Source organism: Arvicanthis niloticus, chromosome 1, assembly GCF_011762505.2.
Source record: "Arvicanthis niloticus isolate mArvNil1 chromosome 1, mArvNil1.pat.X, whole genome shotgun sequence".
In the NCBI taxonomy this organism is placed as follows: Eukaryota; Metazoa; Chordata; class Mammalia; order Rodentia; family Muridae; genus Arvicanthis; species Arvicanthis niloticus.
Window position 1 is genome coordinate 5,236,056 of NC_047658.1, and position 72,089 is coordinate 5,308,144.

General features: G+C 42.8%; 1 protein-coding gene and 1 long non-coding RNA gene across 2 annotated transcripts; both read left to right on the forward strand.

Annotated features, from left to right (window-relative positions):
- The first annotated feature begins 14,261 nt into the window (after positions 1-14,261).
- Positions 14,262-44,172, forward strand: LOC117710642 (cytochrome P450 2B1). Its single transcript, XM_034505692.2, has 9 exons — positions 14,262-14,469; positions 30,089-30,251; positions 30,374-30,523; positions 32,870-33,030; positions 33,783-33,959; positions 34,396-34,537; positions 35,780-35,967; positions 36,135-36,276; positions 43,790-44,172. The coding sequence occupies exons 1-9, from the start codon at positions 14,299-14,301 to the stop codon at positions 43,969-43,971; spliced, it is 1,476 nt and encodes a 491-aa protein (XP_034361583.1). The 5' UTR covers positions 14,262-14,298; the 3' UTR covers positions 43,972-44,172.
- A 13,450-nt stretch (positions 44,173-57,622) lies between these two features.
- On the forward strand, positions 57,623-65,821 carry LOC143441493 (uncharacterized). Its single transcript, XR_013108970.1, has 2 exons — positions 57,623-58,267; positions 59,650-65,821. It is a non-coding gene; the product is annotated as an uncharacterized LOC143441493 (long non-coding RNA).
- The last annotated feature ends 6,268 nt before the right edge of the window (positions 65,822-72,089 follow it).

The following is a 72,089-nucleotide window of genomic DNA, read 5'->3' on the forward strand; positions in this document are numbered from 1 at the left end:
TCTGCACACCTTTGATTCTAGAGCTTGGGAACTACAGGAAATGTGATCAGGAGTTCGAGGTCATCCTCTGTTACATAGAGGGCTTGAGGGCAAGCCTGGGTTACATGAGATGCTGTCTCAGTACTACTTCCACCCCCACCACACAAAAGAAAGTTCCCTATAACTTTAATTTTTTCAAATCTTATTTTTAATGATAGTTCTTAAATGCTTTAACCTCCCTTGTAGCCCACCACCCACCAGAGGTAGTGGAAAAGAAAGGATACAGGGGAAGTGGACCTGTTTAGAAAGGTTCTTTGGAACAACTTTCATCTGTGTTGTCTGGAAATCAGCAGTTCAGTTCACAGGTGAGCAGGCAGCTTGATCCATTCGCAAACACTTCATGGATACACCAGCAAGTCCAGTTCAGTCAGTAGAGTCGGGTTAGCAACAGCAATGGCCCAAACTAGCAGAGACAGCCAGGCCTCAGCCTCGGCTCCGGTCAGCAGGAGGGACCAACGGGAACAGTAGGAGACATTCTCAGCTGTGCCTCTCTCAGGGAAGTGAAGATCAGTGAAGATGTGAGACCCACAAAGGTTGCACAGCTAGCTGTACCAGCAAGTCAGGGTCTCTCTTTGTCACTCCACTGTGTCCTATTTCTACCCCCCAAACATCATGTGTCCTCTACATGTCTTGCTTCAGCAACATGCATCCAAACAGCCTGAGTCCACTGAGTCCCAACAAATGCAGCTCAGCTACGCAACGCAAGGAGGACCGAGACATGCGTGTTGTTAGCACAGAATCCTTCGTCGCGTGTCCTTTCACATGTTTGCTTTAGCGGAACATCCTCTCCTGTGTCTGCTTTAGTGAAATATCATTTCACAAGACTGTCTTAGCCTTTCACCTGTGTCCACTTCAGGAAAACATTCCTTCATGTGCTTGCCCCAGCAAAATACCATTCAACACAACTGACTCTCTAAAGAACCCTTAAGTTTCCACTTCAGTTCCCAAATCAAAACAAACACAAGTCAGGTACTGGGGTGTGGTAGCTCAGTGGTGCTTAGGGAATTTTTAACACCTATCACTCTAAACTAAAAAAACCAAGCATCCTATTTGGTTGAGTCTCTGCTCACCACTTCTCCATGCTTAGGTCTCTATAATCAATCCATTCTCCTTTGTCCCAGTGCTGTCAATCAGGGTGCTTACAGCCTCTGGCTCACCACCCTGCATTGGATAGAGCTGTTTATTTGGCCTGTTCCTGGTGGCCCTATCTAGGGTGAATAGATGTATGTATGTTCATGTCTCCCCAGGAAAAGTCACACAGCAGACATATATATCAGAGACAAAGAGAGACAGGGGGAGGTGAGAGAGATGGAGATGCTGGGAAAAACAGAGGAGAGAGACCGAGAGAGAGAGAGAGAGAGAGAGAGAGAGAGAGAGAGAGAGAGAGAGAGAGAGAGAGAGATTGGGTTGAGGGAAAGATCTGGCCAGCTCTAGATGAGACAATGATGAGAGAGTGTGGAGTAGGGGAACAGGTCAGAGGTGATTGCTGAGCCAGTGTTTGAGGCTGGCTTAAGTAGGACACAGCAGTGCGTACCTATAGTCTCAGCACCTTGAGGCAAGACTGTGAGTTGGAGACAAGCCTGGGCTACATAGTGAGATCTTGTCTTAAAAAAAATATCAGGCTGTCATAGTCTGTTTTATGTTGCCACCACAGACTATCACAGACTGGAAACATAACAGAAGTTGTTGGTTTTTGCTTGTTGGTGGGATGTCAAGTAGCACATGGTATGGACACTGACCTGCAAAGAAGGGCAGCAAGGCAGGCTTTCTCTTAAAAGCTCCATTGGGGTCAAGAAACTGCTCAGGTTGGAATGAAGCTGGATCCTGGAATTGGTCAGGGCTGTGGAGGGTGGAGTGGAGCAATGGGAGAACTTGGTACCTTTTAGAAGGAGATGGCACAGATGATTATGGCTGCTCACCCAGAGATGGCCTCCTGGTTATGTCCCCAAAACTCTAGTCTACCCAGTCCTAGGGACAGAGGGTATGACAGTGTGGCTATGAGGTCTGTTCTCTTGCTGGGTTCCTATAACCTTCTCCCTTTGCAACATGAGCGTCATTGTGTCTATCCAATAGTGTCAATGAAATACAGATTGCCTTGTCTTATAATGGGGCCACTAATGGCCCATAACCTCACTGGAGGTGAATGATGTACCAAATGGCCAAACACACTGATGGCTTTAGCACTATGCTGTCCTGTAGTTTCGTGATTTTGTAGTTGATGGAAGCAAGCTGTGCCTGGCTCACCAGGGTTGAGAGAGAGAGAGAGACAGAGAGAGAGAGAGAGAGAGAGAGAGAGAGAGAGAGAGAGAGAGCTAGATATAGCTGGTGCAGAGCGTGATCACAATTAAAAACTCCCAAGCCAAAGAGTAGAGAGATGGCCCATTGCTTAAAAACACTGGCTACTCTTTGCAGATGATGCTGGTTGGATTCTCAGCACCCATATGTTGGCTCATGACCCTATGTAACTCTAGTCCCATGGCGTACATTTCTTCTGGCCTCTGTGGGCACCACACACACACACACACACACACACACACACACGGAGCAGGCATTAAAAAAACAAAACAACTTCAAACTGTCCAGCTCCCTCACCCTGTCCCCAGCTCCCTCACCCCGTCCCCAGCTCCCTCAGCTTGCTGTGTCTCCCCCAGGCTACCTTTAGCTTCCCATGTCTCTGTGTTTCCCTATGTGGCACCAGGTACTCACTGAGCACCTACGAAATGCCAGGTCCCGTGCGTCCCAGCACTCATTTCTACTTCACGATGCGTCTGTACCATTAGCATTCTTCAGTTTTCCAGATGAGGAAACTTAAGGCTGAAAGTTGAGTAGGCAACTGCCCAGGTCTCTTAAGAAAAACAAAACAAACAACTGAACTGTGATGGGGACTCAGGTCTATCAGAATTGAAAAACTAGTGCTTTATTGTGACTTACAAGCATTTCTTAGAGGGAGTCACTTCAAACAGGCACAGGGGATGTAGGGATGAATTCACCAGTGGAAGATAAGCTTAGAAGCCAAATCTTAGAGCTGCTGTTGGCCTCTTTCTGTCTCAGGAACCATCTCTTTTCTTTCTTTTAAATTATTATTATTATTATTATTTAATCTTTTTTTGCAGTCTAGTTGTTATCCCCCTCCTTGTCCACCCTCTGACTGTTCCCCATTTCATACCTCCTTTTCCCCGCAACCCCTGTCTCCAAGAGGATTTCCCTAGCCCTCAACTCTTACCTCACCAGACCTCCCCACTCCCTGAGGGTTCAAGTCTCTTGGGGGTTAGGTGTATCTTCTCTCACTGGGGCCAGACCAGGCAGTCCTCTGCTGTATATGTGTCCAGGGCTTCATATCAGCTGGTGTGTGCTGCCTGGTTAGTAGCTCAGTGTCTGAGAGGTCTCGGGGGTCCAGGTTAGTTGAGACTGCTGGTCTTCCTATGGGGTTGCCCTCCTCCTCAGCTTCTTCCAGCCTTTCCCTAATTCAACCACAGGGGTCACCAGTTTTTGTCCATTGGTTGGGTGTAAGGATCGGCATTTGCCTCTTTCTGCTGCCTGTTGGGCCTCTCGGAGGGCAGGATGCTAGGCTCCTGTCTGTAAGCACACCAGAGCATCAGTAGTATCATGTCTTGGAGCCTCCCCTGGAGCTGGATCCCAATTTGGGCCTGTCACTGGACCTCTTTTCCCTCAGGAGGTCCACTTGCTCTTCTCCACTTTTGTCCCTGCAGTTCTTTTAGACAGAAACAATTCTGGGTCAGAGTTTTTGACTGTGAGATGACAACCCCATCCCTTCACTTGATGCCCTTTCTTTCTGCAGGAAGTGGGCTCTACAAGTTCCCTCTCCCCAGTGTAGGGCATTTCATCTAAGGTCCCTCTCTTTGAGACTTGAGAATCTCTCACCTTCCAGGTCTCTGGGACATTCTAGAAGGTCCCCCTACCTCCTACTTCCTGAGGCTGCCTGTTTCCATTCTTTCTGCTGGCCCTTAGGGCTTCAGTCCTGTTTCCCTCAGTACCTGATCACATTCCCTCTTTCCCCTCCCTATCTCCTCTCCCATCCAGGTCCCTCCCTCCCTCTGCCCCCCACCCCACCCTGATTGCTTTCTTCTCCCTTCCAAGTGGGATTGAGACAGTCTCACTTGGGCCCTTCGGATTGTTAACCTTCAGGAAGCCATTTCTAATTTCCACTACCAGTGTTCATTCTGGGGCTAAGAAGTCTGTTTCTTAGGAGATAGGGTCTCATTAACTCAGGCTGCCCCAGGACTCACTATGTAGCCACCATGCCTGGGCTATGCTGTGCTGGAGACGGAACTTCATGCATGCTGGGCAGTCACTCTCTCAACCGAGCGACATGCCTAGCCCAAGATATCTGTGTCTTGTCAGTAGTCCTATCTCCTTGTTGCTTATCCATCCATGGAACCCCGAGAACTTTCTCTCCTCACCCCTCACTGTCTTTTGTCTGTCTGTCTCACTTCTCTATTATCAGGTTTGTCTGTCCACATTCTGTATTATCTGGCTTTTGAAACAGACTGGGTTTGTCACCTGACTTCTAGACCACAGTGGGCTGAGAGGCAAGAAGTCAACCTTTCTGTGCTTCCCTATTTCCACCAAGATGGAGGGGGGTGGGACAACAGTAGTTTACTTATTTTTCCTCACTTAAAAGATTAGTTATTTGAGAATTCCATACAAGGTATTTTAATCATGTTCCTATCCCAGAGCCAGCTCCTCCTAGAACAGAGGTTGTCAACCTGTGGGTCACAACGTTTTTGTGTGTGTGTGTTGGTTGAATGACCCTCTCTCAGGGTCACATATCAGGTATCTGTGTATCAGGTATTTACATAAAGATTCATAACAGTAGCAAAATTACAGTTATGAAGTAGCACCAAAAAGAATTTTATGGTTTTGGGGGGGTCATCACAACATGAGGAAGGTATTAAAGGGTCCCAGCATTAGGAAGGTTGAGAAACCCTGTATTAGCAACACACTGCTCTAACCATTCCACTCTGTGCCCTCTTTTTCACTTCTTAAAAACCCTTCAAGTCCAATTTGGGCAGCACCAGTCTATTATCTGGGGAGGACTGAGTGTGTTATGCGATGTGAAAGACACCATTCTTCTTCATTATGTTCCCGGGGTTAAAATGAGAAGGTCTGAGCTGACCGGATAAGATTGTGAGTTCATAAAAGTCCAAGGTGGCATCTTGCCAAGTTCATACATGTGCAAAGGTCAGGTGAAGTCTGTTGGTCCTCTCTCATGGGGTCAGGAGAGTGTGTACTGTCTCTATCTGACCTCTCCACTTCTGTTTTAGCCATCTCTACCCAGACCAGGACTATCAGTAACGGGTCTGTTTGCTGTTGCAAGCCATTGCTTGCTTATATCCCCTTCCTTGAAAGAGCCCCTCCTCATGCCAGGCCCCTTACCAGCTGCTTAACCTCTGTGCTGTTCTAAACGAAATGCTCATATGTAGAGTGTAAAGTTACACAAAACAGAAAACTTATAATTTTGGTCTTTCTGGGCCTGAGTTACCTCACCTTAGATTATCGTTTCTAGTTCAACACAGTCACCTGAACATTTCACAATTTAATTTTTAAACAGCCCAATAATATTTCATTGTGTAAATGAAACACATTTTTATTATCCAGTCATCACTTGATGGGCATCTTGGCAAGTTCCAATTTCTGGCTGTTATGAATAGAGCACCCAGACATGGGTGAGCAAGTACCTGTGGTACATGCAGAGTCTTTCTGGTACATGCCCAAGAGGGGTGTAGCTGGAGTCTGTGGTAGCTCTATCTCCAGCTTCCTGAGGAACCACCACAGTGATTCCCACAGTGGCTAGACCAGTCTGCACTCCTATCAGCTGTGAATAAGTGGTCACTCTCTCTCTCCAGAATCCTTACCAGCATCTGCTGCCATTTGCTTTATTAATCTTGGCCATTCTGGCTGCAGTAAGATGAAGTCTCAAAGTAGTTTCTTCACCCTCTTCCTCTTCCTCCTCCCTCTTTTCTTTCTTTCTTTCTTTCTTTCTTTCTTTCTTTCTTTCTTTCTTTCTTTCTTTCTTTCTTTTTAGACAGCATTTCTCCTGGCTGTCCTGGAACTCATTCTGTAGATCAGGCTGGCCTCGAATTCAGAAATTCACCTGCCTCTGCCTCCCAAGTGCTGGGATTAAAGGCGTGCGCCACCACTGCCATTTTTTCCCCCTTTCTTTTAGAAGGGATTATCTTGAAGCAGCTGCCTTGGTTTTCTGGCTCTCACAATGTCCCTGTAATGTTCCTTAAGCCTTAAGTACAGAGGTTGTTTCTTAAGTGTATTTACTGGGGACATGTGCACCACAGTCAGTTGATCTCTGCATATGACTAGTTGTATCTTTCTGTAATGATCTCAAAGGAACTTCTTTGATGAAGGGTCAGAGATGCACTTACCCATGGAGAAGTTTGGTTTCTTTTTTCAAGGTACTTTATGTGTGAGTGTTTTGCCTGTATGTATGTCTGTACACCACTTGCACACCTGGATCCTGCAGAAGCCAGAGGAGGGTATCAGGTCTTCTGAGAGTGAAGTTACAGGCAGTTGTGAGACACCATGTTGGTTCTGGGTATCAAATTCAGGTCCTTTGGAAGATCAGCCAGTGCTCTTCACGTCTGAGCTATTTTTCCAGCCAACCCCCCCCCCGCCCCCCACTCTGCATGACATTTATAATATGCATGAAAGTAAAATGTATGAAGAGAATAGCTCAAGGGTTCAGGGTGTTCTCGTCTACTGCAGGGCTCCCATGTGTCACATGAAGTGGTATGACATCATTAAAGATGTAATCTATGAAAGATGCATACTATGAACCCTAAAGCAATAATGAAAAGGACAAACAGCTAGTAAGCCAAGTGGAGCCATAAAGGTGCCTGATAAGTTGAAGATTTATACTTTGTACCTTTATAGTAGTAACAATGACAACAGAACAGGGACCTGTGGTTAGTAGACAAGACTATAAAATGGAATCATGAAAAATACTTAAGACAAAAGAAGATAAGAAAAGAGGGAAATGAGCTGGGGAGAGAACATATGGGACAAATAAGTCACATTTAGACTTACACCCAATAATGTCTATACTCATTAGATACAAATTAAAACTACTAAGAGCAGTTCCTGTGCACATAGTTTTCGTTATAATTACACCTAGAGAGCCAGTAAGTTACACAGGGGACACGGAATGAAGGAAACACGTGGATCTGGTAGGTGGTGCCAATGTCAATGTACAGTTGACATTGCTTACTGCTTGCTAGGGTGTGTTTTTTGGAACTGTCCCTTTGGTTGTAAGATTTCTAGGGAGTCATGAACAGATGTGTATTAACCCCAGCTAGGGAAGCACAGCGACAATATTTTTAAACCTTGCAGCTTGGTGAACCAGTGAGTTTACTGGAGGTTACTTAAAGGAGCGCAAGTAATTCAAAGGCAGCTTTATCCTCACTACCCATTCCCAAACCTGCTCTGGCATAGGCAATGATTTATCAAAGCTGCATCCTTGGAACAACTTGAAGGCAGGCGGTACACTGGAGAGTCCCTCCATCCAGATGGGCAGATGCTTACTGCTTACATAACTTCAGAGAGGGCTTTGTGAGTTCTATAATTTTTTTTTTTTTTTGAGTTTTCCCAGCCTTATGCCTTTTCGTAGCTACTGTGTTTCCTTCTCTCTTCCTTCTGGGAGAGAATGTTTGAAGTCGCAGGAAATAATTACATTAACATGTCTAAAGACCCTTTTGTTTAAAGGCTTGGTCTCCAGGCTGGTGTTATGGGGCCTTTAAGAGGGGGTCTCAATGGGAAGACTCTACGGTTGTTTTCACTCTTAGGGAGTAGTGAAACCCTAGTCCCTTTCTCTTCTTTTCTGAGTGAGATGTGAGATGACTGGTTTTGATCTGCAACATGCTTTTGTTAAGATATGCTGAATGCCCTGGCATCTTCACCTCAGTGAAAGACACTGACCTGCACATATGTTAAATTGATTTTTAACAAATACAAAAACAATCTGGAGGAGAAATTACATTTCAGCAGATACTTTTGGAAGACTGGATATCCATTCACCAGAGAAGGAATGTTGATTCATGCTTGTTGCCATACGCAAACACCCACTCGAAATGCATCACAAACAGAAATGAAACTCCAAATTATGAAACTCGTAGAAGTGTCTGACATTTGTGGTTGGGTGTAGGGAAGACATTGACCACATAATTCAGGAAGATAATCGTAAATGGAACTTTATAGCTCTATAAATGACACTGTTGCTGGGTGCTATGGTATATGCCTTCAATCTGAGAAGCAGACACAGGGGAATCACCATAACTTTGGGACCAACCTGTTTTATAGTGAAAGGAAATGTCTGTTGTAATTTGAGATGCATCCTGTAATTTGAAATGTTTGCTTCCATGCCCATTTATCAACTTATCAATTATTTTAAAAAAAGGTTTATGGAAGGGGCTGTGGCTGGGTTGATAGAGTGATTGCTTAGTATTCATGAAGCTGGGATTCAATCTCCAGCACCCCATAAACTCGGTGGTGGTGCCCACTTGCCTCCTAGCATGTGGAGGTAGAGACAGGAGGATCAGTTGAGATCACTTTTGGCTACAAAACAAATTCGAGGCCAGTGTTAAAAGACCTCTCATCTCAAAAAGTAACAAAATGCAACATTGCTCATGTTGGAAAGTCTCCACCACTTCCTTGTATTATCCAAATGGCACCAAATCAGCAATAACAGAATTGCTTAGAGCAGGCTACCAACTTTTATGCTTTGGTAAATTTATACCTTCAAAACTCCTTGTTTAAAATGTGAAGTAGGTTTTTTTGTAGTTGTATTTTTTGGAGGGGGAGTGATGATGTGGCTGATCCTGTCACCTTTGTCTTTCCCCATTATCTAAGAATGGAGTGAGCAGACAATGGAGGGCAACAATAAACTTTATTTACCTCACTGGAATAAGGATGCTGACCATGAGACATGGCAGACATTGCAGCTCTGTTCTCCTGGTCTTCTGACTTTGTGAGGTCTCTAGGGCTGGAGCCAGCTGCAGAAATGAATTCTCATCTTCACCCAAGGAATGGGCAGAGATGAGCACCGCTGCCTGTGGCCACAGGTTGAGTCCAGCAGGCTGGAGTGGTGCAGTTCCAAACAAGCCCCTTTCTGAGACTGATGCCTCCTCGGGGGATTATTGACTGCAGCGCTCCTTCTCTGTAGAGTTTCTGAAAGCTCTGCCTGCAGCCAGGAGCCAGGAGCCTGCACAAGAGCCAGACTCTGGCCAGATGTGGGACTGGGAACCTTCTTTCTCTGACAATTTGAAGATTTTATTGTTCCAGAGCATGTACAACCCAAATTTATAGGACCACCTGGAGGCTCTGATTGGCTGAATGCATACATATGCAAATAAGGTGAAATGGAACCAATCAAAGAACAGTTGTCAAATCTGGTGGGAGACAGGGGAACTAGTTCACAATCAGGTCTGTACTTAACCCTCCTTTGCAGTGGTAGAGAAGTTGACACTTTACTGTCCGAAGGGCTTCTGTCAGTTCTGGCTCACCTTTCCGGGGGAGCTGACTGGGGTGGGGGCTCTTCATGCACTCCAGCCTTCTGGTTGCTGCTGTCACTGTGGTCTCACACTCGGCTGTCCACCATCACCTGCCACCTTCTGCTTCCCCACTTACTTGACTGTCCATCATTGCCTACCACCTTCTGCCTTCCCGCTCAATTCACAAGGCAACACTGCCAGTCAGTTGCATTCTGCCTGGGTTTGTGTTTCTCTCCCAGTCACCTCATTTGACAGTTTGGGTTGTTCACAGCAGCTTGTCAAATGACAATCCAGAGTAACTGGAAGTCCTACCTCATTTTTCTTCCACAATGCCTTAGGTTCAGGGATTTGAGTTGTTGTTTGCAGTTATTTTATTCTGTTCTCGCCAAGGTGTAGCTGTGTTGACACCTCTGACTTCAGGGCATTAAGAGCAAAATTGGAAGCTAGCAGCCACACCCTGGCAACCATCTTCTAACTTTCTATATTTCTATATTTTTATCTTATGATGCTAACTCTACAGCAAGAGAATTGGACAAACTTATACTTAAAAACCATTTTATTGAATTTTTTTCGTGAATTTCACATCATGCACCCCAATCCCACCCATCTCCATTTCTCCCTCTATCCTCGAAACCTCTACCCCCCCAAAAAAACTCAGAAAATAAAAATAAAAGATAAAAACAAACCATCTCACCTTGGAGGCTGTGGTGTGTTACAGCATGTTTCACAGTATACCCCTCTGTCCACACATCTTTACTTGCAGTGAGTCTTTGCAATAGTTATTGGTCTGTTTAGAGGCCTCTGGCTTCTGCTACTCTATCACTACTGGATCCTCACTGGGACTCTTCTCAGATATCCTGTTGTTGCCCTGTGTCGTGGACATCCTGCAGCTTTGGTTCTGCAGGACCGACCCCTTCTCATGCTCCAGCAGGTCATAGATAGGGTTGATGTTGGGGTGGGCCAACTCAAAGCCCTGGATCTGGGCCTGGGTGGTACTGAATTGGTCAGCCTGTCAACTCTCCTGTGCCCATGCAACCAGAGCTATCTCTCCTGCTTTGCCCAGGCTGGGGGGGAGGGGGCAGCTCTTCTGCCTGCAGAGGCCTGCAAGGGATAAGACCAGCTCTCCAGCTGCACTCACACCATCTGGGCCAGCTCTCGTGGGCACAGGCCACCAGGGCCAGCTCTCCAGTTTTGCCTCAGCAAAGGGTAGAGTCAGCTCACCCAAACTCCACAGCTGCTGATGCAGGGCAAGTGCTCTTGTCCTCACGTCCTCAGGGCTGGTTCTCCTGAGCCCACGCCACCAGGGCCAGCTCTACTGGGATAGCCAGACAGGGTGAGGGGTCAAGGAGGGGCCAGCTCTTCTACACTACCGTGGCGAGGAGTGGGTTCAGTTCTCTCACACCCACTTCACTAGGGACTTTTTTTTTTTTTTTTTTTTTTTTTTTTTTTTTTTTTTTTTGGACACAGAGTCTCACTACGTAGCCTTGACTGGATGGAACTCACTAGATAGACCAGGCTAGACTGCAATTTGCAGAGACCCACCTGCCCCTGCCTCCTGAATGCTGGTATTAAAGGCATGTGTTCCACCACAGGGTCACACAAGTTTATGTGTTTCATTGATGCTGTGATTTATTTCTCTAAAGCTGCCATCATGAACTCTGGCATCAAAGCTGTTAAACTCTCTGAAGTTCTGCTGTGGGTCTTTTGTTTCTGAGCTTACAAATTATTTCCTCTGTGGCCAATCTGTATACACTATTAAATGCTTACAAAATGCTTTAAAAATTTTTCTCTTTAAAAAGCTCTCTCTCTCTCTCTCTCTCTCTCTCTCTCTCTCTCTCTCTCTCTCTCTCTCATCTCCTTCCTTTCCTCCTCCCCTCTCTGTGCATGTGTGTGGTGTATGTGCCTATGCTTCTGTGTAGAGGCCAGATGATGATACTATCTTCCTCAGTTGTTTTCCACTTAATTAATTAATTAAATTAAATTGAGACAGAGTCTTTCACTTCACATCTCTTTCTTCTATAAGTTGCCTTTGTCATGATGTTTCTCCACAGAAATAGAAAATAAACTAACATACCAGGAAAATGGTCTACCATTATGGTATGTCACCAACTCTTGTAAAGTTTTAATTTTGAGATAGGGTCTTTCTAAGTTACCCAGGCAAGGGTTGATGTTTAATCTCAGCCTTCCTAATGCTGAGATGAGAAGCATGGGCTGCCCTGCCCATTCTTGGACCTCTCTTTCTTAACAGCACTTAATTTTTCTTTAATGTAGAGAGACATGGAGAGAGAGGAGGCAGTACCCTTCTTGCGATGTTCAGTCAATTCCTGTGTGGATCCAGGACACAACCTTGAAGAAGTGCACTTCAGTGACTTAGGAGGAAGCTCAGAAAACCATGAACCATGGTGACTTCAGGCACAGAATCTGTACTTTCTTGACCCTGGCACAGTGCCACCATCAACTTGACTGACACCAGGACCTTGCTCCTGCCAAGCTGTGTGATCTGGAGCTGAAATTGGGTCATCAGCCCAGGATTCCCAGTGGGAGCCATGAAGTGTATTCCTTGCAGTAACTGACAAAATCCTCACATTTTGGAGAGGTATATTGCTGTCACCTATTGATAGACAGAAGTACAGAGAGGTTAAGAGCCTTATCTAAGGCCACACAGTGGATTAGAATTACATTGTACACATGATAGCTGCTTTCCATATGTGACCATCAAGCACTTGAACTGTCCCAGATGTGGTAGCACACATCTGTAACCCCAGCAGTGGGGAGGCAAGAGGAGAACATTATAAGGTCAAAGCCAGCCTAGGATATATAGGGGGACCTTGTCTAAGACAAACAAATGAAGAGCCCCGCCAATGCATTGAAAATGTTTGGTGGTTTGAACCTATTTACTTCAGAAGTTGAGGCAAGTTGACCACAAGTTAAAGGCCAGTCAGAGCTGTAAACGGAGACCTAAAACAGATAGCTGGATATGGTAGCACAGACCTGTAAACCTTATATTTGGGAGGTTGAGGCAGAAGAACCAGGGGTTCAAAGCCAGCCTGGGAAGCACAGTGAGATTCTTTCCCCTAAATTCCTGCTACAAAGCAATTGAGAAGGATTGATTTTCTCTTAGTTTCATTGCAGGGGAGGTGTGACATTTGGGGCTTTGGTCTAGATGTGTGAGCTTGTGGTTGTTCCTGTATATTTCAGATGGAAGGAGTAGGAGGAAGAGGAGGGGGAGGTAGTGGAGTTGTGACTCATTAGGTTGGCTCCAACAGTCTACTTTCTTGCAAGCTTTACCCCTAAGTGTCCTGCCACCTCCCCAAATAGTATCAGTTAGGCACAAAGTGTTGAAACATGAACTTTGAGACAGATTTCACATTCAAAATAGAACACATTACAAATGGATCAGTGTTATTACTGTAGTGGTGGGCTGGTTAAGAACATTCAATTCCCCTTTTAGCTTTCTATTTCCTTTTAGCAAGAGGGAAAGTCAGAGAGCTTCATGTGCTATGAACACAATCGAGAGGATGAAGGGAACCATTTGTTATAAGACACAATGGTCAGACACTGTCTTAGCTAGGCTCTCTATTTCTGTGATAAAACATGACAGAAAGCAACTTGGGAAGGAAAGGATTTATCTTGCTTGCATTTTACAGTTTGTTATCCAGGGAAGTCAGGGCAAAAACACAAGTCAGGAACCTGGAGGCAGGAGGTGATGCAGAGGCTATGGAGGGGTGCTTCCTACTGGCTTGCTCATCATGGCTTGCTCAGCCTGATTTCTTATAGAACCCAGGACAACCTGCCCAGGGGTAAAGTTTCCCACTATGAGTTAGGCCCTCCACCATCTGATCACTAACTAAGAAAACGCTCTACAGGATTGTCTGCAATGTGATCTTAGGGATACATGTCCTCAACTGAATTTCCCTCCTCTCAAATGACTATAGCTTGTATCATGTTGACACAAAAGATAGCCAGCCCAGAGACCCAGGGGCACCAACTGCTCTTCTGTCAGGTTTCAGCCTCTCTCCACCTGACTCCTGAGCCTCACTACTCCTGAATCTCTTGCCTCTCCTTCCTTCTCCTCCCCTTTCTCCCATCTGTGGCTATCACAGGCCAGAGAGTGAAATGGGGACTCTGGAGAAATTACATCTGCAGACTTTTCAAAGACCTGGGCCAGGGAATGGACAGACAGAGACAAGCACAGGATCATGGGACACTATTCTCATCAACTCAAATGTAATCACATTTACACAGGACACAAAGAACATACAGAGAAGCCTCCATAATTTAAGATTATACATGTGGTATACACCCCAGACATGCAAGAGTAGACTAGCCAGCATATCTAGATTCAGACACAGAAATACACATCTGTATATTTATATCAGAAATGACCTTTCATGTATAAAAAGCATACAGCACACACTCATAATCCCATGCCTCAGTAAGTAAACAGACAAAACTGAGCTGACAAGTGCACACCCACCCTCATAAAACAAGAGGCATTACTCTCAGTGCCCTTTTGTCCTGTGTATCTGTTTCATGGTATCCTTGCCAACATCTATGGTGTGGATAAGAGAATAAGGAGTGAGCAGCCAAAGCAGGAAGCTGCTATGGGTGCTCACACTCTGGACAATGAGAGACAGGAGGCGGGAACATCTGAAGTTGCATAACTGAGTGGAGAGGCGGGTTCAGCATAAAAGGTCCTACTGGAGTGTGCACTGAAGTCAACATTGGTTAGACCAGGACCATGGAGCTCAGTGTCCTGCTCCTCCTCGCTCTCCTTGTGGGATTCTTGTTATTCTTAGTCAGGGGACACCCAAAGTCCCGTGGCAATTTCCCACCAGGACCCCGTCCTCTGCCCTTCTTGGGGAACCTCTTGCAGATGGACAGAGGAGGCCTCCTCAATTCCTTCATGCAGGTGAGACATGCACAGGGCCTGAGCCCTGTGGGTTTAACCCTGTGTGGAGGTCACTCAGCAGAAAGAGCAAGTGACTACTTCCAGGCTGTAGGTTCAGGTGGGAAGGCTGCTGAGGGGAGGGTGAGATGCTGACGCATGGTGGGTGATGCTCAGATGGACAGGCAAGTCTCGCTTTGTTGAAGTTGTCTGGGGCACTATGCTTGGAGTGTGAGAGGTATAAGGTATAAGGTGTTGAGGTGTAAGCGTGTAGAATTTCACTCCTTGGAGCTTGTCCATTCCAGAAGAGAAAGAAAAATATCAGAGGCATCAACATTAAGATTTGCTTCTGCCAGCAAAAGATTAATTAGCCCAGGGCAAAGGGGAAGAGAGACAGGGCAGGAGGAGGGTGGGCAGGAGTGTTTATCAGTTTATTCCAGCAGCTGGCTTGGCATTTACCTACTAGTCTCTATATTGATGCTTCACACATGGGGTTTTATGTTTCATCATCACTTGCTTACTAATAATCATCATCCGTGATCCTACCTTTCATGAGAGAGCTGAGACAGTGAGTATAAGTTCCACCCCCTCTGTCCGACACCATGGCTGTGGAGATCACACTCTTGAACCTTGTATTTGTTACACCCTGGCTTTTTAAAAGATCCCCCCCTCCCCAACACCAATGGAAAATTCAGTATGTTAATTTATTTTTTAAGATGGAGTCTCCCCGTGGGTTTTTTTTTTTTTTTTTTTTTTTTTTTTTTTAAGTTGGCTCCCAACTCATGATTCTCCTGCCTTAGCCTCTGGAATGACAAATGTGTTGCCACACCCTGCCACACGTGTTTTAAACACATACCTCCCACATGTGAGTAAAGGTCAAGCCAACACCCAATTTGATTTAGTGTAAGAAATCCATTGACAATTTAATGTACACGTATACTGGATCTCCGTCTTCTGTGACCCCTCCTTTTCCTCTCTCTCCCACAGAAACCCTTCTTTTGGCCAACACTTCCCTTCCTACCTTGATGTCCCTTTTTGTTTTTACCCACTGAGTTTAGTTAGGGTCGTTCAGGGTGGGTTGATATGTGGTTTACTTCTTGGTGCTCACTTAGTGTGAAGAGAAAGGATTGATGCCTTCTGGGCTCCAGGTTCAAGTGAGAGGGTTGGTGAGGAAAAGATGAGATGCTGACAACAGGCAGGGGCTGTTTGCTGGAACAGGAATTCAGGAGGGGCTATAACACAAAAGTAATCGACTCCCTCCCCCCAGCCAACACTGCCTACAGACCCAAAGTAAGAAGTGGTAGCATCCACAGTGCCATATCTTTCCCCTGCAGTGACTGTGATCTTTTCTCCCATTAATTAATTAATTAATTAATTAAGTCAGGGGACACCCAAAATCCCATGCCAACTTCCCACTAGTCAATTAATAAGTCAACAAATTAATTAATTAATTAATTTAGGTGTCCTTGTCCTTCTCTGAGAGGGTAGAGGCTCCCTGGGTATACAACCCACACACACATATCAATTCTATGCGGGACTAGGCACACCCTCTTCCACTGCAGCCAAACAAGATAGTTCAACTAGAAGAACATATTCCACAGATAGGCAACAGCTTTTGGGATAGCCCTAGCTCCAGTTGTTTGGGACCCACATGAAGACTGAGCTGTACCTCTGCTGCATATGTGCAGGGAGGCCTAGGTCCAGCCTGTGTATGCTTTTTGGTTTATAGTTCAGTCTTTGAGATACCCCAGGTTAGTTGACTCTGTTGATCTTTCTGTGGCGTTTCCATTCCCTTTTGGGACCCTCAATTCTTTCCCCAACTTTTCTATAAGACTCTCGAGCTCCATCCAAGTTTGGCTGTGGGTCTCTGCATCTTTTTAGTCAACTGCTGGGTGGAATCTCTCAGAGGACAGTTAAGACAGGCTCCTGCCTGCAAACATAACAGAGTATCATTAATAGTGTCAGGGATTGATGCTTGCCCCTGGGATGGGAGTCAAGTTGGGCTGGTTATTGGTAGGCCATTCTCTCAGTCTCTGCTCCATCTTAGTGACAATGGTCTTAATGTTATAAACACACAGGGCTCTTAGGGTCTAGGAGATGTGCAGTTGGCAGGAAATCAGAACTTATACCAATTCTGATGTGATGGTCTGGTTGCCTTTCTAACTATATATTTTGAGCAATAAAGACTCCCATGCTCAACTGCTTAGCAGTAATAGTAGCAGGATCAGAGAGGGGGGCTGCATCCTTGACACCCAAGAGGTGACAGTATGGTTAGAGATAGAGAATAAACACATGGAAGTTTTAGACATGTTACCTGTTCACCTGGATGATACAGAACACAGGCAAAAACAAGAGGATGTTTCCCCCTAAGATTTATTTTTATTTTATGTGCACGAGTGTTGCCTGCATGTGTACTATGTCCATTATTGGTGCTCAAAAGGAGTGCAGGAACCCTTGGAAATGAGTTACAGGTTGTGTGCACCAAGTGGGTGCGAGAAACTGAACCCAGGGCCTCTGAAAGAATAGCAAATGCTTTTAAACCTCAAGCTGTCTCTCCAGCCCCACCTTAATTGAGTTTTAAGATCATCTGAGGTTACGTAAGGGTTTATATAAGAGGTAGAATCTGATCAGATTACCACAGACTATCAGGAGTGAGAATAAATGGGGGAAAAGGAGCTGTTTCTGGGGAGTAATGAAGGTCAGATGAGGAAGGAGCGGGTCTAGGTGAACGAGAGCATGAAGTAATGGAGGAGAGGTAGATGTTGAATTTTGTGGTCATGGGGAGGAACTGGTCTGACTGAAACCAAGAATAGTAAGAAGATAAATGGTTCACCTAAACCAGCAAGATAGAGTTTTCTGGTTTCTTTGTCTGCTTTCTGTTGTTATAACTCTAAGCAAGAGGTCTTTTATAAAGTAAGGAGGTGTTTGTATTGGCTTAGAATGACGGCTCAGGAGTCAAAAATGCATGCTGTTCTTCCAGAGGATCCATATTAGTTCCCTGTGTCCGTATATGACAGTTAACCACTGCCTGTAACTTTAGATCCAGAGGATCTGACATTTACCTCTGACTTTTGGGACTACACACACACACACACACACACACACACACACACACCACATAGTTACATACATACACACACACACACACATGACAATTAAAAGCTAGGAGGTTTATTGAGCTTATAATCATGAACATGAGCAGTCTAAAATCAAGCACTCCTTTGGTCCAACCTCTGGTGAAGATCCCCTGCATGTGTCACAACATAGTGGAGAGGAGAGAAGAGAATCTGTCACATGCAGAAGGGGCTAACCATGTGGGGTAACTTTATTCTGTAATAATCAGTTCTCCAAATATCCAGCTCTCTCTGCTTGACCAGTGTTAAGATACTCTGTGGATCTGCCCTGAAGACCCAATGCCTCTCACTGGGCTCCAGCACTTGAAGGCTCAACCGTCTTTCAACACAGCCACTGTGGGGACTGAGCCCCCAGCATGTGAACCCATGGCGGACACTCAAACCATGTTTAAGGCTTGGTACATGAAATAGGCAAGAAGAAAAGAGCAGCTGGTCCAGACAGGTGGCTCTGGATGCCAAACAATGCTGATGTCTCAGGAGCCCCAGGAGAAACCAGCTTGGCTGTTTCAAGTGTGTTGTGGTTGAACCAGGAGCCTGACTCAAATACAGCTGCTAAGGGCCATGCCAGCTCCATGAGTTCTAGCTCAATTCCAAATTGCTTGTTTTCGCTCATGTGCTGATGGGCCTGGGTTTTCTGATATGCAGTCTAGAATGTTCTCTGGAAATTTTAGCTGTGGCTCAAGAAACTGAGGGCTACCATCTCAGGTGGCTGTGTTGCTGAAAGCACATTGTGGGCTTTTATTAAGTATGCATTATTGAGAATGATTTCTTAAGCATGATGAAATTCTGTTGGCCAGAAGGAGAGGAACAAGCCTATGCTCTGGCTTCCAGCCACTGCCAACATTTGCACTAAAAACATTCAACTAAAAATACTTGTCTTTCTAAGTTTTTAAGTCCTTTCAAAGCTCAAGTAGTATTTTATTAGGATTTGAGAGGAAAACACCAAGGCAGACAAGTTGTGAATCTTGGCAACTGCCAGAGGAGGAAGTCAGAAATGAGGAGGAGGGGACTCCATGCTGTTTGTAGGCTGCCACATGGTGAAAGAGTGTGTGTAAGGAAAGGAAAGCAAACACAGTGTCAAGGAAAGTAGATCCAGTATTTGGTAGAGATCCAGAAGAAAAAGATAAAAAAGAAAGAGAAGGAAGAGTGATAATTTTTCTGAAAACTTGCTGATGGAAGTTCTGTTTGTGGCTACACTGAGGGCAGGGCTTCTGAGAGAGATAAACACATGCTCTTGGCAAGGGAATAATTATTCCTTCCATCTCCTTATGGTTTGGGTGAGTCAGTCTTCCCAGGGCTTGTCTCATGGCTAGATGATTGATAGGTCCAGCTTAATTAACTCTTTTGTTTTTTTTTAAAAGATTTATTTATTTTATGTATGTGAGTACACTGTCACTGTCTTCAGACACACCAGAAGACACATCAGATCCCATTACAGATGCTTGTGAGCCACCATGCGGTTGCTGGGAATTGAACTCAGGACCTCTGGAGGAGCAGACGGTGCTCTTAACCACTGAGCCATCTTACAGCCCCTTAATTAACTCTTAAGGGAGGAGACAAATCTTTAGAGTAGGTAAGAATATCATGTCTCCACTCATGACTAGAGGAGGAGGGAGTCTATTCTAAACTGCTTTTAAGGCTCCTTAACGTTATCTTCTCAAGAATGGGAACTCCAAAACAATTTTGGAAATGGGCTGCAATTGGTGATAGACCATTTCTAAAGCTGTCCTGTGGCGACTGGACTGAAGTTTCAGTCACATGTAGCTCCAGACAGAAGTGCTCCTTTAGAAGACATAAGAAGAAACTGGGTGGTCCTGGTGGAGGAGAGCTGGCTCAGCATTTAAGAGCACTGGCTGCTCCTTTGAGGACCTAGTTTTGATTCCCAGCACCCAAATAAACTGCTCATAACCACCTGCAACTCCAGTTGCAGGGGATATGATGCCTTCTTTTGGCCTCTGTAGTACTGCATACATGTGGGGCACAGACATACATGAGGACAAAGCACACATATAAAATAAGCAAAATCAAAGGAGGAGGAGGGAGGGAAGGAGGAAAAGAAGAAAAGAGGAGGAGGAGGAGCATGAGGATGAGGATGAGGATGGGGAGGAGAAACTAAGAATCAGAACATTGTCTGGCATTCCTGACTTCCAGTGAAGACACTCCAGAAACTCTTGCATTCAGGGTCCTTGCCCCAGGGTAACTAGTTTCTTTATCCTGTCTCATCATCGTTTTAAAGAGATCACTCTGTCATTAAGGAATGTGGCTGGCCACTTATCTGGCATTTTCCTGCTGGGTGGAGTTGATAAGTATAACAGGGACCCTGGAAACGAATTAGTTGTTAACAACCAAGTGCAGGGAGGAAAACAAGGTCTGGACTGGAGTCTGGGTAGAGATGTGATGGAGAAGAGGCAAAAGAGGAGTGGGAAGAAGTGGAATTGGAGATCTTAGAGAAGAGACATTGATCCCATGCTGCTAGGAGCAGGCATGAGCGTACATACTCATAACAAGCATTACAAGCCCTAGGCAGGGAACTGGGGAAGCTAGAACAAATGGCATTTTAAAATGTACAAAGTAGGTGCTGGAGAGATGGTCCACTGCACACACAGGATGGCTCAAAACTAGATCTAATATCTAATTCCAATTTCAGGGGACTCTGGCTCCCTCTTCTGGTCTCTGAGGGCACTTCACTCATGTGGTGTGTTTACATATATGCAGGCACAACACTCATACACATAAAAGTCCATTATACTCCCATGGTAGGCTCACAAGAACTGTCTGCTCACTGGGTGCCTCATCAGGCTTTAAGTCTGGCTCTTGAGGCTTGATTCAAGAGTAATATGCTCATAATCTATTTTCAGGTGCTTTGATAACTGTTGGAATGGCTAGCTTCGTAGCCTGGGGTTCCTCTTAAGTGGCTCTTAAGGTCCTGCAGTGTGGTCACTTTTGTTTTTTTAATTCTCAGAGGATTTCCTTCCTTCCTTCCTTCCTTCCTTCCTTCCTTCCTTCCTTCCTTCCTTCCTTTCTTTTTTTTTAAATTTCGCAGAGGAGTTTCATTTGGATTGTCACGGAACCTCAGGGGAAACTCACTGCTACCATGGAAACTGGTGTTAGAAACAAATGCAGAAGGAACTTGAGGGTAATCTTACTAGAGTTTAGGGTTAAAAACACTAGGGTAGGCAAGTTATAAATCTTGGCAGCTGGTGGAAGAGGAAAATGGGTGTGAGAAATAGAGGAATCTATGCTATTTATACAAGCAGCTATGTGATGAGAAACAAGTAGAGGAGTTGGGAAAAAGAGAGGGGAAAACTCAGTGTAGGGAACACATGCCCAGTTTTTGGTCAGCTTCTGAAAGAACATGTGCTAGAAAGGAAATTTTGGAGGAGGCACATCAGAACTTAGAAGAGGAGGCAGTCCCCATGGTTACAGGCACCACGGTGCTGCCTCATGGAAGTTCTGCAGGTGCTTCCTAGAATTTGAATGGAATTGAGTTAATTATTGATATGTTATTTCTCCACTGGTGAAATGGGCCAATTCAAACCAGATTAGGTTATATTAAAAGGCAGGTTTATTGGGAAGCTGCACTGGGGCAAGGCCACTGGGCCCAAGGACTGAGGCTGGGGAAGTTGCCATGGGGAGGGGTGGGAGAAGAGAAAGAAAAAAGGATATGCCTACAGAGAGAGAAAAAAGGAGGAGGAGGAGGAGGAGGAAGAAGAGGAAGAGAATGAGGAAGAGGAGGGAGGAGGACAAGAGAGCACGAGTGAGCAAAATGTCTGGATTATATAGAGAGGAACTTTTGGGGGAAGAGCAGCCCAGATGCTGGGCTGGAAAATTCAAGGTTGGGGGCCGGGTATGCCAGGTAGGGACTGAGGGATGCTGGGAGAACCTGGAGGCCAGGGCTGCTTTGATATGTAAAAAAATATATACCTCAGTTCTTTGTCCCTGGGTCTGAAACAAAACAATTATCATCAATGTTATTATTATTAGTGTCTGTTTGAGTGTATGTGTATTTTGTGTGTGGATGCATGTGCCCATTAACTTGGGAGGTCAAATTATTGACCTCTATCACCCTCAGTCTATCCCTTTGAGGCAGAGTCTCTCCCTGAACCTGGGCCTGTCATTCTCTCAGCTAGGCTGGAAACTGGCAATCCCCACAATCCTGTCTCCACTTCCACTTTCAAGCTGGGGCTATAGGTGTGCATGGGACAGCAGTCTTATAAATGAGTCCTGGAGTGCAAACCTCAGTCACGATGATAGGGCAGCTCTGGGTCACCGAGCTTTAATTGTACCTCAAAAATGATTTCTTTTAGATTTACTTTTATTTTGTGTATACGAGTGTTTTGCCTGCATGCACGTCTGTGTATCTACCATGTGTGTGCCTGGTGCCTGTCTGCAGAGGTCAAAAGGAGGCATTGGACTCCTGAACTGGAGTTGAAAATAGTTGTGAGCTGCCATGCGGGTTCAGGGAACCAAACCCAGGTGCTCTGCGCGAGATCTTAACTTCTGCACCATCTCTCCAGCCACTGTAGTTAAAACTTTTGAGCTATGATATATATTTTTTAAATTTATTTTTATTGGATATTTTATTTACATTACAGATGCCACCCCCTTTTCCCATTTCCTCTCCCTAGAAAACCCCTATCCCATGCCCCCTTCTCCTTTTTGCTTTTATACATTTTTTAAAAAATGTTAACCAAAGGCTTTATAAGTTTGTTAATGCTCAATATCAATCAGAAGTGTAACCCAATACCCAACCTAGATATATCAACTATCTTTGACTGGCAGAGACATGTGAGCATCCGCCTCCATGTCTGTCCCCCTCTCTCTTTCTATTTCTCATCACCTAGCTCCTCTTCTCCTACTCCTCTTCCTCTCCATACTCCTCCCACCTCAGCTCCTCCTACATATCACCCTTCCTGTTAAAATAAAACTTTTCTCTCAAAATACAGTTAGAGCATAACTATATAAGTTTATGTCAGTAAGGTGCAAGATAGACCTAATACCCAGGCAATCATTTTGTTGACTAAACAGAACCTCTGTCATCTCTCCTAAATAAAAGACTTAGTTCTGAACCTGGCTTTTTTTCTTGGCTTTAGAATAAATGTCAGGTGAAAACCATCCTCTCAAATCTTTTCTCTGAAAGTAAATAGCAAGGATTGGCTATGGGACTATAAATTTTCAACCCCGTCAGAAATCCAGAATGACTGAGTTAACTGAGATTATGGGAAGCATAAAGCATAGCTTCTAAAACATAGCCAATTTATAGAGACACTGAACACCAGGACAGTCCCTATACTACAGAATGTTGGAGCATCCTATCTTCAGCCTTCTGGCCCAGGATCATCTGACAGACCTAGTGATGCAGAATTATTAAGGGCTGATTACTCTGTCTTGGCAGATATAATCAGTCGACTATTCTGCAAGTGTGTCCTTTTCTGGACAGTAATTTGTCTGTAGATGGAAAGAGGCAATTCTTGCCTCGTGGCTGACTCACCACAATTGGGATAACTCTGAAGATGGTCAATTTCTTCTTAGAATCCAAGACAGGAAGCTGTTAGGAGCAGACAGGTCTCTAATCAAAATGAACATTAGTACAGAAATGCTTATAATGTCAATTCTGTGGATTTCTGATGTTTTGAAAACCAACTATCCATGTAAGACAATCTGAACTGTTGTCTGTTAACTCCTCTCAGCTATTTCTAAAGAAAATATAGAAAACACCCTAACAATAAACTCAAAGCCATGAATTTGCTATAGGCATTTAATTCACAGTCTAACCATCTCAAATAAGTTAAAAAAGTTAAAGAAGGACTGGGTCTAAGCCTTGTATTCCTAAATGTGTTATACAGGTGCAATGCCTATGATAATAACAATATTCATTTCACTTTCATTTTAATAAGAAGCTCATACCAATGAAAACCTTAAATTTGAAATCAAAGTAAATTTTGTATCATTTAAGAAATTATAACTTCATCTTAGTAACAATTATACATATTTCTACCAGTAGGTTATGACTATGCAATAAATCCTAGCTAATCCTCCCTGTTCCAACAGAACCACTAATTTTCCCTAGAAAGACAGCCCGATATTAACCTCCTCAGTCCCCAAGCCCAGGGAATAGGGGTGCCGACTCTTCATTAACTTCTTCAAGCTGATTATGGGTGTTGAGATATTAGAAGAGGGGTTGGGGGAAGAGTAAATTGATAAGCCTCTGACACTGTGTCTTCACTGCATCTGGCTGGAATTCCAGGACATCAGAGTAGATACATCAAGGCTATGTATTCTGCAATATACAATTCTTAAAACAAATTTTAGTATCAAGATAATTGTTTGTTTGAATTCTGGAATCTAGTCTTCTGGCAGCCTGCCTCTGTCATGTCTAATCCATATAATTCTGGGAGTTTCTATGAGGGTGTGCTCCCACCATCCTCCCATTTTCACCTTCCTGCTCTCAAATTTCCCAACATTAGGGAATCCAAACGTTCAGGCACCAAGGCCCTCCACTTCCACTGATGCTTAACCCCTTACCCCATCCCCCCTCCTCCAATTACTATGAGGGTGTGCTCCCAACACCCTCTTATTCCCACCTCCCTGCTCTTGCATTCCCCAACACTAGGGAATCCAAACTTTCAGGTACCAAGGCTGTCCACTTCCACCGATGCCTGGCAAGGCCACCCTCAACTACCTATACAGGTGGAGCCATGAGTACCTCCCTTTGTGTTCTAAGGCTGGGGATTTTAGAATGGCTACTTCAGCCTGTTTCTTAGGACCATTTGCTTGAAAAATTGTTTTCCAGCCTTTTACTCCAAGGTAGAGTGTGTCTTTGCACTGAGGTGGGTTTCCTGTATGCAGCAAAATGCTGGGTCCCGTTTATGTATCCAGTCCATTAGCCTATGTCTTAATTGGGGGATTGAGTCCATTGATGTTAAGAAATATTAAGGAACAGTGATTGTTGCTTCCTGTTATTTTTGTTATTAGAGGTGGAATTATCTTTGTGTGGCTATCTTCTTTTGGATTTGTTGGAAGAGGATTAATTTCTTGCTCTTTCTAGGGTATAATTTCCCTCCTTGCATTGGAGCTTTCCTGCTATTATCCTTTGTAATGCTGGGATTGTGGAAAGATATTGTGTAAATTTGGTTTTGTCATGGAATATCTTGGTTTCTGCATCTATGGTAATTGAGAGTTTTGCTGGGTATAGTAGCCTGGGCTGGCATTTGTGTTCTCTTAGGGTCTGTATGACATCTGTCCAGCATCTTCTAGCTTTTATAGTATCTGGTGAGAAGTCTGGTGTAATTCTGATAGGTCTGCCTTTATATATTACTTGGCCTTTTTCCCTTACTGCATTTAATATTCTTTCTTTGTTTTGTGCACTTGGTGTTTTGATTATTGTGTGACAGGAGACATTTCTTTTCTGGTCTAGTCTATTTGGCGTTCTATAGGCTTCTTGTATGTTTATGGGCATCTCGTTCTTTAGGTTAGGGAAGTTTTCTTCTATAATTTTGTTGAAGATGTTATTTGGCCCTTTAAGGTGGGAATCTTCACTTTCAACTATACCTATTATCCTTAGGTTTGGTCTCATTGTGTCCTGGATTTCCTGGATATTTTGTGTTAAGAACTTTTTGGAATTTGTGTTTTCTTTGACAGTTGTGTCAATATTTTCTATGGTATCTTCTGCACCTGAGATTCTGTCTTCTATCTCTTGTATTCTGTTTGTGATGCTTGTGTCTATGACTCCTGATTTCTTTCCCAGGTTTTCTATCTCCAGGGTAGTCTCCCTTTGTGATTTCTTGATTGTCTCTACTTCCATTTTTATGTCCTAGATGGTTTTGTTCAATTCCTTCACCTGTTTGGTTGTGTTCTTCTCTTGTAAGTCTTTAAGGGATTTTTGTGTTTCCACTTTAAAGGCTTCTACCTGTTTACCTGTGTTCTCAAATTCTTTGAGAGTGTTATTTATGTCCTTCTTTAAGTCTTCTATCATTATCATTAAAAGTGATTTTAAATCTGAATCTTGCTTTCCTAGTAATATGGGGAATTCAGGACTTTTTTTTGTGTGGAAGAACTAGGTTCTAATGATGCCAAGTACCCTGGGTTGCCGATTCCTATGTTCTTGAGCTTGCCTTTTGCCATCTGTATCTCCTTAGTGCTACCTGCTCTGTCTCTGACTGGAGCCTGTGTTTCCTATTATCTTGCTTGTATCAGAACTGTGTGGGGTGGGTGTTACTACTGGAGTAAAAGCTGGGGCCCAAAATCTGCTTAGTGCTCAGGTGCAGACAGTACTGCCTAGGTTAGATCTCTGGGAGCCCCACTTCCTCTGGGTTCTTAGAGATTGGGGGCAGAGCTGCCACCCAAGATCTGCTCAGTGCTCTGGCCCAGACAGGAAGGAACCAGTGTTCCAGGCCGGCAGTGACTTCCTGGGTCCTTGTGGGTCCCAGTTACTTCCTGTTTGGGGCGGGCATTGCTGTCTGCTTACCTAAGATACTGTCTGGGTTAGAGCTCCTGGGAGCCCTGCTTCCTCTGTGTTCTGTGTGATTGGGGGCAGAGCTGCCATCCGGGATCTGCTCAGTTCCTGGTCCCAGACCAGAAGGAAGGAGAGCTATATTTTAAAGTTGATCATTGCTCTAGAGCAGTGGTTCTCAGTCTTTCTGATGCTGCGACCTGTAATACAGTTCCTCAGGTTGTTCTGTCCCCCAAAAAATCATTGTTCATAAATGTAATTTTGATCCTGTTATGTATCAGTGGTCTGAGTTACGTGGGACAAAGAGAAACAGTTCAGGATGTAGTAGGCTTAGTAAAAGCAGCAGTGGGAATCAGCCTATGATAAACTGACTGCCCAGTGGCTTGGAAGAAGGGCTTTCATTGTTGGTTACATAAAAGGCTTTTGAGCAAATCCATTCCCACATACCCATATCTCTTATCTGATCCTAGCATACACAATCATTATAAGAATTTCAGGTTTGCCAGGAATGTCTTATGACTGAAGTCATGCCAAGGGCCTGAAATTCCTAAGAAAAAGCAATGCCAAGAATTTCAGATAACAACCACTGATTATTCACAAGAGATTACCTCAGAGCTAAGTGGCCATCACTCCAGAGTAAGTGCCCGGAGCAATGGCTTTTCTAAGATTCAATTATGGTTACGAATTGTAATGTGAATATCTATGCTTGGTCTTTAGGGACTCTTGAGAAAGGGTTCTTTACATCCCAGAAGGGTGAGAAACACTGCTCTAACATCAGTATAGCTCAATGAATTTTCAAACTGAACACATTCTTATCATGATATGCAGCTCAGTTAACACTAAGGTTAGTCCCTGTCTCATGCCCTCTAATCACTACCACCTCACTATTCTGACACAGTGGGTTGACTTTACCTGTGTTCAGACTTCATTTAGATAACAGCAGATATAAGCTGAATTTGCTTTTCTGCCAATATTAAGCTGGTGATCATTTTTATTATTGGTCTGATGGGTAGGTTATTTCATTGTTGCATAACATTCCACACTGTGGACTTGCCAGTGCCTTGTTCTTGTAAAATTTTAAGGCTTTTAGGAATAATCTGGTTTCTTCATTTGGTGAACACATGCATGGTTTTTGTTGTTTTATAGGCATTTGGAGGTAAATGTTTCTCTGCATGTTTATGTTAAGCTTCAAAAGTTATAGCTGATTCTCCATAAAGACAGATTCTTCACTCACAGATTCAACCAGCTGTGGATTGAAAAAATACTTACAACAAGTACATTCAGGGATAAGTGTGTCCCACATCTGTAACCCTAGCACTTCAGAGACAAAGGCAGGAGAATGACAGGTTGAGACAATTTAAGCAACATAGTGAGTCCCGGGTCAACCCGGCCAACATAGTGAGATCCTGTCTCAAAACATGTAAATCAAACATGCATAGTTTTTTTCTTAGCACTACTTCATAAACAACGTGGGGCACTGACCATTCGCATTTAATTTCTGTTAGCTGCATGGCAATCTGGAGTGAGTTAAAGGTTACAAGAGTGTAGCATTGAGTTTAGCTACCCTGTTTTGTGCTTCAGCAGATTGCACTTTCATCCACCTGCCCAGCAGCTCTTTGGATTCAAGAATGAAAGACACACATACTTTAGTTTACTTTTGAAATGCCTTGGCTATTCAAAGGCTTGGCAGTTCTAAGCCTCCAATGGCTAGCATGCTTTTCCCTCTGGTACTCCTGGGTCAATACCTTCTAATTCTACTTTTAACTCTGCTGCTCTGTTACCTTCTGTGAGACCCATTGGTCTTTGCTGCCCAAGATGCTTCTGGGCAGCCCTTATGGGAACCATTTTCCTTTTACTCCCACATTTCAGATGATCTTCCCTCTGCAGCTCTAAATCTCATCCATCTCTCTCCTCCCTTGCATCCTGGTGATCCTCTGTCTCCTCCCTTGCATCTTAGCCCACTCAAATCTAACGGTCCCACTCCAGCTCCCTCTGTCTACCCCTTGGCTGCTGGCATCTTTATTGAAGGATCAAAAACCATTTGGGGATGAGGACCTCCAGTGTTTGGACATGCAGATTCCTGATTAAATCAAAGCATTAGAACCCATCTCCAACACAAGAGGATGAGGGTGGGTCACTTGCAAATACACACAGTTCTATTGAAGAGCTTTCAGCACTAAAAGGCTTTGATATTCCTGGGACCAATTCCCTGTAGATGCCCAGAGATGGTTGTACTGCCAGGTAATTTCCCATATGTCTGGACTGTAGACACAATTGACAGCCAGGACCACCACCAGGGATCATACATTTCCCCTCCCATGTAACCCAGTGGGTGGGTCAGGGTCATTCTCTCTGAAAGTCATCAGGAGGCATTGATTAGGTTGAAGCTGGGTCACAGAAAGAATGGTTCTTGGTTGAGATTCCAGAGCTGGCCAGACTGAAGGGTATAGTATCTTTATCCATATTTACATCCATGTTTACATCCATATCATATCCATGTATATATTTGTATCTATCCATATCTATATTTCAAGAAGTAGGTTAAGCCCCCTCCCTTCACCAGTGAGAATTTACTCCCAATACTTGAGAAATAAAAAGAAAACTCTTTAATAATGCACATGTGGTTCTGGCTACCACCCTAGAGAAACTAACCTCAAACAGAAAATTTTAACATTTTTTACAGGGTTTGGACATTAGCAACCCACATGTGCTGTCATCTGTAAATCTCTTTTAGGTCCTATTCCCACATCAGACTTTGAGCAATTAAACATATTTTACAGAGCCATGAATTTTAAGTCTGCCTGTTTTAGATAAATGGGAGATTTACAGCAGAGATATTGTCATCATCACTTTTCGAGTAGACCAGTGCTATCCGCTTGAATGGTTGTTTGGGTTTTGGTCACTGTTTTGTGCTTTGATGTGACACCAGAGCTGAGGATGACACCAAGGCCAAGGCAGCTCTTAGAAGAAAGCTTTTGGTTGGGGCTGGATTATAGTCTCATAGATTTAGTTTATTACCATCACATCAGGAGCATGATAGCAGGCATGGCCAGAGCTGGAGCAGTAGCTGAGAGCTACATTTTGATCTGTAGATCAAGTGTGTGTGGGCTTTTAAAATCTCAAAGTCCACCCCCAGTGACATATTTCCTCCAACAAGGCCACACTTGCTAATCCTTCTAATCTTTTCAAATAGTGTCATTTTCTGGTGACTAAGCACTCAAATATATAAGCCTATGTAGGCCATTCTTATTCAATCCACCACACCCAGGTTCATTCTGCCCTCCTGAAAGAATTTCGTTCTTTCTTATAAAAGAATCAGGACTTAATGGTGGTTGTTACCAAGTGCTATCACTTTTAAACTGCCCAGTAGAGCCATGTTCTTTTGTATGCAAATGGAGCCTAATTGGCAACAATCTTAACAAATAAATTTTAACAGATACATATTCTCAGCAAGGTCAAGCTTCAGCTGTGTTTAAGGCACAATTCTTTTCCTAAATTCTAACAAGTCTGGTTAGTTTGTTACTTATGTCCAAGTCACACTAGAGGTGGCACTTAACCAAACTCTACCTTGTGCAATGTAGTATTTTCTGAGCAAATTGGTTGGCGAATCCTTTGTAACATCAATTCAATTTTATTGAATTGTTTTATTATCAATTTTATTGAAGTGTTTTATCATCAGTTTTCTTATATTATATCTATAACCTGTTTATTTTTGAGACAAGTTTTCATGTTGCCCAGGCTGGTCTCCAGCTCAACAGCATCCAGAGAAACTGGTGAATCCCTGAGCCTCCTTATTAACTTCCCCAGTGCTGAGCATATGATACTATCCCAGCATCCACAACCATACTGTAGCATAGTACTGCTTAGAATATCTTACCAGTCAAGGGATACCTTCTCAGTGGTGGATTCACCCTGAAATTTCTAGGTCCTCAGAAAAGGAAGGGTGGCCAGAGCCAGCCTGTTTACTAGTCTTTATCTAAGTTTTTTTTTTTTTTAACAATTTAATAACAATGTATATGCTGGCTAACCCCAATCCTGGTGCCTTTATGATTGGCAGCTTCGAGAAAAATATGGAGATGTGTTCACAGTGCACTTGGGACCAAGGCCCGTGGTCATGCTCTGTGGGACAGACACCATAAGGGAGGCTCTGGTGGGCCAAGCTGAGGCTTTCTCTGGCCGGGGGACAGTTGCTGTGGTTGAGCCAATCTTCAAGGAATATGGTAAGACTCTCAAAGGTTGAGAATGGGCAGAGAGAGAGGTGGTTCTGAAAGAGGGGAAGGTAAGGGCTGGAGAAGGACCCAGGTTTCTTTGAACTTCCTGTGTGACCTGCCCACTTTCTCAGGTGTGATCTTTGCCAATGGGGAACGCTGGAAGGCCCTTCGAAGATTCTCTCTGTCCACTATGAGAGACTTTGGGATGGGAAAGCGGAGTGTGGAGGAGTGGATTCAGGAGGAAGCCCAATGTTTGGTGGAGGAACTGCGGAAATACAAGGGTGAGTCTGGGAGAATGAGCATGAAGGAAGACGGCAAACAGAGACATGAGTGTGTAGCCAAAGAAAGAGACAGAGATATCTGTGGGTAGACACACACACACACACACACACACACACACATTCACTCACACACAGTCACACACATACACACACTTATACATAAATACACATGCACACACACACATAAACATACACACATTCACTCTCACACACACAATGGGGGAGATCGAGAAATACATAAAAACAGGGAAAGAGATGTGAAGTTCACAGTGTCCAAGAATAACCCAGAGAAATAGATTGTGTGATTAGCATGCTGGGTTCTTACATTCAAGGAAATGGATGCCCATGTTAAGATTATATTTCAGTCAGGTATAGCAGCACAAGCCTTACATCCCAGTAGTCAGGGGCCTGAGAAAGGATCAGAAATTCAAAGCCAGTCTGGCTATATCATCAACTCTTGTCTCAAAAGAAAAAGTTGATGCTGTGGGTGTACACGCAGCTCTTAGTCTGATCCCCAATACCACAATATTGACAGGGTGTTACATGCTGGTCATTATAGTGAGCCTGTGGTGGAGGCAGGAGCTTAGAGGTTTGAGGTCATCTTTGACTTTATACGGTGTTCAAGGTCATCATGGTTACACAAAACAGTCTCAAAGCATGGTCTATGTCCAATGCATGTGCGAGAAACAAGGAACTGTGTTTTTTTCCTTGTGGATATGCTGATTTTGGGGCAGTGAGCAAAGAGGCCAGGTGGGCTGTTTTACTTTGTGGTAGTTGCAGGCTTTTCTGGGTACTTTTTTAAAAGAAACCTCCTAACAGGGCATACTGGTGACTTGTTGTTAGGTTCATACTGGTGTTTGTCATCTCTGAAGATTTCTCAGGAGATCATGAGATGACCCTGCAGAAGCTAGAAGGGAGAAGAAGGAAATGGGAGACTAAGAAAAAAGACAGGAGAAAGCAGGGTGACACAGAGACCAGGGAGCTGAGCTAGAACTAGAGGGACTAAAAAAAGAAAAAGGAACAGGAGTCCACAGGGAGGGGCAAGAGGAATAGATAATGGGAGGGAGTAGGTAGGGGGAGGGACAAAGAGAAAAAGATGTAAATACTGCAAGTATTTTAGACCAGAAATCAGAGTCAGATAAAGAAAGACTGGTGAGCATCAGGGAGAGATCTGCAGAGGAATCAGAAGACAGACAGCTTGGACCCAGAGAGAGCAGCTACTGTGGGCCAAGATTGCTGGACTGACAGCATCTCATGAGGGTCAGTCACAGAGCCTGGAAATCAAAGGCAGCAGGCAACAGGTGCTGATGGTCCTTGAACCCTGCAGAGTCTAGAATCAGAGAAGGAATGAAGGAACACTCACAGATGAGAGACTAGTCAATCCACAGAGGAAATCCCGAACCCTTCTCTGCACCATTTCTGACAGTGGGAGTTGCCTATCAGCTTAGAGTCACCATGGTGATGGGGGAGGGCACAGGGTGGAGACTAACTGTACATGCTGCCCCTCTCAGCTCTCGGGGTCTGAATCCTGGTCCTAGCCATTAGTCGCTGTGTCACTTTGGTGAAGTTAGCTACCCTCTCTGTATATATAAATTGAAAAGAAAAAGTATTGGCCCACGACACCTCAAGACCAAGTTCTCAGCACAAAGGAGAGTTATTTACCCCAGAGGAATGAAGGTGGGATAATGGACAAAGGCAGGAGACAGGAGAACTAGGCAGAAGGGGAAGGGAAAAAAGGAGATGGAAGAAATCGGGCAAGGGAGGGGGGAAAGATTATTTGTCACGGAGGACAAAGGACTGCCTCTGGATGGAGAGGGGACAGACGTTGTATATGGACAAATGGCAGTTTATAAAGGTAGAGGGGAAGACCTCATGTTAGTGCGAGATGTTTGATTTTAATTGAGCATGTTAATTAGGTGAGCCAAATTGGGGTTTTTGATTGCCGGTCTTCAATACTTTGATAGCTGGACCTTGGTAGTCAGCCTCAGGAGAAGGAAGTGGCCAAATAAGTGAGTAGACTTTGGATGGCTAGCTTTAGGAGTGGAATCTAATGGTTTTTAGCAAAGAAGTGGGAACAGGGGGAGGGGAAGAGTGAGGCCTGCCAGAGCTCAAGTGGGCTAGTGTCCCTTCATTAATAGGACTTTATCTTATGTATAACGTTAAATAAATTAAAATTAAACAAAATGTTGTATACAATGCTGAGTTCAGGACCTGGTGCATCATATGTGCAGGCTCAGCAGCTGTTGCTATGCTTTGAGTAGTGAGTGGAAACAACTTTCCAGAGACGAGGCCAAAGCCAAATGTTCTACAATTCTTGATGCCATGTCCTCCCTCCTCATCCTCCAGGAGCCCCCCTGGACCCCACCTTCCTCCTCCAGTGCATCACAGCCAACATCATCTGCTCCATTGTCTTTGGAAAGCGCTTTGACTACACAGACCACCAGTTCCTGCACCTGCTGGAACTGATCTATCAGAGCTTTTCACTCATAAGCTCATTCTCCAGCCAGGTCAGTCAATGGGTGAGGAAGAGAAAAGCATCCAGGACACAGGAAACAAAAGGCTGCTTTGTGGGTGAAGGAGGGAGTATCTAAGGGCTTGAAGAAAGGCAGAGACAACATGAAGAGACAAGGAGGCTGAGACCTGGTGGCAGAGGGAAGGATGATGAGCAAGGAGGAGAGACCTGAATGTAGCAATACAGAGCCATCCAGACAGACATGAAGATAATAATGTCCCGGGGGCTCTGGCTGTAGCTAAGAGGGTACAGGACTTATCTATCCTGTATTAATCCCTGGGTGCATCCTAGCATGGCATAAGCCAGTTATGGTGATACATATATTCAGTCCCAGTACATGGGTGATCATAGTTCACAGTCTTCTTTGGATAAGTATTGAGTTTGAGGACAATCTAAAAAAAAAATATGAGATCTGACTAAAAAACAAAACAAAACGAAACGAAACAAGACAAAACCAAAATGATGGTTTAGGAAAGAGAAGAGAGAAAAAGAGGATAGAGAATACAAGGCAAGAGAGTGCTGGAGAAAGATTCAGAGATCGTTTGATAGGATGCTGTGTTGTTTTTATATGCATCAGAGTGAGAACAAAGGAACAAGAGGAGATGAGCAAGGGCAGGAAGGAGGACCAAGGGAGGGAAGGGGAGAGGATGGAAGAAGAGAGAAACTTGTTCCTAGGGAACTTAGAAACACTGCCCACTTCCTGTGACCCGATAGCTCCAGGTGACCTCCTGGGCCCTTCTTTTGCAGGTGTTTGAGCTCTTCTCTGCTGTCCTGAAGCACTTTCCTGGCACCCACAGACAAATCTCCAAAAACCTCCAGGAAATCCTTGACTACATTGGCCATAGTGTGGAGCAGCACAGGGCCACCTTGGACCCCAGCTCTCCACGAGACTTCATCGATACCTACCTTCTGCGCATGGAGAAGGTTAGTCCTGCATGGATGAGAGAGGGGGTGGGTGAGAGTGAAGGATGGGTATGTGGTCAGAGAAAAAGATGGGAGGGGACAGCGGATGGTGAGGAGAGGAAGAAACAGAGTGGAGGAGATGAAGAATGTCTGGAAGAAAAGAGAAAGGGCGGAGAAAATGACATAGGGAAAGAAAAGGGGTGTGGCTGGGGAAGAAACACAGAGCAAGGGGAAAAGTAGAAAAGACCACAGAGGAACAAAGAGCCTAGGAGTCAGAACATGTTAAACCACCAAAGAACAAAGTAGAAAAATAAGGTAGAAGAAACCAAGGGATATTGTCTGGGGCTGAGTAATGTCCAGAGGTCCAGATAGTATGAGACTCACAGACAGAAGGACAGTGACCAGAGATATGTTCAGTCACCCCTGACCCTCTTTTCTCTCTCCCATTTGGAACCAGGAGAAGTCCAACCACCACACAGAGTTCCATCACCGGAACCTCATGATGTCTGTGCTCTCTCTCTTCTTTGCTGGAACTGAGACCAGTAGCACCACGCTCCGCTACGGCTTCCTGCTCATGCTCAAGTACCCACATGTTGCAGGTGCGCCATGGGTGGGCAGTTGGGGGGATTTTCTATCTACCTTTTGGATGTGGAAATTTGAGTGGATGAGAGGGACATGGACATCTGGAACTCTAAATGCTTTGTTCTACTTGTAAACTAAGGCAGTGCTGTGGGTGGTGTGTGAACGAACACTCAGTTGACCCGTTTTCTGCTGTCTTCTACTTAAAGGTTGATCCTTACCTTCCTTCTGTCCTTCCTGACTTCCTTCAATCTTTACATTCATCTATTATTCATCTTTCTTTACATCCACCTCTTCATGCGTCTACTAGACACTTGTTCATACTCACATGCATTCACGCACCCATGTGAGACACACACACACACACACACACACACACACACACACACACACACACATCCACCTTGAATCCTCCCAGTGAACTCCTTATAATTCGACTGATTATTTGTGTATTTATTGATTTTTTAACCACCAAAGCAGAACTTTCTTTACATATTTGAATGAATCAATGTAAGTGTTGTTCCTTTGATCAGCAGAGTTGAATCCACAGGCTCCATTTCCTAATCCTTTCACTAAATGCCTTTGAATTCCTAATTTGTTTGTCTATCTGTTTTCCCAGTCATACACCAACTGAATCATCTGTTGACCTACAAGTTGAATATATAATCCAGTGCTTAGTGTGTTCATTCCATTAACTCATGAACATGTCCATACATTCATTTATCTATTGATTTTCTTATGTATTCATTTCTACATGAGTCTGTTGATGGCTTAATTTACTAATCTACTTACTTCTCTGTTACATTCTGAAGACAAAGCTTCAAGTTATTAATATGAAGTTCTATGTAAAGTTGTGGTGTGTGTGTGTGTGTGTGTGTGTGTGTGTGTGTGTGTGTGTGTATTTGTAGTCAATTTATTGCCAAGGTGAGAATTTCTTCTTCTCTCCCTGGCGATCTTGTCTCTCTACAGTTGCTCTCAAGTCTCCCTGTGCATTCGTCCTTTGCTGTCTATTTTTCTTTCTTTAGTAAAACCCTGCTGCAATGAGGTTGGAGCTCATGGAGGAGAGATTTAAAACAGTTTTAAACATGGGCACAGAAAGACAAACTCTGAAGAATGGGACAGTTGTTTGTACCCTCGAAAGCTCTCAGTTTCTCAGCCGAGTCTCCTTACTACACCGTTTTACTGTGTCATTGGCTGATAGAATACAATATCATTGCTACAAAACCGGTAAAGCAGGTCCACTTTCCCCCTTTCCTGTGCAGAGAAAGTTCAAAAGGAGATTGATCAGGTGATCGGCTCACACCGGCTACCAACCCTTGATGACCGCGCCAAAATGCCATACACTGATGCAGTCATCCACGAGATTCAGAGATTTTCTGATCTTATACCTATTGGAGTGCCACACAGAGTCACCAAAGACACCATGTTCCGAGGGTACCTGCTCCCCAAGGTGAGACCAGCTGCGATTCCTCATCACTACTCCATGAGCATACTCTATGCTCCGAATCGCCAACCACATCCTGTCTGTGTTTTCCCTGCATTCTGTTTTACTTAGGGACTGACTTTTCATATGGGAGTCGGGGTATGTTAATATCTTTATCTCATAATGTCTCCTAGAACACTGAGGTGTACCCCATCCTGAGTACAGCTCTCCATGATCCACGGTACTTTGAACAACCAGACACCTTCAATCCTGAGCACTTCCTGGATGCCAATGGAGCTCTGAAGAAAAGTGAAGCTTTTCTGCCCTTTTCCACAGGTGAGACAGACCTGCGATTTCTTTCCCAGACACTAGAGGGCAGGCGCACCCTCTGAGACACAAACAGCAATAGGTTCCTGTTTACTGAGTCTATTCCAGCTGCCTTGCTTGAACAATCCCATTTAACCTGGCTATAGCCCCATGAGGGGAGTCTTTTTTTTTTTTTTTCCATTTATTAGATATTTTATTTACACTTCAGATGCCATCCCCTTTCCCCACCCCCCTTAGAAAACCTCTATTCCATGCCCCCTTTTCCTTTTTGCATTTATACATTATTAAACATTTTTTTAAAATGTTAATCATAGGCTTTATAAGTTTGGTATTGTTCAATCAGAGGTGTAACCCACTACCCAACCTAGATATATCAACTATCTTTGACTGGTGGACATACATGAACATCTGCCTCCCTGTCTCCCCCCTCTTTCTCTCTTTCATCACCTAGCTTCTCCTCTCCTTCTTGTCTCCTCTTCTTACTCCTTCTCTTCCTCTCAGTACTCCTCCCACCTTAGCTCCTCCTACACATCACCCTTCCTGTTAAAATGAAACTTTTCTCTCAAAATACAATTAGAGCATAATTATGCCAATTTGTACCAGTGAGGTACAAGATAGTCCTAATACCCAGTCCATCCTTTTGTTGACTAACCAGCACCTCTGTCATCTATCCTGACTAAAACATTTAGTTCTGAACCTGGCTTTAGGATGAATGTCAGCTGCCGACCATCCACTCAAATCTTTTCTCTCAAGGTAAATAGCTATAAGTTTTCAACCCCGTCAGAAATCCAGAATGACTGAGTTAACTATAATTTTGGGAAGCACAAAGCATAGCTTCTAAAACTTAGCCAATTTATAGAGACCTCTGAAGACCTGGACACTCGCTCTATTTCAAAATGTTGGAGCATCTGTTCTTCTGCCTTCTGGCCCAGGATCATCTGACAGACCTTAGTGCTGCAGAATTATTAAGGGCTGATTACTCTGTCTAGGCAGATATAATCAGTCGACTATTCTTCAAGTGTGTCCTTTTCTGGACAGTAATTTGTCTGTAGAAGGAAAGAGGCAATTCTTGCCTAGTGGCTGTCTCACCACAACTGGAGTAACTCCAAGGATGCTCAGTTTCTTCTTAGAATTCAATATAGGAAGCTGTCCGGAGCAGACAGGTCTCTAATGAAAATGAAGATTAATACTGAAATGTTTGTCATGTCAATTCTAAGGATTTCTGATGTTTTGAAAACCAACTATCCATGTAAGGTAATCTGGACTGTTGCCTGTTAACTCCACTCAGCTATTTCTAAATAAAACATAGAGTACACCCTTATAATAAACTCCAAGCCATGAATTTGCTATAGTCCCTTAACTCACAGGCTGACCTTCTCAAATCAGTTAAAAAAAGTTAAAGAAGGACTGGGTCTAAGCTTTGTATTCCTAAATGTGTTATACTGGTACAATGCCTATGAGAGTAACAATATTCATCTCACTCTTATATCACTAAGAAGCTCATGCTAATGAAAACCTTAAAATTTGCAATCAAAGTAAATTGGTGCCATTTAAGAATTTATATCTTCATCTTGATACTAATTATACAGATTTCTACTAATAGGTATGGCTATGCAATTAACCCCTAGCTAATCCTCTCTATTCCCACAAAACCACTACTTTTCCCTAGAAAGACAGTCCAACATTTACCACCTTAGTCCCCAAGCCCAGGGAATAGGGGCGCTGACTCTTCATTAGCTTCTTCAAGCTGATTATGGGCGTTGAGATATTAGAAGAGGAGTGGGGGGAAGAGCAAATTGACAATCCTCTGATGCTGTGTCTTCACTGCCTCCAGATGGAATTCCCGGACCTCAGAGGTTTGAGCAGGTCTGCCCAGCTTGCTTGTTGAGTAGATACACCAAGGCTGATCATTCTGCAATATACAATTCTCAAAACAAATTTTAGTATCAAGATAGTTTTTTTTTTTTAAGAGGGCTGACATTTTATTAAGAATGTTGGTTCTAACCGCTTTTCTTTTTTCCCCTCTTTTATTGGATATAATATTTACATTTCAAATTTTATTCCCTTACCGAATTTCCCCCACCACCCAGGAACCCCTTATCCTATCCCTTCTCCTCCTGCTTCTATGAGGGTGTTTACCCACCTACCCCCAGTCCCCCTTCCCACCGTCAGATTCCCCCCCCTCAGTGCTCAGCCTTCAAGGTACCAATGACCTTGTCTCCCACCTATGCCCAACAAGGCCGTCCTCCCCTACATATACAGCTGGAGTCATGTGTGTCTCCATATGTGCTCCTAGGCTGGTGGTTTAGACCCTGGGGAGCTCTGGCTGGTTGATATTGTTGCTCTCCTCATGGGGCCACCAACCCTTAAGGCTCCTTCAGTTTACTCTCTAACTCCTCCATTGGGAACCTTTGATCAGATTAATGGATAGCTGCGAGTATCTGTCTCTGGGTATGTCAGACTCTGGGGGACCTCTAAGGAGACAGCCTTATCAGGCTGCTGTCAGCTTTCCCATCCTGACCTCCCTATCAGCGTCTATTTTTGATGACTGCCCATGGAATGAATACCCAGGTGGAATGGTCTCCATACAACCCCCTCTTTAGATTCTGTCCCACACTTTGTCTCCATATTTGCTCATGAGGGGAGTCTTGAACTAAAGGAGCATCCAGGTCAGGAGGACTTCAGAAAGTGTTTAAAGGCGATGCTAAGAAATTTATCACAGCGGCAGCCAGGGTTAAGGGGATAGACACCTGGCGGGCCCATGCCAAGGATTATCCCTGGTAAATCACATCCTGTGACAGATCTGTTATAATGGAGGGTTTTTTTTGGGGGGGGGGGAGGGGAGTGAGAACTTAGAAAAGGGAAACAGAGGAGGACAGAAATAAGGACAGAAAGAGAAACTGGCTAAGGAACTCAGTGTGGGAGAAAGAAAGAGAGAGAAAGAGAGAGAGAGAGAGAGAGAGAGAGAGAGAGAGAGAGAGAGAGAGAGAGAGAGAGAAGAGGGATAGAGTGGGGGGGGAGATATGGGGTAGAGAGCAGTCCTTTTCATATGCTGTTGCTACTGAATCTGGCTTGCACCTGAGAGGCAAGGGTGGCAGAAGATGATGCAAGCTATTGCTAGGTCCCTGGGAGAAGTCGAGTGGAACTGCCTGTAAGGCAACCTTTCTTCCTTCTTGTTTAAATAAACATGAGGAACTTGGAAGGGGTAGAGGTGGAGCAGGAATGCCGTTGTCATGTTCTTTCAACCATGTTCTGATAAGTTTGGAGTGATGGTCTGGCTTTAGGGACCCTAAGAAAATTGGGATGTTAGACAAGTCCTGGGAAAGTTGGATGTTTCACTGCATTCTAGGATCTGTGGGGCCATCTTCTGCTAGGAATGGGCAGGCCTGGTAGAAGAGCCTGTGGGAGTAGACAGGACCACCTGTGTGTAGCTTCTCTGGAACTGTTCTGGATGCAGATTTTGAGTAAACATGTGGATTTGGCAGGATGCTGAAACACATATACATGCTAGAAGGAGAAAATTAAGTTAAGTATGTTAGGGAGAAAACTTTCTCTTAGGTGTACCATTAAAACCCCTAGGCCCATGGTCTTGGTAGTTGGGGGAGGGGAGTTGCAAATCAGGGGGTTGGGTTGGATCCCACTCTCTGGAATAGGAACAGGTTGTGAAGTTAGGCTGTTGACTGACAGGGGTACTAATCCAGAAGGAGTCTGTTTAACTCAGGAGAGGTGAATCAGAGTATGTTTCCTGAAGCTTACAAGAATCTTTTTAAGTTTATAAAATAGATAAATTTTAGAAATGTAAATTGTAGTCTGTTTTGAAATTGTAGAATAAGATAGTAAACACCATATTGTGTTATAGTAAAGTCTTGGTAAACAATATTTGTGTAAAGCATGAACAGTCTTTAAGGTGAGCTGAGGGAAGACAGAAATCTTCCATCCACCAGAGGGGCAAGAGGGATTTCCCCCCTCTATTCAGAAGACAGAATGTACATACATTTAGCACAATGAGAAACATCTTTAAGTCTATAGTTAAATGACAACCAAACGAAACTTAATATCTTGAACTTGTGAGTATGACAGTGGATCATATAGTGGTAAGTTTTATCAGAGTTAGGCTAGTAACTTATCAGAACTTCATTGATTAATGTTAGAACTCTGAACTTTTGAAGTCCTAATGTAATAGTAGCATAATGAGGAAAAGAAATCTGAAGCATTTTTGTTCCTTTCAGGTATGTTAAACCACTGTCCTGTCACCATCTAAGTTTTGCACATCTTTCATCCTTCACAACTTGCATTTACAAAGCTTAAAACATTTTCTTAGACCCTAAAAACAGTTTCTTAGATCCTCTTAACTTAAGCTTTCATACCCTCAGACCTTGCATAAAGTTTACTTCTTTTTCTTATCCAATTATTTACCATGAGATACAGGTAGTTGATTATTGGGAACATCACCCAGTCACTGCAATGTTAGTTCCTTTAGAGAAGGGAAAAGCAAAAATCTACATCTGAAACCTGTTTAGCTTTTAACATGATGCTTGTGAGCAAGCCAAACCTGTTTGCCTTTCTAATAACAGATATGGTAGTTTTAATTAGCTAATGAATTGACTAATGAGCTAACATGTCTGTTACTTACTTTGTGATAAGGAGATGGTTGCTTGTTGTCTCTAGCTGTCAAGCTACAGTTAGCTTAGTTGTCAATGTGATCAGAGACCTGAGAAGGATAAATTATAATCTAGATGCCATATATTAATTAAAATGACCGATTACTTCGTCATCTGCTACCTAGACAGTTGTCCTATATTCCTCTGCCCTCCATAGCATCATGGCAGAGGCAGGAATTCCATCATTCCCAGAAGATGAAAGGCTTTTTTATTTTCCCTGTGGAGGAGGAACATGGGAGAGAACTATTAACTCTCTGGGTGTTCTCTCTTTGTCCACAGTTTAGGCCAGGACCTGAAAGTAGGCAAGGCAGTGGGGAAGACTTGGCTAATGGTTGGGATATAACAATCCAGGTTAGTTCTTCATCACTGTGCCTATATATTCTTGGAGACCATGTGGTGGGGTGTATCACCATTAGTATTTGGGAGTCTGTGTCTGTCATAATAAGTTTAAGCATTTAATCTCATAGTCAGCAGGTTTTAAGGGTAGTACCTATAAAGTATATCTGGGTCAAACAACTTATGTCTGTTGTTATTTGTTGGCTCTGAACTATACCTGGCAAACATAAAACGGGAGGCTCAATAAAGCTTAATATTACAATTAACTGCATCAGTTCTTAGTATGCCTTTAAATGTAATTTTGAGCTCATTAAAGGATATGGTCATTTATAAGGTAACTGACTGTCAGTTCGTATTTAATTATAATAGTTTTTATGAGACTAGAACTGTTATAGTAGCTTTTGTGACTAGAACCTGTTAGGTTTGAGCCAAAAAACCCCATGATTTTTGAATTGAAGCTCTTCTAGCATCGGAATGAAATCTTTTAATCTATAGATATAGTCTATAAAGAGACTGGCAACGTTTTGACCTTAATATGGTATATCATTATAAAAATCTATAGCTTATAAAAATCTTAAGGCTATATTATAGCTTAATAACATAAACAAAAACAAGGCCAAACATTTTTAAAGCAGTAATCTGTAAACTTTTTAATGCTGTAAAACTTCCAAAATAGTATTAAAATACACTACCATTTAAAGAGTAAAAACATAGAGCAATATTGTAAACCATTTGTCAAGACAGTATAAAAACCATACAAACATCTTATTGCAATTCAAAAGTACCATTGGAGACCTACTTCCCAAGGCACATGTTGCTGTCCTTAATCAAGATGGCAGTGAAGCTATGACTTCCCATAACAGGGATGGCTGCCAAGTATGTGACTGACCTTAGTCAAGATGGTGGTAAATCTACGGCTCTACCTTCTCCAGTCCTTAATAAAGATGGCAACTAGCCGTGTGTTGGTTATATCCCAGAATGGAGTCATGTCACATGATTTAAGTTTATCTGAGCATAGCTTTCAATTACTAATACAAAAATATGAGTTTTAACTATATCTAATAATAAGTCAACAATCCTGTGGGAACAAGGCAGACAGAATGTAGGCCTGAGGTTGTTAGTTCAGGGACGAGAGAGCTGTTTTGTGGCTCTGGAGAGGCAGAGCCAAATTTGATGTGACAAGCATTGGCAAAAGGAAAAATGCAGTCTTGGCCTATGTGTCAGGCTGAGAACAAACGGAGATGGGCTCTGAGAGAGTGGAGGACCCCTGTGGGTATCCCCCAACACTGGTACATCAAGTTTCTGCAGGGTTAGGCTCATCCTCTCTCACTGAGGCTAGATAAAGTGTCCCAGCTAGTAGACCGTATCCCACAGAAAGGCAACAACTTTAGGAATAACCCCCACTGCAGTTGTTCAGGACCCACATGAAGACTGAGCTGCACATCTGCTACATATGTGTGGGGGTTAGGGGTATAGATTTTGCCTGTGTATGCTCTTTGGTAGGTGGTTCAGTCTATGAGAGGCCCCAAGGTCCAGGTTAGTTGACTTTGTTGGTCTTCTTATGTGTTCTTATTGAATTTGGGACACTCAATTCTTCCATAAGAGTTCCTGAGTTCTGTCCAATGTTTGTGGATATCTGCATCTGTTTCAGTCAGTTGCTGAGTGGAGCCTCTCAGAGGACAGCTATGCTAGGCTTCTGTTTGCAAGCATAACAGAGTATTATTAATAGTGCTGGGGATTGATGTTTGCCCATGGGACGGTGAGGCCAGCTGTTACTTGGCTGTTCCCTCAGTCTTTGTCCCTGCATTTCTTTTAGACGGGACAAATCTTTGATTGAAAGTCTGCGAATGGGTTGGCGTCCTTATCCATCCACTGGGGTCCTGCCTGGCTACAGGAGTGGACTATTCAGATTCCATATCTCTATAGCTATGGATCTCAGCTATAGTCACCTTCATAGCCTCTGGGGGCCTCCCCCATCCTAGGTCTCAGGAATTTCCTAGAGATTCTTTCTTTTGCTCCCCAAACCCCCCACAGCTGCAAATTTCCATTCATTCTCCTGGTACTCTCTCCTGTCTCTCTTCACACATGACCCAGACCCTCCCATTACCCTCCCTATGCCTTCTTTCACCCAGTTCCCTCCCTCTCTCTGCCTCCTATGGCTATTTTATTTCCCCTTCTAAGTGAGATTCAAGCATCCTTGCTTGGGCCTTCCTTCTTTTCTAGCTTTGTTGGGTGTTTGGGGTATATCATTGGTATCCTCCTGTGCTTTTTGGCTAATTTCCACTAATCAGTGAGTGCATACTATTCATGTGCTTTTGGGTCTGGGTTACCTCACTCAGATGATATTGTTTAGTTCCATTTACCTACAAAATTCTCATAACATTCCTACTTGAATTGCAGGCTGATGGTCAAACTCACTGTTATTTATTGCAGTGGGCAGGGATGTCTAAATGGGTTTAGGGATGTGACAGTTCAAAAGCTATACACTGGATGAGTGTTCACATGGATCTTTTCTGTGCCCACAGGAAAGCGCATTTGTCTTGGAGAAGGCATTGCCCGAAATGAACTGTTCCTTTTCTTTACCACCATCCTCCAGAACTTCTCTGTGGCAAGCCATGTTGCTCCTAAGGACATTGACCTCACTCCCAAGGAGAGTGGTATTGGAAAAATACCACCAACATACCAGATCTGCTTCTTAGCCCGCTGATTGGGCTGAGGCAGTCAGGAGTCCCCACTTCTGTTGAGAATGACTCTATCTTTGTGCCTCTGAGGAAACTGATGGAAACCAGGCCATAGGTCGCTGCTCACATCCTTCCTCCACTGTGGTTCTCCAAAGCTGCAAGGCACATTCTTCTTCTCTGTGAATGGCACTGGAGAAATCAATAAACTGTCTTTCTTGAAGTGTAAACAGAGACTTCAGGAGTCTACATCTCATGCTGAGTCACTTCCCTTTCTCACAACAGTCCAAGTTCTCGCTCATCAGCTCTCCACACTCTGTGATCTATGTTAATGGACTCTGTATAAGGTCTGAATTCTATGTCTACAGACTTGCCTAGGATGCATAGTTCAGGCCAACAGAATCACATAATGTGTGATCTTTGGTGTCTCATGTCTTTACTTCACATAATATTATCTAGGTTTCTGTATTCTACAGGCCACAGGCACACACCTTCATGGGTTTTTCTCATCCTTCTTAGCATACTGTTCCTGCATCTTCTGTGTAGGCAGAGGCCTCTTTAGCCCATGGACCCTGAGCTGCACGTTTCTGAACACTGACCTTAGGTTTCCTTGTTTCTCTTTAAATCTCCCAAGAATCACACCAATCTGCATTAGTTAGGGTTCTCTAAAGAAATAATACTGACAGAAATAATCAATCAGTCAGTCAGTCAGTCATCTGCCTGTCTGTCTGTTGTTCTGTCTCTTTCTCATCTCTCTTATCTATGTGTATATGTTTATATGTATATGTCTATTCATCATGTATTTATCTATATGTATGTGTTATCTATTTAAGTATCTATCATGTATGTTTGTATGTATGTGTCATCTATCTATCTATCTATCTATCTATCTATCTATCTATTTATCTACCATCTATCTATCTATGATTCAACTCTCTATGGGATTTATTAGACTAGATAACAGGCTATGGCCAGGTAGTACAAAATGATTGTCCCATAATGGAAAGGCTGAGAATTGGGTAGTTGTGGAACCATGAGGTTGTTAAGTTTTCTCAGTCCCATGCAGTGTTTCATGGAGGTTGCCTGGAAACTTGCTGGTATTTCCATCTCTGTTGCAATCCAGAAGAAGTTGGATTTACTACTAGTCATGTCAACAGATTAGATGGAAGGAGAGTGAGGGCAGGCAGGAAAAATAAGCACAATTTCCTTCTTTCCTCTGTCTGTCAGCAGGAGGGTGGCCCAGGTTTAGGGAGAGTTTTCCTGCTTCAAATAATCTGGAGAAGAGACTCCCTCACAAGAGTGCCCAGCAGTCTGGGTTTTAGTTGATATCAGATACAGTCAAGGTAATACCCAAGAGCAGCCACCACAATTCCCAGACCCTTAATGTCCCTGATATTTTTACACATGCCTTTGTCTTAGGGTTTTCATTGCTGTGAAGAGATACCATGACCAAGGCAACTCTTATAAAGGACAACATTTAATTGGGACTAGTGTACAGGTTCAAAAAGTTCAGACCATTATCGTGGCAGGAAGCATGGCAGTGTCCAGGCAGTCATAGTGCTGGAGGAGCTGAGAGTTCTACATCTTGATCCAAATGCAGCCAGGAGAATACTCTCTTCTGCAGGCAGCCAGCAGGAGGCTCTCCTCAATACTAGATAGAGCTTGAGCACTGGAGCCCTCTGAAGTCTGCCTACACAGTGACACACCTCTTCCAACAAGGCCACATCTCCTAATAGTGGCAGTTCCCATAGTCCAAGCATATTCACACCATCACATTCCACTCCCTGGTACACATAGGCTTGTTCATACACGTGAGTCTATGGGGCTGTCTTAATTGGGTTTCATTGCTGTAAAGAGACACCATGACCAAGGCAACTCAATTAAAAGACAACATTTAATTGGGGCTGGAGTACAGGTTCAGAAGTTCAGTCCATTAACATCATGGCAGGAAGCTGGCAGCATCCAGGCAGACATGGTGCTGTAGAAGTAGCTGAGAGTTCTTTATCTTGATCCAATTGCAGCCAGGAGAGACTTGCTTCCAGGTGGCTAAGAGGAGGGTCTCAAATCTCATCCCCACAGTGACACACTTCCTCCAACAAGGCCACACCTCCTAATAGTGCCACTCCCTGGGCCAAGCATATTTAAACCAGCATAGGGGCCATACCTAACCAAAGCATAATGCAAAATACATTTACTTCAACTTCAAAAGTCTCCCTTGTCTACCACAGTCTCAACAATATTAAAAGTCTAAAGTTCAAAGTCTTTTCTGAGATTCATCCAATCACTTAACTGTGATCTCTTATAAAATCCAACATACACTACCTTTCCAAAATATATTTCCATAGCGAGGAAATACTGAACCAAAGCAAGACTGAAAACCTACTGGGCAAACGTCAAACTCTGTATCTCCATGTCTGATGTCAAGGTGCTTTTCAGATCTCACAACTTCTTTCTCCTGGGCTGGTTCCACTCCCTGTTAGCAGTTTTCCTCAGCAGGTATCCCATGGCTCTGCTTTCTCTGACATCTTGGGGTCTCCAAGGCAACTTCATCTTCATAGCAAGCATGCTGTGAAACCATGCCTTCAAAACCAGTTCTATCTGGGTGATTCTTACATATTACCCAGTGCAGCTGCCAGCACGAAATCTATCTCTGGAACAAAACTTCTTTCTGGTCTCAGAAAACACAAGAAAAATTCACCTCAGTGATGCTCATCTCTCCTTAATCACTGCTAATTCCTTAGCTCCAGCCAGCTAACAAGCATCATTTATCCTAGTAACCCTGTCTATTCTTGTTTATTTTTTTGGTTGATAAACACTGTTTTTTTTTCCTTTTAAAAATTCAGTTTACATTCCAGTCACAGCTTTTCTTCCTCCTTTCTTCCTAGTCTCACCCTTACAAATCCCATCCCCTTTTACCCCCTCCCCTTGTGTACCTCCTAACCCTGAGGCATTTGGTCCCAGCAGGACTAGGTCCATCCTTTCTCAGTGATTCCTACCCAGGCAGTTCAGGTAGGAGATAAGGATCCGATATCAGGATATAGAGACTGAGACAACTCTAGCTTCACTTGTTAGAGGACCCACATGAAGACCAAGCTGCACATCTCTTATATATGTGTTGGGGTGGGGCTAAGTCCAGCTGAAAGACCCCCACAAGGGGACCCTCACTCAAGTTCGGACCTGCACACCCCAAGGACACACAAGAGACCTTCTTGATGCAATTGCAGAGGAGGTTTAATGACGAGGGCCCTCTGGCCGGAACATATCTCATGCAGGAGATAGAGGTTCCGACTCAGAACCCAGGAAACTTGGGATATTTATGGGTAGGGGTTGGGGAGAGCGGGAAAATTTGGCACGGTTACATATGATTGGATACTTCAAACATCAGCAACTTGCAGAAGTGGCTACGTGTGAGCTGGCAGGATGACTAGATACTTTTGACCATGAAACCTTAGACTTCTCAGAAAGGGGGAGAGAAAAGTAAACACCAGATGGCCCACTACTCACTTGGGCTTGTTTGGACTTGTCTGGGCACGTCCTTGCATGCCTTTTCATTTTTGGTCACCCTGCCCCTGGAGGGACTTAATATTTTATTATGACTATATTTAACAAATTGTTGGTGGTCTTTGCTGACCATGGATTTTTGTTATTGTTACAATGCTGCTTTCAAATTTTGTTCTCACATTCCCTACTCCTTTTGTTTGAAATAACTTTAATCTTAAAGTTAAAAATCAGTATCTTCTATCTTGTCTCTTATAATCTCATCTCTTTGTCTCAACACCATTAATTGTACAGTATCTATTTTAGTTCTAACAAAAGCTAGCAATCTATTTATCACACATGGGCCTAAAACCAAAAATAAAAAAGAAAGTATTATCAAGGGACCAGCCACGGCAGAGAGCAGTGTCGTCATCCAAGGAGAGTGGGTGAACCAGGACTCAAACTAACCTTGTTGAGTCCTTCTTTCTTTCTGTCTTTTATCTAACCTTTCTCTAAGTCTCTGCATTGAGTCTCGGACTACCTCGGTGTGATCAGCATAAAAACAACAATCTTCTTTGAGGGCTGCATACAGTCCTCCATCTTTAAGAAACAGCAAGTCTAATCTTCTGTTCTGCAGAACAATCTCTGAGAGGGAAGTACTGATAGTTCTAAGGCTCTCAAATCTATATCAATGGCAGCTCTTAGCTATTGGAAATAACGGGGCGTCTGTATTAGTGTAGCAGTACCTGTTCTCACACCTGCGGCCACTCCAAGTCCAAGTATAACAGCTAGGGTCAAGGAAATAGGCTCTCTGCAGTAGCGTCTAGGGTGTATCTCAAACTCATATTTAAAAGTGCCTGCAGGGTGGTAATAAACCTGGGAGACCAACTGGACAAGTACGCAATAATCTTTGACCTCATCAAAGACAGAAGTAGATATATAAAGGGTTAATCTTGAACTGTAAGCTCACCATTTATCAATCTTAGGCACTAAGTATCTGTTAGCAGGGCTTCTTGGGCTCTATTCTATTGACTAGGGATCTCAAAACATTTCCTCTGACTTTTACATATACATATAATCATATATATAATAAAGAGAAATTGTAAAAGGAACAAATCTATATAACTCTGAATTCACATCTCGATTTCAATCTTGGAATCACAAGTTGTCATTTAACCTTGGGTGTATACACACTAAGTCCCACCCTCCAAGGCAGCATTATCCCTGTGCCTCTGGGGTGGTCTCAGGAGTCAAGGCCTGCTGCTCTTTAGCCTTGTAGAATAGCAGAAGACCTTGAGCTAAACATCAGGGGGTTGCTCAGGCATCTGGATCTTCTCTAGTTGGAATCAGGCACAGGTGGTGATGGTGAACTTCAAGGAGGTCAGATGATCAACAGCTCCAGGAAGTCTCTTAGTAGCCTGAAAAATCATTTCTCACACAAGTTGGACATTGTGGGTGTGGAACAAGGACAAGGGACAATCTCCAGCCAGTGCCAGTCCCAGAGGGCAATTAGTTTTAGGGTTCTGTATATTCTCTCTACCTGTCCTGAACTTTGGAGACAGTATAAACAATGGAGCTTCTAATTAGTCTCTAACATTTCTGACAATTCCTGACTTATCTTAGAGACAAAAGCAAGGCTATTATCTGATCTAATTATCTCAGACACTTGAAAACTTCAGAAAAACTTCTATTCTAGGCTGTCCTCTTCTAGGTATCTTTTTATTCACTCTAAGTCTCATAAGCCTTTACTTGCTGACATATCCTACACTATCTTATTATTTCTCTAGCCCAAAACCTGAAGTCTATTATGTGCTTTAAATCTCTTAGCTGCTTGGTTGTACTCATATCTTAAGAGTCCATCTGTGCATTTAGCCTGGTAAGTCTTTTGTTTTCTGGGGAGTATAGTTCTCCCTTCTTGTGTGCACCATTGTCTCTTTTCCTCTAGATAGTATCTGGCAGGATGGCTAGCAATCTGAGTTCTTTCTCTTATTCTGTGCTTTAAGTGAGGCCATCTCTTAGGCCCACAACTGGAACAGGCTCCCGTATCAAAACACTTGATCTGTCCGGTTATTGCCTCAGGCCACTGAATCTCCTCCCTTTTGGTGTCCTGGGCAATGAGTACTCACAGTTTCTGGCTTCATCAGGGTTTCCTCTCTTGGTATATAGCCCTGCAGACATGGGCTGTGGCAAAAGCATACCTGTTGTCCATGTAGATGTTGGTTTTCTTGTCAGCCCCAAGTTCCAAGGTTGTTCTCTGCACCGATGATCCCAGGGGTGGGGAGTCAGCTCAGATGACATTTGTGTCCACCACAGTAGCGCTGGCTTGTCTATGACCAGCATGGAGAAAACTGCTCCTGTCTGTAAAGTAGGTTACCTTGGCTCCCGGCTGGAGTCAGTAGGAGGAGCCTTTCCTCTACCCATGAGTTCTTGTCAGTTAGTTGCAGCCTGTCTGGGCCCCAATCCTGGGGAGTAAGTCTCAACCCGACAGAGGGTAGGAACAGTCTAGGATGACCATAAATGAATGGGATACCCAGCCCATCTCTTAGTCCACCATTTTTCAGGTAGTCCATAAATATATTTTGGCCCATTGGCCTGGAGGAGGACTCTGTCTATCTTAATCACTGTCTTCACACAGAGCTTATATCTTTGCCATTTGGGGTGTTTTTCAAGGCCTGGGATTTCTTGGCCCTGGCTTCTATTTGTTAGGGCCCTTTTGGACCCTGAAGCTGGCTCCTTTACTTGTAATGTGCACACTGGTTTTTTTTTCAAGGAGTTTCTTATCTCCCTTTGATTGGAGTCCCTCTTCTTTGCTTTCTGTAAATTCTTTCCTGTCACCTTTCTTTTTCTTCACCTCTCTCTAGCACAGCAGCTTACAGTAAACCTTTTATCTTTTCTATTCCTTTCTTCTAGACTTCCCCAGCAACTTATCTCTACTCCTTTCCTCTAGACTTACTCTAAACCTTCTCTCACTTGCTATTACCATCAATAATTTTAACCCTGTCTATGATCCCATCTATCTTATCTTTCTTTTCTTTACTCTTTCCCTTTCTCCCTGATATAGTATACTTCCTAAATCTTTCAACGACTTATCTTGTAGTCTCTCTAGCCTCTAAAGCCTTGTCTACACTGACAGAATGTCTCTATGAGCTAGTCTAGAAAGGCCGTGGGTAACTTATCTGATTCCTGCTTAACCTCATGTGCCTTTGTGAAAATTAGTGGGGTCTCATGCTCTCTCAAGATCTGTCAATGGGATCTGGCATGGGCCTTTGGGTGTCCCTTACCTTCTGTAACCTGCTGTTGACCACAGCCTGATTAATTGATGGGGTCCCCATATCTGAGGGAACATTCTTTTTCCGGTGTCCTCCCTTGCTCTTCACTTCTGAAGACCAGAACCTACAAGGGTCTTGTGGAAGAAAGGCTTTTATCTTATTTAGTGCTTTGATCACCTGCAAAAGCAGTAAATAGTCTTTTAGAACTCTGTGTAGACTGATGTATTTGTGAGGCTGCATAACTGTTGTTCATATCACACTAGAGACCATAACCTAGTTCAGTCTGCAAACAGTACCTTGTCCAAAGGCGTAATGTGAGCTCACCTCTGAAGCTCCAAGAAAGAAACCAAATCAGAATGAATAGCCTTTTCTACAGCATTTCACAGCAAGGACTATTAAGATGTTGAAGGCTCACATAGTATTAATAATTTGACACTTATTTAAATTTAACTTTTGGCAAAATAGAAACTTTGGTCATAGTTCTATAAAAACCTTTTAAAAAGTTATTTCTGATTAGAATATTATTTTAGAAGTGATACACAACAAGAACAATAAAGTAAACATTTTTATATATAACATAAGAGCACAAGTCCTCACCACTTTTTAAATTTTATCTTGTCTGAACTCTCATCTTTGAATCAAATCTTGATGAAAGTCTCATATAAATAATGAAATTATCTCAGGCAGCAATGGCTAGAAAGTCTATCAAAACTGAAGCCTATATATATTTCTCTGACTCAGGACAGCCTGTAACTTTTTAGCTGTAATTTAAGAAAAAAGTATTCTTTTACTTATTAAACTGGGAAAATCCACTATCAACTCTCTTATTACAGAAGCCAAAAAACTGCTGGCTCCCTTCCAAGAGCTGCTTATGAAAACAGTAAACTCTTTTCAAGGTTCTTTCTGCCGGTGCCCTTCTCCTAGCCACAGAGCAGGGCGAATTATCAGTTTTTCTTGTGTAAATTAAGACTGTCTCACAAGTAAGTTTTAAACTAAATTAAGTAAGCAGTTTTAACCAGTTCTTTTTCTCTTTTTAAAAAAATAATTATAACTCTCAGGTGAATAATCTTGCTGCAGCTGTTTTGTCCAGCATGGCTCAAGGAAGATGTCTGTCTCCTCCGCCAGGTTTTTTATCACCTGGGCTCTACCTATCTTCATGGGCAGCAGGTGGAAAGCTGCCAATTTGTTACAGCAGTGACCTTCAGGGTCCCCTGCACAGCCACGCACACCCAATTAGGTAGCTGTTGCACCCTACCTCCTCCGTAGCCTCCTCTAACAGCAGAGGAACAGAGTTTTCTCTTGGCCACAAGCTGTGGAACAGGACCTGCCTGTCTCACTGCTCTGCAGCAGCACTCACCAGCTGCTCCATCTCTTTTTCTGCTGGTGGTCATGTTATCTCTTTTTAACTCAGGATGTTTTACACAGTAATTTCAGTCCAGAAAAAAGAAAAGGAACGACGATCGATCGTCAGTCAGAGTCCAAGAACATATAAACCAAACAACACGGATAATGCACCCCTGCCACGGGCGGCATAAACAACACAGATAGCTCACCCCTGCCACGGGTGGCATAAACACACTTAACCACATTTGGACTCGACCCCAGATGGAGAAGGATTCCACGTCTTCTCCTTGAGTAGGAGTACTCCGTCTCCTGAAACCTGACGGTCAGATCCCCTGACCTCCCGATGGGGAAAGGCCTCCCACCTTCCCCCCAGATCCCTAGGGCGTCCCCCAGGGTTGCAGCCTGCGGGCCTGAAATGCATGTCTGCTCCCGCACGTCACCAAGTCCTTATGGCCTATAGTGACAGCTGCCCCAAAACCAAAACCAAGACACAGGCACAGAAACCAAAACACAGAGACAAAGACAGCAGCGCTGCACTCAGACACACTCCACTCATACAGACCTACGTCCAAGGGGTTGTTGTGGGTCCTGGGGTCACACATTTCCCGGCCAACGCACCAAAATGAAAGACCCCCGCAAGGGGACCCTCACCCAAGTCCGGACCTGCACGCCCCAAGGACACACGAGAGACCTTCTTGATGCAATTGCAGAGGAGGTTTAATGATGAGGGGCCTCGGGCCGGAACATATCTCATGCAGGAGATAGAGGTTCTGACTCAGAACCCAGGAAACTTGGGATATTTATGGGTAGGGGTTGGGGAGAGCGGGAAAATTTGGCGCGGTTACATATGATTGGATATTTCAAACATCAGCAACTTGCAGAAGTGGCTACGTGTGAGCTGGCAGGATGACTAGATACTTTTGACCATGAAACCTTGGACTTTTCAGAAAGGGGGAGAGAAAAGTAAACACCAGATGGCCCACTACTCACTTGGGCTTGTTTGGACTTGTCTGGGCACGTCCTTGCATGCCTTTTCATTTTTGGTCACCCTGCCCCCGGAGGGACTTAATATTTTATTATGACTATATTTAACAAATTGTTGGTGGTCTTTGCTGACCATGAATTTTTGTTATTGTTACAATGCTGCTTTCAAATTTTGTTCTCACACAGCCAATGTATGCTCTTTGGTTGGTGGTTCAACCTGTGAGAGTTCACAGGGTCCAGGTTAGTTGACTCTGTTGGTCTTTCTGTGGAGTTCTTATCACTTTTGGAGTCCTCAGCTGTTTCCCCAACTCTTCCATTAGAGTCCTGGACCTCTGTCCAGTTTTTGGCCTTGGGTCTCTGCATCTGTTTCAATCAGTTGCTGAGTGAAGCCTCTCAGAAGACAGTAATGTTAGGGTCCGACTGCAATCATAATACAGTATTATTAGTAGTGTCAGGGATTGGTGCTTGCCCATGGAATAGGTCTCAAGTTGGTTCAGTCATTGGTTAGCAATTCCCTCAGTCTTTGTTCCATTTTGTCCCTGCATTTCTTTTCTCTTTCTTTCTTTCTTTCTTTCTTTCTTTCTTTCTTTCTTTCTTTCTTTCTTTCTTTTTTATTTCGAGACAGGGTTTCTCTGTGCAGCCCTGGCTGTCCTGGAACTCACTCTGTAGACCAGGCTGGTCTTGAACTCAGAAATCCGCCTGCCTCTGCCTCCCAAGTGCTGGGATTAAAGGCGTGCGCCACCACCGCCCGTTGGTCCCTGCATTTCTTATAGAAAGAAAAAGTTGGTCTGGTGTCCTTATCTCTCCGCTGTGGAGGGGGTCCTGCCTGGCTATAGGAGGTAGACTCTTCAGGTTCCATATCCAAAAGCATGTGATGCCACTTGAGTTTTTGATCTTAGTCATTCTGATGGGTGTATGATAGAATCTCAGAGTCATTTTGATTTGCATTTCTCTGATGACCAAGGACTGTGAACATTTCTTTAAGTGCCTTAATGTGGGGTTGTTAGCTCACGCGTGTGCATGGACATGGGTCTGGTTGGGCTGTTGTGGTTTCTGCAGCTCTGGGGAGCAGAAGCCGTTTTGTCCTATTGACAGTGTCCTTTGCCTTACAGAAGCTTTGCAATTTTATGAGGTCCCATTTGTCAATTCTTGATCTTAGAGCATAAGCCATTGGTGTTCTGTTCAGGAACTTTTCCCCTGTGCCTAGGTATTCTAGGGTCTTCCCCACCTTCTCTTCTATTAGTTTCAGTGTATCTGGTTATATGTGAAGGTCCTTTATCCACTTGGACTTGAGCTTTGTACAAGGGGATAAGAATGGATTGATTTGACTCCCGGCCTGGAACACTGGTTTCTTCCTGTCTGGGCCAGAGCACTGAGCAGATCTTGGGTGGCAGCTCTGCCCCCAACCTCCAAGAACCCAGAGGAAGCAGGGATCCCAGGCGCTCTAACTTGGACAGTGTCTTAGAAACTAGTTCTCAGATCTGAGGCCTGGATCAGACCTCTGCCAGGTCTGCTGTTGTGTGAACCCCGGATTCCACCTGAGACATACTGGAAGGTCCACTCAACCCAGAGCCACAGAGGAACAACTGAACTCAGAGCATCAGACAACATATCCTGAGATATTCTAGAGGAGACACTGCACCCAGAACAGCAGACACCTACCTTGGAGGCACCATATCCTGAGGCATCCTAGAGGAACCACTGTAATCAGTGCAGCTGAAAAAGATCACAGAGACATCTGGACCCCTAGAAGATCAGACACAAGCTAGATAACTGGAAAGACAGGCTTCAGTCAGAGACAGCAAGTACAGGCAGCACTAGAGTTAACCAGATGGCAAAAGGCAAGAGCAAGAATGTAAGCAACAGAAACCAAAGTTACATGGCATCATCAGAACCCAGCTCCCCCATCAGAGCAAGCCCTGAACACCCCATCACACCAGAAAAGCAGGAATCAGAATTAAAATCACTTCTCATGATGATGATAGAGGGCTTTAAGAAAGACATAAATAACACTCTCAAAGAACTTAAGGAGAGCACTGGTAGACAGATAGAAACCCTTAAAGAGGAAACACAAAAATCCCTTAAGGAATTGCAAGAAAATGCAACCAAATGGGAAAAGGAATTAAACAGAACCATGCAGGATCTAAAGATGGAAGTAGAAACAATAAAGAAATCACAAAGGGACAATACCCTGGAGATAGAAAACCTAAAAAAAAAAAGATCAGGAGTCATAGACACAAGTATCACCAACAGAATACAAGAGATGGAAGAGAGAATCTTATGTGCAGAAGATACCATGGAAAACATTGACACAACTGTCAAAGAAAATGCAAAATACAAAAAGCTACTAACCCAAAATATACAAGAAATCCAAGACACAATGAGAAGGCCAAACTTAAGGATAATAGGTATAGATGAGGGGGAAGACACCCAACTTAAAGGACCAGTAAATATCCTCAACAAAATTATAGAGGAAAACTTCCCTAACCTAAAGAAAGAGATGTCCATAAATATACAAGAAGCCTACAGAACGACAAATAGTTTAGACCAGAAAAGAAATACTTCCCGCCATATAATAGTCAAAACATCAAATGTACAAAACAAAGAAAAAATACTAAAAGCAGTAAGGGAAAAAGGCAAAGTAACATATAAAGGCAGACCTATAAGAATTACACCAGATTTCTCACCAGAGACCATAAAAGCCAGAGCAGTCTCCCAGCCAATCTGCTCCCCTCTGGAAACTGAGTTCGGAGGTACCCTAGGGAGGGCACGGATCGCAGAGCAGAAGAATACACAGCCTTGGTGTATCTACTCATCAAGCATACTGAGCAGACCTGCCCAAACCTCTGATGTCCTGGAATTCCATCTGGACACAGTGAAGACACAGCATCAGAGGCATATCAACTTACTCTTCCCCCCACCCCTCTTCTAAAATCTCAACACCCTTAATCAGCTTGAAGAAGTTAAAGAAGAGTCAGCACCCCTATTCCCTGAGCTTGGGGACTAATGTGGTTAATATTGGTCTGTCTTTCTAGGGAAAAGTAGTGGTTTTGTTGGAACAGGGGGAATTAGCTAGGACTTATTGCATAGCCATAACCTATTAGTAGAAATCTGTATAATTATTATCAAGATGAAGTTATAATTTCTTCAATGGTACAAAATTTACTTTGATTTCAAATTTAAGGTTTTCATTGGTATGAGCCTCTTATTAATATAAAAATGAGATGAATATTGATACTCTCATGGGCATTGTGCCTGTATAACACATTTAGGAATACAAGGCCTAGACTCAGCCCTTTTTAAACTTTTTTAACTGATTTGGGATGGTTAACCTATGAGTTAAGGGACTATAGCAAATTCATGGTTTTGAGTTTATTGTTAGGGTGTTTTCCATATTTTATTTAGAAATAGCTGAGAGGAGTGAACAGACAACAGTCCAGGTTACCTTACATGGATAGTTGGTTTTCAAAACATCAGAAGTCCATAGAACTGACACTACAAATATTTATATATTAATGTTCATTTTGATTAGAGACCTGTCTGCTCCTGACAGCTTCCTGTCGTGGATTCTAAGAAGAAATTGAGCATCCTTGGAGATACTCCAGTTGTGTGGTAACAGCCACTAGGCAAGAATTGCCTCTCTCCATCTACAGACAAATTACTGTCCAGAAAAGGACACACATGCAGAATAGTCGACTGATTATATCTGCCTAGACAGAGTAATCAGCCCTTAATAATCTTGCATCACTAAGGTCTGTTAGATGATTCTGGGCCAGAAGGCTGAAGATTTGATGCTCCAACGTTCGGTAGTATAGGGGCTTTTCAGGTGTTCAGCGGTCTCTATAAATTGGCTAAGTTTTAGAAGCTATGCTTAGTGCTTCCCATAACTTCAGTTAACTCAGTCATTCTGGATTTCTGATGGGGTTGAAGACCTATAGTCTCATAACCAATCCTGGCTATTTACTTTGAGAGAAAAGATATGAGTAGATGGTTTTCAGCTGACATTCATTCTAAAGCCAAAAAGCCAGGATCAGAAGTAAGTGTTTTAGTTAGAAGAGATGACAGAGGTTCTGGTTAGTCAACAGAATGATGGACTGGGTATTAGGACTATCTTGTACCTCACTTGTACAATTAGGAATAAGTATGCTCTAATTGTATTTTGAGAGAAAAGTTTTACTTTAACAGGAAGAGTGATATGTAGGAGGAGCTAAGTGGGAAGGAGTACTGAGAGGAAGAGATAGAACAAGGAGAGAAGATGAAGAAGAGGAGAAGCTAGGTGATGAGAGAGAGAAAGAGAGAGGGGGCATGGAGGCAGATGTTCACATGTCTCCACCAGTCAAAGATAGTTTTTATATCTAGGTTGGGTATTGGGTTACGCTTCTGATTGAGCATTACCAAACTAATAAATCCTTTGATTAACATTAAAAAAAAATCGTATAAAAGCAAAAAGGAAAGGGGGGGCATGGGTCAGGGTTGTTCTAGGGAGGGGAAATGTGGAAAGGGGATGGCATCTTAAATGTAAATAAAATATAAAATAAAAAAAGGAAAAAAACCCAAAAAGCTAAATAATAAACAAATCTTTAAAAATAAAAAAATAAGTTAATAAAAATATTTTTTAATTAATAAAAAAAAGAATGGATTAATTTGCATTCTTCTACATGCTGAACTCCAGTTGAACCAGCACCATTTGTTGAAAATGCTGGTTTTTTTTCCACTGGATGGTTTTAGCTCCTTTGTCAAAGATCAAGTGATCATAGGTGTGTAGGTTCATTTCTGGATCTTCAATTCTATTCCATTGATCTTCCTGCCTGTCTCTCTACGTGATGTAATTTTTAATCACTATTGCTCTGTAGTACAGTTTGAGGTCAGAGACGGTGATTCCCCCAGAAGTTCTTTCATTTTTGAGAATAGTTTTCAATATCCTGTGTTTTTTGTTATTCCAAATGAATTTGCAAATTGCTCTTTCTATCTCTATGAAGAATTGATTTGGAATTTTGATGGGGATTGCATTGAATCTATAGATTGCTTTTGGCAAGATGGCCATTTTTACTAAATACTGCCAATCCACGAGCATGGGAGATCTTTCCATCTTCTGATATCTTCTTCAATTTCTTTCTTTAGAGACTTGACGTTTTGTAATAAAGAACACACATTGTGTTTACTCAATGAGAAGTGGATATCATAGAAAAGCTCAGAATACCCATGATTCAACTCACAGACCATATGAAGCTCAAGAAGAAGGAAGACCAAGGTGTGGATGCATCAGTACTACTTAAGGGGGAACAAAATAATCAAAGTATGTAGAGGGAGAGAGGGAGCAACCTGGGAGAGAGAGACAAGGGGGAGGGAAGAAGCTGGGGTCAGATGTGGGTGTTAAAGAGGGAGAAGTACAGAGGGTCAAGAGTTGCATGGAGGTGTGTAGCAGTAGGGGATGGGGAATTGAGGTAGCCACTAGAGAGTTCCAGTTGCCAGAAAAGCAAGAGGTTCCCAGAACCCAAAAAGGATGACATTATCTTAAATGCTCAAGAAAGGGGAGAGACAACCTGCAGAGAGCATATCCAGAGGTTAGACATGGCCCCTGGTTGAGTCTAGTGATGGGGCCACCCACCCATCTCAAACATATTTACCCAGAATTGCTCCTGTCTATGGCAAATGTGTGGACAAGGAGTGGAGAAAGACTGGAGGAAAAGCCATCCAGAGACTGCCCCACCTAGGGATCCATTCCATCTGCAGATACAAAACCCAGACACTATTACTAATGTAATAGTAGGGCTTGCTGACAAGAACCTGTTATAGCTGTTTCTGAGAAGCTCTGGCAGAGCCTGACTACCTCAGATGGAGATGTTTGCAGCCAACCATCGAGCTGAGCATGAGGATCCCAATGGATGATTAGGAGAAGGACTAAAGGAGCTGAAGGGGTTTGCAACCTCATAAGAAGAACAACAATATTAACCAATCAATATCCCCCTCCCCAGATTCCTGAGATCTCTCAGACACTGAGCCCAAAGCAAGGCAGCATACAGGAGCTTGTCCAAGGCCCTGACACATATACAGCAGAGGACTGCCTGCTCTGGCCTCAGTGGGAGAAGACTCAAGAGACTTAAAGCCCAGGGAGTGGGAAGGCATAGTGCTGGAGGATATCCTCTTTGAGATGCAGGGAGGAAGAATGGAATGAGGAACTCTGGGAGGGTGATCCAGGAGGTGGGTAATGACTGGACTAGAAATTAAAAAAAAGCTAGTAGTAATATTGTTGTCCAGTGTTCATTTAGGGCCTAACTGAAGTCCTGACTGATCTGAAAGAATGGATGATCAAAGGTCATCAGTGATTAGCAGCCTTTCCAGGACATTTTCTGAAAACAAGTCTGAGGTAACAGCCATTTGAGTCTGGATCAGGCATCCCAGCATCTGTTAGGAGCCGCAGTGAGCGTGTCAGCATTCGCCATTCCAAGATGGCACAGACATCGTGTCCTCTCTATTAGTAAACAACTAACTGCACAGGTGCAAAAAGGCAAAAGCGTGCCAAAAGTCACTGCCCATCCCGGGGCGTATTATGGGTAATGAGTGAACAGCCAATCAGAAGTGAATACGTCACTCTAGAGTGTATTTAAGCAGAGCCTCTTCCTGTCTTTTCAGTCTTTCCGCCTCTGTTTATACGAATAAAGCCTCGCTGTGGTAATACCCGAATATTGCCTCACGCGTCCTTATTCATGGGCTAAAGGGGACACGGGAGGCGTGCGGAACATCTGGCGCCAAAAACCCGGGAATTTCAAGGCGCTGTGGAAGGCCCCCTGAAACTCGGGACGGGTTAAAAGACTACAGGATCGAGGTACACCTCTGGAAGGTATGTCTAGGGTAGAAGCCTTCGTTGCGGGTGGATATTCACCCATTGCCTCGCTACAGTAGTTGGCCTCTTGCTTGTGTTTTCGCTGTTAGCTTATTTATGTTGTGAGGATTCAGCCAACAGCACAGCTATTAGGGCAAGTCAAGAGGTTGCAAGAGAGGTCCGTTCCAGGCTATCAGAACCAGAGCGTGTTAGCCGGCATCAGGCCCAAGGGCCTGGGGATCAAGCCAGAGAGCCTAGGGAGACAGAGTACTCAAAAGGAACAAGGGCTACTGCAGAGCTCATTAAGCTTAAGGACCCTTCACCGGCGGGTGAAGAGAGAGTGGAGGACAAAAGGACCCTCCTTTATGACAGAATCTTTGGGGAACCATCTGCGCTCTGCTACCTGTGGCGGCTTGCAGCCCGGCAGAGCGAGAGCAAGAGAGCGTGGCGCGAAAGACAGGCAGAGGAGGGAGACAGTTTGCTCTGGGAAGTGGCCTTCCAGCAGTGGGCATACGGGGAGTGCCCTGCGAGCTCAGAGCAAGCAATGCCAGTGATAAAACAGATGATCTTTGAAAATACCACAGCTGAATGCCGTGCAGCCATTGTCCCTCATAGGAACAGGAGGCTACAAGATTGGCTGAGGGCCTGTTGTGGCCCGGGGAAGGGAGATGTTTGTGCTTATTCCACAGGTGAAAACAATTCAATTTGGGTCTCTACGCAGCTGGTTTAGATCGTGAAGAAGGAAGCCAGATTGCAAGATGACGACCCTGATTCTTCTGATACTGACGTTCGATTTGGTGATAAGTATACCACTATGGGACATAGTTAGATCTTGGCCTGTTCCCTTGCCAGTACATTCAAATGTTGCAGCGCTGCCATTGTTTACAGCTATTGAGTGTTACTTGGTTGCCCCGGCCTCAGGCGCATCCACCAACAGCCTGGGTCATAAATGCTACAAGTTTTCCATTAAATTTTACACTTTGTTTTGTGACAGCAAAACTTTACAGCATAAAGGTAATCTACTTGGTGTTGATTTTAGATAGAGAAAAGATACAACACGTGTCTTTTAAGGTTTACAGTTTAAATTTAAGGTTCAAAGTTAAAGCCAAAATGCACAATTCGGCCTAGCCAAGCGTCAGAGAGCAGGCAGAGGGAGGTTAAGCGCATTTACATTTGAATTAAGACAATGCAGACTGAGTTACAGAAGCCCAGGTGCTAAACATTCCTTTGGTTCTGGGTCTTTAGACCAGGCCCTAGAAATGTGCTTACCAGAATTTGTCTCTTGTCTTCATTGTTTCTTGTGAGAAGAAGGATAAATCTAAGACCCAAAGACTTTACAACAGTCTGTGGGCTAAAAGTTATGATTATGCTGGAGGCATTAAAATTATGTCTACTTCTCTCCATGAGTATAACTGTACCTGCTGATAAAATATGGTTCAAATTGTTTTAATTCCTTTATATTTAAAGTTGTTAAAAATGAGATACTTTGGATTCCTTTAATATATGTAACAATTATTAGAGAATAAGGTTGGCTTTTATCCAATATATTCATTGGAGAAAAAAGATTGGTTATTAAATTAATCCAAAATAAAGTTCAAATTTAAGATTTATACAGCCTAACTTGCCTATTCCAGCTGCCATTTCAGTAAATGCTTATATAAAAGATGTTTTATACCTTCCCTTTACATTTCTGGTAAAGGTGAAAGGTTTACAGGCAGTAAATTTATTCATAATTTTTAAGAGCCCATGAAGTGATATTTGTTAAAAAATATTTGCTTCAGAAAATGGTTAATTGTTTTACATTTTATATATACAAATATTGTTGCTGCTTTAATACAAAAAATTAAGAGGTTAAATCTTTTGGTGTGTATAATTCATTGTGTGATACTTTATTAGTGGATTTCTCTAAAAAGGTTTTTTCTGCAAGCCATTGCTCCAATATAACGAGCTTTAAAAATTTTTAGAGTACTTGTTACTCCAAAAAAAAGGATTCAAAGACAGTGTCTTTCAATATTTGAGACCTCAGTGATATCCTAATCAGATGGGGCTAGAGAGATGGCTCAGCCTTTAAAGGCTAGACTTTTAAAATATAAAAGCTGAACGCCCAGCAACCACATGGTGGCTTACAACCATTTGTGGTGGGGATCTAACGCCATCTTCTGGCTTGTGAGTGTACATACAAAAAGAAAATGGTTTACTTTTAATCTTGATTTGCTCTTAGTGATTTTTAAAAGTTGTTAAGAGATATTATTTGGCTAAAACCTCATCTTAAGCTTACCATAGGAGGATTTAAACCTCTGTTTGATATTTTCAAAGGGATGCAAGTCCTAAAATTTACTATGCATGCAGACCATAGAAAAGATATTTGCTATATTTACTATATTTACAGATGCCTCATCTATTGAGAAGACAGTATATGTAATTAAATCATATGTATATTTTCTTGAGTTTACCCTGCTTCAACACAATTAAATTATGTGTTGTAGCCACTGTTTAGAATGTTAAAAAGGGTGTATCTGCCTTTGTCTTATTAAATGATATATTTCATGAAGTACAAAATGTTTTAGCTACAAGATCTAATATCTCTAGCCATTTGAATAACATTAAAATTAGTAAGGTGTTTAGGAATACATCTACACAACCGGTGTCGGTGTGTGTGGACCCTCCATTTTTCTTTATCTTATCCAACTTTCAAAATAATTCTGATATCTTGGATTGTAAGAATGTTACATGCCTTTTAGCACAATGTTGGAATGGATCACTAGACCTAGCCATGGTTAATCAAGTTACAGCAGCTACTGTTGTTAGTCAAATCTCAGAAAAGACTTCTGAGGCTTTGACCATTTTACAGAAAGTGGATGCATATCAGATATCCTGTTGGTCAATCAGAGAGTTGATTTGCTCCAAGCCCATGTGGAGCAGCTCACGGATGTGGTTCAAATGAGCTGTGTGTCAGCAACCCCACATCTAGGTATTACACCTCTGAGATTTGTGAATGATACATTTGTTCAAAGCCATAATCTTTCTGCTTATTTAAAAGGGAAGTGAACTGGGAAGTTGGACCAGGTGCAGCAGCAATTGCAGATCCGGATCTTGAGCCTTGATGGAGCACGAATGGACCCTGTTTCCCTTGGCGATTGTACTTCTTGAATTTCTTCTGCCTTTTTCTTTCTTTCTTAAAGGGTGGGGATAGGCCTGTTTGGTGCAGCCTTATGTTGTGGATTCGTGTTCATGATGGTTGGTCTGTAAGCTCAAAGCCCAACAAAAACGTGACAAGGCCGCTATTGCCCAAGCACTCGCAGCCTTGGAACAAGGATCTCCCCCTGAAATTTGACTATCTAGACTAAGAAAGTAGCCGATGACTGAGACCCTCAGTCGATGCACCCCAAGGGTTCAGCCCATTGCACTGGGTTGATGAGAGGTCTAAGTCCAGCCAGCCCTTGCCTAAATAGCTGTGGTACCTGGATAGTAGGTTGACAGCCCTTGCACTCCTGGGAGCTATACTCCATTGCACAGGGACGAGTGTCAATTCCTCTTTACATCCCCTTAGCCCTTGCACCAGGAGGACTTGTTTCCATTACACCTGGTAGGGTAAGGGAGAATCTTCGGGCTGTAAGCTCTTAATTGCTTATTCCCCCAGGTTGGAGTTTGCTTGATCGGGCTTAAGTTCGAATCTGAGTTGGTGCTGTGTTTAATAGGCAAAAGGCTGGTCCATATTAATAATTTAAAAAGGGGGAGATGTTAGGAGCCGCAGTGAGCATGTCAACATTCGCCATTCCAAGATGGCGCAGACATCGTGTCCTCTCTATTAGTAAACAACTAACTGCGCAGGTGCAAAAAGGCAAAAGCGGGCCAAAAGTCACTGCACATCCCAGGGCGTATTATGGGTAATGAGTGAACACCCAATCAGAAGTGAATACGTCACTCTAGGGTGTATTTAAGCAGAGCCTCTTCCTGTCTTTTCCGTCTTTCCGCTTCTGCTTGTACAAGTAAAGTCTGTTGTAGTAATCACCCTAATATTGCCTCACGTGTCCTTATTCGCGGGCGAAAGGGGACACGGGAGGCGCGCGGGACAAGCATCCTTGAGGGTGGATCTTGCCAGGGCTACTTTCTTGGACTTTCATTCTGCAATGTACAAACCTTACAAGGAATATATGGTTGATATATATATATTTGTATAGAATGTGTAGTGTGTACAGATCAGTTAAGGATGATCTTCCTTTGAGTAGATGAAAGACAAGTATCTTTCTTTAGAAGTTAGTTTGACCATATAATCAAATTGCAATATAAGTCTCCATACAATGTCATATGTAAGAATGCCATGATGAATGTCAAGGACTTTCTAGCCAACAACATCCACTGGTTATGTATAGCTGAAACTCAGGTAGAGACATTTTTATATCTCAGTCAGTTTCAGGGCTATTCCTATGTAGATGGATCAGCAAATCATGTTATCTGTCCTATTGGATAGTCCTGATTTCTTTTTTTCTGTCTTCAGCCAAGATCTTTGATCTCTCTCTCTCTCTCTCTCTCTCTCTCTCTCTCTCTCTCTCTCTCTCTCTCTGCCACTATCAACTCTGATTTTTATCAGGTTCAAAAGAACCTATAATTTTCCTTTTCCTGTATGAACGTATGCAAAGCTTCTTCCCCAGTGTAACACATTTTCTGCTCTCCATTTTGAGGCTAACATATCTTTGAAATAAACAAGCTGATACAACTCAGCAGGTGTTTTTCCCTAGAATCCAATGTTTCTCCATAGCCACTGATTTTTGTTTATTAGCATTAAGGATATTTAAAGTCAATAAAGCATTATGTAATTTATCTTCGGAGGTCCTTCATACCTTTGCCTGTTTATTAGGCATTTCTTTCAACAATTGTTTGTCTTCTTGGATTGTGTGATAGTCCTGTGATATGTTTTATAATATAATGTGTAAATTAAAAAATTCATTAGAGAAATATGCTGGAGTATTGTCAGTCTTGATTTGTCTAAGGATATCAATAATTGTAATAACTTCTAATAGATGAGTAATAACAGAATCAGTTCTTTCAGAGCTCAAAACTGTTGATCATTGAAATTCTGAATATATGTCTATAGTATGGAGAAATATTTCAGTTTACCAAGCTTTTTAAGATGCAACACATTTATTTGTTAAACTTCATTTCTGTGAGTACCTTTAGGGTTACTTCCTGCAGGCAATGGAGTTTGATTATATAAAAAACAAGTAGGATATTTCCTTATAATTTCCTTGGCTTGTTGCCAAGTGATAGAGAATTCTTTCTTTAAACCTTTGGTATTATCATGGTGTTTTAAAATATGAAATTCTGAGGCTTCAAGCATGCTTCCTATCAATAGCTGATCAATTTCATCATTACTGTGTGCTAGAAGGCTTATTGGACCAATATGGCTCCTGATATGTGTTATATACAATGTATGGCTTTCTATTTCTGATCACTCATTGCAGTTGAATAGTCAGTGAAGTGAGTTTGGAATCACCCTGAACTACATCAGCAGTTTCTATATGCAAAACAGCTCTTTCTATATATTTAGAGTCACTTACTATATTACTGGATACTTGAAAATGTAATAACACTATAATGATTGTATATAATTCTGATTTTTGAACTGAATTATAAGAACTTTCAACTATCTTAGTTATATCATGTGATTCATACTCTACCTGTTCTGATTTACTTTTATCAGTGTAACATGTCAGGGTTCCAGCAATTGGAGTTATTTTTAGTGCATGAGGGAGAAGCCAATTAGTTCTTTTTATCAAGTGAATTTGCTTTCTTTTTGAATATTTGTTGTTAATTACTCCCCCCCAAATCACTGCAAGTTTTTTGTCATTGTTGATCTTATGTCCATAATGAGGTAATTTCAGCATTAATAAAAGGTACCATAAACTGAGCTGGATCTATTCCAGCTAATTGACAAAGTCTCATTTTTCCCTTTTAGCACCAATAAAGACAACTTTTCTTTTTTATTTGATATTTTATTTATTTATATTTCAGATGTTATCCCCTTTCCCCATTCTCCCTACCCCCATTAATTGCCTATCCCATGCCTCCTCCTCCATTTTGCCTTTATACTGTTTAAATTACATGCAAGTATTAAGGTCAGTTATAGGTTGAGAAACTAGCAATACAATAGATGCAAATAGTCAAGGGACAAACAAAATAATAAACACAGATAATCAGTGAACACACAAGACAATAAACAGAGTCCCCTGATCACTCCTGTGATCACTAATTCTAAGGGCTTATCAGGCTGACCAAAATATCTGAGCCTACTTCCCTGTCCTACCAAAAAGTCATTTTGATGCCTGAAGCCTACTTCTTTGTTCTAGCTTAAGGTTTAGATTCCTGCCTATAATTACTTCTTTGTTCTAGCCCAAAATTTAGATTCCTGCTTTAAATTTCTTCTTTGTTCTAGCCTTGGATTTAGATTTCTGCCTGAAATTACTTCTTTTTTCCAGCCTAATGTCAGATTCCTGCTTGCAGTCCATTTCTTTGTCCTTGGCCTATGTCAGATTCTTTCCAAGCAGCCCATTTTTTTGTCATTGTCCAATGTCAAATTCCTGCCAGGCAGCCCCCCAAAGCTCTCCACTTCTTCCCCCTTTTATTGCATAAAACATACTAAGCCTGTCTTAGGTCGTTCTGACAAGAAAGCCTTCCTTACCCATCATGGGTTATATATTATCAAAAGCAATGCACTTCTGTCTTAGGTTGGTATGTCTCTGTGCAGAATTACCATCCTTGGCTGTCCAGCCTGTTAAATTAATAACTTTGAATAGGGTCCATTTTCATTTTCAAGTCATGTACTTTGGCTGCCAACCTGTTGATGTAGTTAGAGACAACTTTTAACATGATGGGCACTAATAAAAGTATTCCCAGGACAAGAAGGGCTAGGATTATCAGGTTATGTATGCCATTCTTGAGGTTTGAGCAAAATAGAAATACTGACTTCAGGCCATGGATAATTTTATCGGCATTATCTGCAGCATCAAAGCTCAACAGACCAGCCTTCTTTAAATTCATAATCTCATTATGCAAAGTTAAAACACCCAGAGTTGTATTAGAATTATGGCAAACACCCTACAGGTGTCTTTAAACCTTTTTCTAATTATATTGACAATCATATTGCAAATTTTAGAAGTAACACTACTCCAATAATATTTTCTTAACACTTGTGATGGTTCCTAACTCTTGAACCCTGAACCTCTTTCAGATAATAAGATAGGATATAGTGCATCAATCCATTGTTTCAGACACCTATATAAAAACTTTTGTATACTCAATACAGTAAATAACATTTTATTGCTAGATGGTTAACAAAAATAGTTGTCTTAACTTTTTGCGTCAAGGTATTGCAGAAGCAGTGGTGCTAACAATTAGCAAAATTAAAGGTGTTATACCAGCACTAATCAAGTGTGCTACCCTCTGCTTCTGCTTAAAGCCTAACTCACTTCTTCCAGCACTTTCAAGCTTTATTCAGAGAATCAAGATTTTCTAATACTCAGGGCAGTAAGACAAAAGCTGGTTGATAGACCCCCATAACAGACATGCCAGCTTTCAACACACTAACACAATTAGAAAGTATACAGTCAGTGCAACTTACAATAAATACTGTAGAAGAGACCAAACCAATTTTAGCTTGACAGTTAAAAGAGCCTTAAAACATGCACTAACCTTTGTTTGAAATCCAGATCCTGTCTCAACTTTACCTTTTGCTATTATAACATCATAGAGATCTGCAGCTAACTTCCAAATATATCTCTGAAAATGTCCAGATCCAGCCTTCCAAATGAAGACTGTTATTTCCAATATTGGATTGATTTCTAGACCTGTAAATGATTGAATCCAAATAACTGGTCACTTTTAAGAAAAATACAAGAGTCATTATAATTTATTTTTTTGATTTTTTTGTCCCTCAAGGTCTAAACACTTGAGGCAAGGCAGCTTGTCCCTTCTGGAATACAGGCAAACAAGGGAGGGTCAGAAACATATGTCCAATACAGCTTCCCAGTCACCCTTGTCAGCATCATTCTTGGTCTCAGCAACATCATGTTTCACCACCATGCTCCTATAGCATCCTGCAGAAAAAACATGCCCTCTTCCCCATATTAGATACTTGATCATGATCATGCCAGATGCCTGTAAGTGGATCCTTCTTTATCACTTAGGCATAAGTATTCCTAGTTGAAGGGTGCCATAGACACTTAGCAGAAAGTTCCTTGGTATCCATTTATTTAAAATTTAAAATAAATAAGTGTGATTTAAATAAATTTGTGGTGTTCAGGTATATACCTCCCCCTTTTTATTATATGAAGATATTGTTTTAAAGTTACATGGGCCCCTTCCACAACACCTTGTCTTTGAGGATTATAAGGAATCCCTGTAATAAATTGTTGACAAAAAGTCTCAACTGCTCAACTACAAAGGCAGATCCATTATCTGTTTCTTTATTGGACATTTTATGTATTTACCTTTCAAATGTTATCCCTTCTCTCATTCCTCCCCAAACCCCTTATTCCATTCCCCCTCTTCCTACTTCTCTGAGGGTGTGCCCCCACACACCCACTAGTTCCTGCCTCCCTGCTCTCGAATTCCCCAACACTAGGGCATCCAGACTTTCAGGGACCAAGGCCCTCCTTTTCCATTGATGCCCGACAAACCCATCCTCAAATACCTATACAAGTGGATGCATGATTCCCTGCATTTGTGTTCCCAGGCTGGAGGTTTACACCCTGGGAGCTCTGGTTGAGTATTTTCTTACTCTTTCTATGAAGCACCAAAGTACCCACACCTTGGTCTTTCTTCTTCTTTTTTTTTTTTTTGAGCTTTATGTTGTCTGTGTGTTGTATCTTAGGTATTGTGAGCTTTTTAGCTAACATTCACTTATCAGTGAGCGCATACCATGGGTGTTCTTTTGTGATTCGGTTACCTCACCCAGGATGATATTTGCCTAAGAATTTCATGAACTCATTCTTTTTCAATAGTTGAATAATACTTCATTGTGTAAATGTACCTCATTTTCTGTATCCATTCCTCTGTTGAAGGACATCTGGTTTCTTTCCAGCTTCTGGCTATTATAAATAAGGCTGCTATGAATATAGTGGAGCATGTGTTCCTGTTGTATGTTGGAGCATCTTTTGGGTATACGCCCAGGATTGGTATAACTGGGTCCTCAGGTAATACTATGTTAAATTTTCCGAGGAACTGCCAGACTGTTTTGTTGTGCCACTTTGCAATCCCACCAACAATGTAGGAGTGTTCCTCTTTCTCCACATCCTTGCCAGATTCTGCTATCACCCGAGTTATTGATCTTAGCTATTCTGACTGGTGTGATATGGAATCTCAGGGTTGTTTTGATATGCATTTCCATGATGACTAAGGACATTAAACACTTCTTTAGGTGTTTCTTAGCCATTCGAATTTCCTCAGTTGAGAATTCTTTGTTTAGCTTTGTTCTGTGGGGCGCTGACCTATGAGAGACAGCCGGGTGCCTGGTTGAATGAGCTATGAACCCTGGAGACCCCCTGGGATGGAAGGCGTTTAGCTTTGTTCCTGGGCTCCTGGCTCTCTCAGCTTCAGCCCTCCACAGCTCCTCTCATAGAGAGAGGTCTATGGCCATCAGTCACATAGGAATAATGCGTCAGGCTCTCCCCACATGCAGATGAGCATCCCCAAGCTCTTAGACCAAGCCAATAAGAGTTACCTGCTGCCAAAAGCTTAACCCACCCCAAAATGTATATATTGAGCCTAATTCAGAAGTAAAGTATGCTCAAGAATCACCCTGTTGTCTGAGAGCTTCTGTGGTGTATCCTCTTTGCCAGCTAGCTGGCGGGCACCTCCCTGGCTCAGCGAGAGCTGTAACACTGGGCTAGAGATCCACTCTCTTCCTCACTACCTAGCTGGCTCCTCCTGGCTTAGCAAAGAGCTCTGCTGGCTCTCTTGAAACTCCTTTGGGATTCTCTCCTTTTCTCTGTAGGAGGCAGCAATAGAGGCATTAGTGGACCTTCCCTGCTGGCACTCCACCCTGGACTTCCCACAGGCATAGGCAGTGGCAGAGACAATGGCTGTTCGTACCCTGTCCTCAGCCAAGCTGGAGAATCTTGTGGAACCCCTCTGGAGCCAGTCACCACACTGTACCCCATTTTAAAATCAGGTTATTTGATTGTCTAGAGACTAATTTCTTCAGTTCTTTGTATACCTTAAATATTAGCCCTCTATCAGATGACAACGTTCTTTGCTTTACAGGTCTGTAGTTTTTTAAGGTTCCATTTGTCATTTCTTGATCTTAGAGCATAAGCCATTGGTGTTCTGTTCAGGAACTTTTCCAGTGCCCATGTGTTCAAGGCTTTTCCCCATTTTCTCTTCCATTAGTTTCAGTGTAACTAGTTTTATGTGGAGGTCCTTGATCCACTTGGACTTGAGCTTTGTGTAAGGATATAAGCATAGATCAATTTGCATTCTTCTACATGCTGACCTCCAGTTGAATCAGTACCATTTGTTGAAAATGCTGTCTTTTTTCCACTGGATGGTTTTAGCTCCTTTGTCAAAGATCAAGTGACCATAGGTGTGTGGGTTCATTTCTGGATCTTCAATTCTATTCCATTGATCTTCCTGCCTGTCTCTGTATTAATACCATGCAGTTTTTATCACTACTGCTCTGTAGTACAGTTTGAGGTCAGGGATGGTGATTCCCCCAGAAGTTCTTTTATTGTTGAGAATAGTTTTTGCTCTCCTGGGCTTTTCTTATTTCAAATGAATTTGAGAATTGCTCTTTCTATCTCTGTGAAAATTTGAGTTGGAATTTTGATGAGGATTGCATTGAATCTGTAGATTGCTTTTGGCAAGATGACCAATTTTACTATATTGATTCTGCCAATCCACGAGCATGGGAGATCTTTCCATCTTTTGAGAACTGCTTCTATTTCTTTCTTTAGGGACTTGAAGTTCTTGTCATACAGATCTTTTACTTGCTTGGTTAGATTTAATCCAAGGTATTTTATATTATTTGTGACTATTGTGAACGGTCCCATTTCTTTAGTTTCTTTCTCAGCCTGTTTTTCCTTTGAGCAGAGGAAGGCTACTGATTTGTTTGAGATGATTTTATATTCAGCCACTTTGCTAAAGTTGTTTATCAGGTTTAGGAGTTCTCTGCTGGAAGTTTTAGGGCCACTTAAGTATAGTATCATATCATCTGAAAATAGTAAAATTTTGACTTCTTCCTTTCCAATTTCTATCCCTTTGACCTCCTTTTGTTGCCTGATTGCTCTGGCTAGGAGTTTGAGTACTATATTGAATAAGTAGGGAGAGAATGGGCAGCCTTGTCTAGTTCCTGATCTTAGTAGGATTACTTCAAGGTTCTCTTCATTTAGTTTGATGTTGGCTACTGGCTTGCTGTATATTGCTTTTACTATGTTTAGGTATGGGTCTTGGATTCCTGATCTCTCCAAGACTTTTACCATGAAGGGATGTTGAATTTTGTCAAATGCTTTCTCAGCGTCTAGTGATGTGATCATGTGGTTTTTTTCCTTTGAGTTTGTTTATATAGTGGATTACATTGATGGATTTGCATATATTGAACCATCCCTGCATTCCTGGGATAAAGCCTACTTGATCATGATGGATGATTGTTTTCATGTGTTCTTTGATTCAGCTTGTGAGAATTTTATTGAGTATTTTTGCATCAATATTTATAAGTGTGATGGTTCTGAAGTTCTCTTTCTTTGTTGGGTATTTGTGTGGTTTAGGTAGGAACATAATTGTGACTTCATAGAATAAATTGGGAAGTGTTCCTTCTGTTTCTATTTTGTGGAACAGTTTGTAGAGAATTGATATTAGGTCTTCTTTGACGGTCTGATAGAACTCTGCACTAAAACTGTCTGTTCCCAGTGTTGTTTTTTTTTTTTTTGTGAAAAGTCTTTTAATGACTGCTTCTATTTCTTTTGGGGTTATAAAACTGTTTAGATGAGTTATCTGCTCCTGATTTAACTTGGGTACTGGTATTTGTCTAGAAAATTGTCCATCTCATTCAGATTTTTCATTTTGTTGAGTATATGCTTTTGTAGTAGGATCTGGTGATTTTTTGAATTTTCTCATTTTCTGTCCTTATGTCATCCTTTTCAGTTCTGATTTTATTAATTTGGATACTATCTCTTTGCCCTGTGATTTATCTTTCTAAGGGTTTATCTATCTTGTTGATTTTCTCAAAGAACCAGCTCTTGGTTTTATTGATTCTTTG

Coding starts and splice junctions, on each gene's coding strand:
- LOC117710642 (XM_034505692.2), top strand. CDS start 14,299: ATGGAGCTCAGTGTCCTGCTCCTCCTCGCTCTCCTTGTGGGATTCTTG. Junction 14,470..30,088: donor TCCTCAATTCCTTCATGCAG/GTGAGACATGCA, acceptor TATGATTGGCAG/CTTCGAGAAAAATATGGAGA. Junction 33,031..33,782: donor TAAGCTCATTCTCCAGCCAG/GTCAGTCAATGG, acceptor CTTCTTTTGCAG/GTGTTTGAGCTCTTCTCTGC.